The sequence below is a fragment of the Citrus clementina genome, unplaced genomic scaffold (genome assembly GCF_000493195.1).
Source record: "Citrus clementina cultivar Clemenules unplaced genomic scaffold, Citrus_clementina_v1.0 scaffold_3, whole genome shotgun sequence".
NCBI lineage: Eukaryota > Viridiplantae > Streptophyta > Magnoliopsida > Sapindales > Rutaceae > Citrus > Citrus x clementina.
This window is the reverse complement of record NW_006262339.1, coordinates 22,678,564-22,750,652: the sequence shown is the minus strand read 5'-3', so window position 1 is coordinate 22,750,652 and position 72,089 is coordinate 22,678,564. Positions and strand designations below refer to the sequence as shown.

Here is a 72,089-nt window from a genome sequence, read left to right as displayed (position 1 = left end):
TCTAGCCCCCACAAAAGCATTGTGGGGGCTAAATGTTCTTTATATTTAAAAATTATTTTCCCTTGTGAAATGCAAGTGGAGTATGGACATCCCTCTTCTATGAGGGGTTATTTATCTGGGCATGTACTTCATAGAATTCAATGTAATAATGTACGTCTCAATCATGTATATCTGGGCATGTACTTCATAGAATTCAATGTAATAATGTACGTCTCAATCATGTATGTCTGATTGTAAATATCAGTGTAATATCTCTGCTACAATAGTAGTTGTTGTAAATATCTGTGTAATGCAGTAATCTGATGATTAATCAGTATTAAAAAAAAAAAAGGCAGCACCAACATTTGATTTTTTTTCTCTACTTTTGTACCCAATTTTCAGCCAGAGTTGAAGTAAATAACTTTTAATTAATTTATAAAAAAATAATAATAATATGAGATCGACGGGTCCCATCGAGATTTTCTTATCTCTTTAGTAAATTTCCTGCATATTTATTCTGCATCAACCTTAACATTGTATGTGAAAAATTTCTGCATATTTATTTTGTCCTACGGAGACAATATTTTGAGATTCATATACAATTAACATATGGAAGCTTCCAAGAAATTACTGGGTGGACTTCAAAAATGAGAAAAGATAACCACCATCATGAAATTTTAAACTTTGTGGACCACAATTTGCCTTTGTCTTTTCATCTGATTGGGAGCTACTCGATGACATTGACTGATCATTGACCATTTGGTGCTCTCTTCTCTTCGTCCTCTAATTCAACTTACTGTCATCAAATTGAACTGTCATTCACATAATATACGGCAGGATCCGCCTGCGGTACCATAGTTGTACCGTGCCATTTTTTTTTTGACAAATTTTCATATAATTGTTTTCACTTATTTTTATTTAAATTTAGTTTCCTAAATATTAAGTTAATTTCTACTGCATCCATATAAATATTACCGAAATGCTCATGTCGACCAACGGTGATCGGAATTCAACTGACAGCGACGAGAAATTCGAGTTAGACACTTCTGTCCGAGTTGAGTCCAACAGTGGCAATAGTGACCTCCCACGCGTGGTGATGGCGCCGGATCAAGCTCCCAAAGTCGTGAATCCTTCAACGACCGATTAACTGCAAATTGGCTCCCTCAGTGGCTATGGTTGGTCGGAAAAAACAGAGGAAATTGTGGGGAATAAAACCTAAGTGGTGGTGTCACCGGAAAGTAGAGAAATTGCTACGAATTGAAGCGGTAATTTCACCGTTTTTTACGGCTTCAATCGGCAGCTTTCTGATCGCTTTCCGGCGGCAAGGATGTCATGGAGATGACCGGCGTCGCACGATCTTCCAATCGGTACCAACCTTGGGCGGTGGAGTGGCCGGAAACGGAAATAGCATCCGGGTGGGGTTCTTGAGTTCGGGTTGACCCAGTTCTTTTTCCCGTTAATTATTTAATCTCAAAATTATAAATAAAGGAGTATTGTGATATAGGTGCAATATAGAATAAAAATTTATAAATAATAAATAGTATAAGGTATTAATTAAAATGTTCACATGGATGCAGTAAATATTAATTTAATATTTGTGAAACAAAATTTAAATAAAGATAAGTAAAAATAATTATATGAAAATTTACAGCACTGCGGCTATAAAAGACAAAAGATGTGAAACGGAACTAGTAGGGGAATCCTATTTTGAGATTCATATACAATTAACATAAGGAAGCTTCCAAGAAATTTCTGGGTGGACTTTAAAATGAGAAAAGAAATTAAATTTGTTAGACCAACATCATGAAGTTTTAAAGTTTTTGGACCACAATCTGCCTTTGTCTTTTCATCTGATTGGAAGCTGCTCGCTGACATTGACTGATCATTGACCATTTGGTGCTCTCTTCTCTTCGTCTTCTAATTCAACTTACCGTCATCAAATTGAACTGTCATTCACATAATATACGGCAAGTATCAATCACATAAAGCATTCACGGATAAGTCAATGTTTACGGGGAAAGATAAAAAAAATATATTTTATTATTAAAATAGGGAATACAAATATTAAAATATTTATCTCATAATCCAAAATCTTAATACAATTAAATTCTCAGATCGCTCGAGAACATTTTAATTATCTCAGTTACTGGCTCATGGATTTTGCATCCAATTTATAGGCAAATCTAGATTTCAAATGTCAAGAATAACGGAACAAAATCCGCTCTAATAGCTCGCAATTAGAGCCCGGCATATCTTCATGGGTCCAAGCAAACACATATGTATAAGCCCGGAGGCAATGAACCAGCTCCTGCTTCTGTTCTTCTTTAAACTTTGACCCAATTCAGATTGTTCTTTCCGAATCACCCTCCTCCAATTTTATCGCTTCCAGCTCCTCAACCGGCTCCTGTCTGCCATCATTGACTTCCCCCCGAGTGTCAAATGACGAGATATGCATTGTTTCTCTCGCTGCTGTGGAGTAACAGCTTCGGGCTATTCTCTGGTCTCCTCGTACTACCCCCACTACATCTTGAGAGCCAAGTAATGATTGGAGAGCACTGCCTTGCTCATCCTTAGGAATGGACGGCCTAGAATCATCTGGTAAGGACCATCTTCATCGACAACCACAAAGTCCAGGATCATAGTCTTCTCTGTTGGGGAGCTTCCAATTGTGATGGGCAGCTCGACTATACCTAGAGGGACTAGCTTTCCTCCACTAAATCCCTTCAAGGAGGTGTTGGTGTGCTCTAACTTCAGGTCTGCTATTCCCATTTTCTCCAGAGTTGACTTGAACAGGACATCGACCGAGCTTCCCGTATCTACCAGAATCCGATCGAACTTCTTGCTGGCAGCGGTGGCTTTAATAACTAAGGCATCCTCATGTGGATATAGAATTCCCTCTTCGTCCTCATCTGTCCACATGATCGGGACTTGCCTGATTCTTGCTCGCTTGGCTGCTGGGGTGTTGAAGAACACTTCTTTGCTAGTCATGGCGTACCTAGCGTAGTTCTTCCTCGATCTGTTGGAGTTCCCTGCCAACGTGGGGCCACCCGCGATTACCCTTACTATCGGCTGCTCGTGGCCATATTTCTATTACTCTGCTCCCCTTCCCCTGACGAACTCACCATCGGGATAGCCCCATCTACGAACTCATTCAGGTAACGATTTCTCACTAAATCTTCAACCTGAGTTTTGAGATCCCTGCATTCGTTAGTGGTATGACCGTGGGTGCCGTGGAATTTACAATACCGTCCCCTATCTCTCCTGCTAGGAAGCTTTGTTATTGGGGTTGGGGGGTATAGTAATCCCCGATCCTTGATTGCCTCATACACCTCGTCCAAGGTCACCTTCAAGAAAGTATACCGCCCATAACTCTGGCTCTGATCGATCATGTGCACCGCCCTTTCCCTGTGGTTGCCATTCTGAGCTAGGGGGTATCGGTGCCTCTGGTCTGCTGGCTCTACCACCGTGTGGGTGTGGGTATGGCTGACCGTATGTCTGGTCATGCCTTCACCAAGATTCCCTGGCTAGTGAGCGAGGAGGTTGCATCCTGCTCCGCTGATATCGGGGTGGCCTTTGATGAGGCTGGTAAGAAGTGACCTGGCCTCCTCCCCTACTTCCCGAGGTGTGGCGGTCCTTCCTCTTAATTGGGCCACTCCCTGGAACGGCTCTCTTTTCCTTCCTCCTCAACCCTTCCAGCTGGTCTGTTTTGATCTTGGCCACCTTTTCCTCTTCGATCTCTATGTCTCTCTTGGCCTGCTCGTAAGCAGCAGAGTAAGACTGAATGGCTGGACTCCTCAGATTGTACCACAAGCGCCTTATCTTCACCCATTCTTTCAGTCCTCTCACGTCCGGGGATTGTTGAAGGCTCCCAAATCGAGGACAGCGCGATGGAACCTTTTAATGAACTCCCGAAGTGTTTCCTCATCTCCTTGTTTCATGCTCGTCAGCTCCATCATATCATCTTCAGGCCCCATTGCCCCACGAAACTGCTCTACAAATTCCTGGCACATCTGCTCGAAGGATTTAATACTCCCTCGTGGAAGTTTTCGGTACCACTCACGTGCTCGTCCCTCTAAGGACAACGGGAACACCCTGCATCTTTGAGCATAAGATAATCCATGCACCCCAGTTATGTCGTTAAAGCGCTCTATGTGCGCCAACGGATCGATTCGCCCCGAGTACCTGAGGTCTGGGAGGCAAAAATCCCTCGGAATGACCGCACTCATGATTTCTGTCGAGAGCGGAGATTCTCCGTCCAGCATTATCCTCCAACCAGGTGCTCTGCTCCGTCCTTGCATGTCATCTATTATCCGTGCTAATCTGCGCACTTCCTCTTCCAGCTGTACGGCACGACCAGGGTCACGTGCTGCAACCTGATCTCGTTCTTGTTCGACATCATGCATGTGTTGTCGGAGTTCTCTTTCCTCTGCATTTACCACTCAGTCATCATTATCGAAGGCCTGCCTTCCCGGGGATTGATCTCCTCCTCCATGGCTTTCTCCCCGTAGAGATGAGTTACCCACCTCACCACCAAATCTCCTGGTGGTCCGACCTCTCACCATATTATCATTGTTCCTTCTGTCGATGTGCCCTGGTGTCATTCCACCACTTCTCACCCCATCTTCGTGAACTCCCCTTCGTTCACTTCTCATCTCGTATAAAATGGTTGTCAAGGTCTTCATCTGTTTCTCCACCCATTCCATCCATTCATACATTGCTTTTTCCCTCGCCTCATTGGCTATTTCTCTCAACGTCACAGACTCGTTAAGCCTCAAGTCGCCTCCTTGTGCACTACCTCCGCCTTCATCCATTGTCACCTCCCTTCTTTGCCTCTTCTTCTTTCTATTAACAGAAGCTTTTTGCTCAACTCCCCACAGACGGCGTCAAAATGTTGATGCGAGATTCTGGTTTTCTGCTCGTCCACGACCAGGATCTCTCCTCAACTAACTCGTCCACGACTAGGATTTCTCCTCATAAGACTTCCTCTCTACAGACTCCTGCGTACACAGAAACAGGTCAGAGCACGCCGGGTGTTTTCCTGACGTAAACCCTCCGACGCTCAAGTCAGAAATGTAGGTTTTGCCTTTCTGGGAAACACGGCCACTAATATTATGGCTTTTTATGATATCTCAATAGAAAGCTCTTTTCCTAAGTTCTAATCTCAAAAAGTCTAACCCCTTTACCTTCGTTGGTTACCTTTTTATAGCCTTCCTTTGAATCCGGCCTTTCCTACAATCCACGTCCATCACCCCCCTCAACTCTCGGAAGTGGGTGCTTCATTATCGTAGTTGTGGCTGAGTGGACTTCGTGCCTTGATTCTCGGGCAAGAGTGTACGTCTTGCCAACCGTCATTGACCGGGTCTACCCACTTCAACCTCTAGCAGGAATGGCCTTATGTTCCTAGTAGGAGGCCGGCACCCACTGTGGTCCTATGGAGGGTGCATTCGTGAACGAGCGGAATTATCCTGTTCGTGGACACCTGCTACTAGACTTCTGCAGAATATTCTTGTTCATAGAATCCTGCTACCAGACATATGCTCATCTGCTCCATTATAAGGAGGCTGGCTCATCGTTCAAGGATTGGCTGGTCTTGTCGAAATACATCCCCCAAATAGCACCCTTCTCTCATCCTAAACTACAAAAAAATTCCGATAATTTTGCTATTTATTTTATTGAAATTTTTTCGACAAAAACTACTCATTCTAGTTTTCCTCGAATTCGTCAGAAAAGCTCCTCTAGTCCATTTTGTTTTTCCACCCATTACAAGTCGATTTAAAACTTTTGAGAGCAAACGCCATGACTTCACTTTCATGTTGTTTAATTGCATTTTCTATCACATCTGTTAATTGCCAAACTAATCCATCATTTATGATGTGCATTAATGCTAAACGAGCAGTGAATCATCAATTTGTTTCTGTAATTACCAAAAGGGATATCAAATCCAACGTGACAGATTAATTTTTCAACTAAATGGACTAGTATCGACAATAGGTTCGACGCCATTGAAATTTAAAGGAAGGCAACAAAGAAAGCAAATAATTTGGAGTCAAATTTCCATAGACCAATTCATTCCAATTTTAAACTTCAAAAGAATTTATCTCAAGTCTTTTTGTTAATCAACCGACTTCCAGCACGTAACATTGACCAATATTGCTGAGCATTAATTGGTCTAAATTTTTAATCGAGCAATAAGAAATAAACCAAAAGATGTCAGTATATGCATTAAAGAACAAAATCAAACCAGATTGTGTAGTGGTGGCGCGGTGGGGTGGTGTTGGTGTGCCGCGGTGGGGTGGCAGTGGAGCTAGTGTTGCGTGGTGGCGTCGCGCAGCCAAGGCAGATCGTGCCGTGGTGGAGCTGGTCGCGTCGAGGTGGAGTACTTCGTGGTGGAGCCGCTGTCGCGCCGTCGTCGCTTCGCGTTCGAGCTGCTGTCGCACAGAAGTGGTGGAGCTGCTGTCGTTGTCGTGTGTTGAAGCACACCAGTGGCTATGGGGAGTGGCAGTGTGGAGAATCTGGAGATGGCAGGGAGAACGCGAGAAAGAAATTGAATTTCTTTTTTTTTTTCCTCTCAAAACAAAACTAAAACCGCATAAACCCGACTCTCACACGGGATTGGCTTTGAGGGTTTGACAGGATTACAAGTTCTTTTGATTACATTATAATACAACGAGGAGCCGTTAGCAAACATGATATCGTAATAGTTTAGTACTGCGAGGAGTGCTGATAGCCTACCATGTAATGTGAGTGGCCAAATTTATCTCTCAATTGCTTCTGTTAAAGTGTGTTTGGAAGAGCGGCAAATCTCTGAAATTAATTTCCCAGCTTAACGACCTCTGCTATAAAAGGCTTGTTATTGGCATAACTTCATGGATCACTTCGTAACTTTAGAAGCGATTGCAGTGATATTTCTTATTGTAAATTTTTCTATGTAAAGTTTTTAACATTCATGTAATCTTTAGATTGTTAAATCAATAAATCAATTGATTTGTCACTTGCATGGAAGTAGGCCACTTGGTGGCTGAATCATCAAAATCTGTGTGTTCATCTTCTTTTCTTGATCTATTTTGTTAATTCTTTGTTTGCAATTGGGGTTTCCATGTCGTTTTTTAGATCTTATGAGTGCAATCTTGGTCTAATGACGCCAATGTTTATCTTTTTTCAAGTAGGACAAGGCAGAGGCATAATAAACTTTACCCTATAAACATGCGTGAGACAGAAGTTATAAGGGAGAAAAGCAACAGGGAAGATGGAAGTAGAAAGAAAAGATCGAGCGGAAAATCAAACTGACATGCTGCTAAAGATTCAGCCAGCGTCCAACTTCAAATTGTGATAGACTTTGGAGTCAAAAGAAATTAAAAAATAGTTAACTTGGCTGATGTGACAGTAAGTTTTAGGGAAGCTGTGAAGTTAGTTAAAACTTAATATAAAGAGCAACATTGTTCCATATGGCCAACATTTGTGAACTGATTCCTTTAAAAATATGTTAACACAGTAGACCAAAGGCAAAGAAGAATGACAATAGAGCTTTTAACAGGATTAAATGAACGTTCAAAATTAACTGAAACCAGTTCAACAACATAATTGTTGCATATCGGAATTGGCAAGCAATAAAATTATGTATTTGTACTCTAAAAAACAATCTCATGTTGACATACACACCAATTCAAAAGAAATATAAATCGATTAAGATAGTTTATCCACAAAAATGCCAAATGGCGGAGCAATTATTTGATGGTACGTACTGAAAGCAAGCATCTCAGCTTTATGAAGTAGCCCTCTTTGGATTTTTACTCAAATACTTTGGACAATAATCGACCAGAGGCAAACACGATGGGCCAAAAAAATACTTTAATCGGAGAATCAGCATGTTGGCGAGCAAAACCATAAGTAACTGCAGCAAAAATGCACTGACAGCTGAGAGCACATAATAGTCCAATAATATCCTTGAAGTTACCAAAAGGCCTGTTACGCGGATGATATAACCAGGTAATGTACTTATCCATCTCCACTCAACTTTTTTTTCTTTTGACATGTGTAAATGATTTCTACAATGCATACAAAAAGGGCTGCAAATGACATTTACATACTCAAAAGCGCATACTGAGGTTTCCGCATAGAAGAAAGCTGGTCAAAAACAGCTGATGGAAGCTCCATCACAAAGTTGGTGATTACGAAGATCCACTCTAACTCAATCTACACCGAAAAAACGAAATTAATTTTGAAGAAATTAAGAAAATTGAATTGAGTACCGGCTACAGTCCTTGCTCTTCCTACACAGCAGCACACTCCATGATAATTATGAGTGATACATTTTATGTTTAATTGCCTCATTATTAATCTATTTTTTAATTATTTTTATGATATATATGTTCCTTTACAACTGAAAAATAATACACTAATATAAAAAGCACACTTAGATGTGGACAAGTAAATTGACAATATCGTCAAATGTTCTTATCTCATTATAAATTCCGTCTCCACATAAAAACTCATATGAACGTCCTCACTTAAGCATGATTTTTAATATTAAAAACTTTCTCAAAGATTATATACAAATCCAAGAGTAAAGTTATCGTACGTAAGATCTGATTTGCTGCACTCAAGACTCATAAAGGCTCACCTTAGTTAAACTTACATCTCTATAATGAACAAAGGACAATGTGCTCACATAACCGGCCCAAGAGAGTAATTATCAGAAAATTTCTCTGCTGACTAAAATTATGTAAATCACCATTTCCACATTGTTCCTTGGTCAGAAAGACAACAAAGAGATAAGTATAATGAAGCCACATTTTTCTTTAGCGTAAATAATTATTCTTCATTTGTATAGGGATTAGGGAACTTCAAACATATAAGAAGATAAATGCCAATGACTGAAATATTTTTCTCTGCAACCTAAATACATAATGATATAAGTACACTTACGGATCCAGTATCCAATAACTACGCCTCTGAAAATTAGGATTTCCCTCGCCATGTGCATAATAACAACTTACCGCTTCAGTGTTTCTAACCTTACAATGAAGATAAAATTAATGTCATACTTCAAACTGAAACAAACAGTAGACAGTACAACATTCTTGTCGGACCACCACTGAAGTGAAGTAAGAGAGAATGGCTTCAAAGAATATTTGTGCATGCTACCCAGGTCCTAAGGCTCTATTTGGCATTGTGGTGAGCCTGACAAATGATGTTGTGAAATAAAAATTTATTGTGTCAGTTTGGTAAACATACGACTTTAATAATTTTGAGCAACCTTGAGTCGTTCATGTGCGTCTCCATCAACGGTTGTTCCATCTTTCTTTTTACGCCATTTGTAACCATCCTTACGGAAAAATCGAAGGACTCTATTAAACAGAAACAAAGATCTGCCTGTTGAGAATGTATTAGAAACAATTAAAGTTGACAAAGGAGAGGTTTATGAATGAATTCAATTCTTAGTGCAAAGTTTACTTTGTTTTTAATTGTTATTTTTAACTCAGGCACCTGTTAAAACTCGAATTCAGGACCTGAGTCCTATGAAGATTACCTTGTTTTCATATAGAAAGCTTACTTACTAGGTGGCTTTTGAGGGGGCTACTGCGTAAAACCGAATTTCTCATGATTTTTTAATTCAAACAGCATCTTCTCTGGCTTCAGCCAACGTGATTGTGCTTCTTCGAATAAAACGTCAATCTCATATTCTGAAATCATTTCACACACAAAAAAGGCTCTATAAAACTGACTTTACACCAAACGACGTCGTTACCCCCCATAAATTTCATCCGATTGGCATGGTGAAGTATAAATTATACATTATCTACTTTTCAAAGGGTGATATTAAATAATTTCATTGAAGAGTAATGTGGGGCTGGGCAATGAATAAAGTAATGACAATGAAATGTAGAAACTTCTATGAGAAAAAGAATAATTCATGTACCAATGCAGGGACGATAGAAAAATAATTCTTTAATTTTTCTAAAATTCTGTTACCCAAACTTTACTTTTGAAGAGAAATTAAAATTAAATTTGGACAATTATTAAGAGATTTTGACCAGAAATTAAATTTGGAATCCCGAAGCAGATGAGCATGTATGGCTGTGCTATTCAGATTTTTATTAAACAAAATTATATTCATTAAGAAATTTTTTTTTACGATTCCATTTCGTCAACTATACCATGTAGTGAGTCCAACACAGAAGAAAATATATCACATTATGAAATAAAATATTGCCCTACCCTTACAAGAATATTTTTGCATATGAAACAGTCGCGTCCTAAAATGAGGGAGGATCGGAAAATGAATAGAGTATGTGGTGGGAAAATATATTAGATATTGCCGGTGTTGCCCTTGCTAGACAATAAAAAAAATTGTTATATAATTAGACACCCATTGAGCTGTCAAAATAGATAATCGCCCAATAAAAAAATTGTTGTATAATTTGAAATAAAATTCGAAAAAAATTAATTTCTTTTTAAATCCACCCAATAATTTCTCGGAAGCTGCCTTATATTAGCTGCAGAGGAATTTTGTTTGTCAGGTAATGCTGTGAGTTGAAACACATGGATGCTTTACTTCACTCTTCACTAGGAGTTTAATTTTGTGATTTGTCTACTTTTTAAAGTTAATTGAAGTGCGTGAGATGAGAAAATGGCAAGAAAAGCTGCAAAAGGAATTATTTAGGCACACTAAACGGCGGACAATATTGCCGCTGGCATGGACTTGGTGTCCAGAGAGCAGAACACAGTCGCGGGAAAATGAAATGGTGATTGAGGCTGAAGTGGGCTCAATGGGCTCAAATAACTTGAAGGGCGAAAAGGGCCGAAAAGAATCAACAAGGAATGAAGGGATGCTTGGGCCAGGAAAACTTATAAAGGCTACGGGAAAGAACGTAACTAGCATGTGTGTATTTTTGTGTGCTTGGATGCGCTTTAAGTGCTTCAACTCCAACCGGAATATGTTGTGATTGTTCCTTGCTGTAAGTTTGCTTCAATAGGTACAACTCTTTTAACAATATTTTCTTTTAGAAAAATTTCAGTTCGGAATTTTAAAATGCGGGAAAATGCAGTAAAGTTTTAAAACCGCATGGTTTTAAAAGCTTAAAATTGTAAGTCTTTAAAGCCGTGCGGTTTTAAAGTTTTCCCAAACTTTCCTGTATTTTAAAATCCCTGACCAAAAAACTACTATATTTTCTTTTTATTACTTATATCTAAACTTTGGTTATTTGATAATCCTTGCCTAATATAATCATGTATAACACTATCCAATTATGGGTTGGAGGATTTTATGTCTCCAACTGATGCTTAATAAAAAAATATGTATGATTGTACATGTGATACTTTGTAAGCCGATGTTCCAAGAACATATCTAATATGTGTATTTTTGTTGCACTTCAACACTAGTTATTTTATTATTTGACCATCGTCATTTAGGGTGTTATGAAATATGCTGCTGTGAAATAAATATTGTAGTTTTTAAGTAAAATTAATGAGTGTGTAGTAAACATTAAACACTATTAAGACTTTATTTAATATTGAGATTTGAAAATTGTACTTTAAAAATTAGATCTTTGGTAAATATTAGTTGTAAACGCTATTAAAACTTATAATATCTTCATTTTTTTCAAAATTATTATTTAAAAATTAAATTCATTATACACTATTATATTTTATTTCATAATAATATATTTTACCTCAATACGAAACGTCTAAAGTTGATAATATTTCTGTGAATGAAAGTTAAGATTATTATTTTTTATAATTTATATGCACTAATTTATTTATATTGATTAGTATTTCGCTACTAAAATTAATTAAAATATTGAAATAAAATCACAATCGCTGGCGAACTGCCACCAAGTAACCGCTCATGGCTGTTATATGTGATGCGGCATCTTAAATCGTTATTTGACGAAAATATCAACACCATTCAACAGATTGTGTAATTTAAGTGCAATGCTGCTAGCTGTGAATTTACAAATATTTAGTGATGTAAAAAAAACTATCAATTTTACATTTATTAATTTCCATATTAACTAACAATAGATTTCAGTTAGTAGCAAACTTTAGTCATTATTGAATTAATAAATTTCGGTTTTTGCAGTTAAAAGGTCATAGGGGCAGGGCAAATATTTCACCCACTGCTGTGGGCTAAAAAGCAGATGGGCTCCCAAGAACCCAATTGAAAAGTGTTATGACAGCCCAGCTGCCTCTCATCTATCCACAACAGGCCCGTAACTTAATTCCCGAGGTCTCGGCTGTGGGTAAGTGAACCTATGCCAGTGTTTCGCTTTCCTGCCATCTTTCATTTAACGAAACAATGTAGCAAATTGCAGTTGCTAATTTGTGCTCATTGTGGTACCTGATGGGAGGAATCAAAATGGAGAATTGGTTTTAATTATGTTGTCTAAAATTCAGTATGGCTAATTTAGCAGTAAGTTGAAAGACCGCTGTGATTGTGAAGACATTGTTGCATTGGGGCAAACACTAGTGAAATAATTCATGTTTCTGAATACTATAACAATTTAGAACACAGGAAAACAGAGGCAAAGAAGAGTGATGACCGAATATAGATTTTAACAAATTATCTTAATGTGCACAAATTATCTTAATGAATTAGCATTCATGCAACCTTTACATAAACAGCTGGGCATCATGCAGATAATGTTTTCAAAATGCATTCAAGTAGTGCTATGATGAAATGATCGTACAAATTAAAAAACAGGACGAGGACAAAAATTTAGCACTGCTCTCATACCAACGAATCGATCTCTTAAGGTTTTGAAGGCGGGTTACGAAGAAGTGAAGGCTGGGTTTTGAAGGCGGGTTACGAAGAAGTGATTCAAGGTGATCAAGCTTCACTCTAACTTCCAAAAGCTTGAATCTAGCAATAATGTCATCACTGAGTCTTTGTTGTTGTTGTTCTTGACTCTGCCATCTATCTCTTCCACCAACTTTGCAGCCTCTTGAGTATAGATCTTTATGTATATTGGTCAAATTATTCTAGTTTGTTTATCAAAATTTATTGCCCACTATTGCAGAAGAAAAAATAAATTTACAGTTTGTAACTTTGATTAAAATTCCCATGCTTATCAGTTAAAGTGAAGCATTTTTTTTTTTTTTTGTGGTATTTAAAGCGACTATGTTGTTTAATTAATTATTTTTCTTCCTCTTCCCGTGTTTTGTTTTAATTTGCTTCTTTGTATTACAATTCTCAGCAAGATACTTCTAAAGTTAATTAAAAACTCAGCAAAGTTAAATTTGAGTAGGCAGAAAAGATTAAGCAAAAGCACACAACTTAATAAACAAACTAATTTCGTTCAAAGCACCAAGTAATACAATCCAAAAAAAAGAAAAAGAAACACTACTGGATTCTTCATTCTTAAAAAAAACAAATACAGAGCTATTTTGTGAAATCACTTTGAAAGATTTGAATGACAGATGAAAGAGAAAGAGTTGTGAAATCACTTCAAAACGCTGCTGCGATTGTGTTGGGAGTAAGAGGCTGCTGTCGTGGAGCTTGTTGCAATGACTGGCAGCTTTGAGGCGAGAGAGGAAAAGTTGTAATAGGCAGAAAGAAAAGAGCCAGACGCATGAAGGTGATTGTTGGGCGTGTTTGTTGCGTGTGTGAGGTGTTCCGTTTGGACAAAACTCACCGTTTTGTGCAAAGTGTTGTACAAATATTTGTGAGAATATCATTTTCTACTCTATCAGTCTAGCTCACCAAGCTGATTAACCACTCAAATCCCCATCCTTACGTTGATAGGAAAGGATTTACCAATAGTATTTAAACTCTAATAAATACCAAACGTTCGAGACCTTGGAGTCTCTTTGGCATGCATTTCAATACTCGACACATACAAAAATGGGGGACAGAGAGCGATCAAGATAGAATAAATGGATTCCATGACATAAATTTCAGGGAGCGTGTAATGTTGGCATTTGATAAGTGCCATGTTTCTGGAAGAAATTGACATGTGTCATCCCATGGAAATTACCCAGATTCATATATATCCATATCCCTGCATAAAACTAAACGATCAAAGAAGCTTAATCACATTCACAGCTAAATACCTTTTGAGATGAAATTTTGGGGAGGAACAATAACGTTCTCCAGATCAACTATTGCACCCACCATTTTAATGCTTTACTTTTACTTTTAGAGCCAATAAAATGGCCACAACCTCGTAAAGCTTACATGATACAGCCATATAGGTAAAATCCAAAATACACATTGAATAACGAAGAGTACTCACCTCATGTACTTTCAATTAAAGCTTACTCTTCCCTCATTAGATCAGCTGAAACTTCTGCTTAATCTTCATTTGATTTCCTAGAATCTTGGCTGTCGATAAAATAAATCCCACATATTTCCACCATCTGGCACCACTTGATCTGTTCACAAATTATTTTTGTACTCGGATTGAATTGAAAAAAGACCTTATTATTTCCATAATCATATTCACTGTCAACATCCAAATCAAAACTGCTGAAGGAATTGCTTCCCAAACTATGTGATCTGACTGGACATAACCATTGATGTCCCAAAAATGCCAAGAAGAGACATGCCGATGATCACTGTGTATTCATACAAAGTTGAACACCTAGGTAGCAATCAATGGAGTTATTAGAGGCACCAATTGAACTGTCAAAAAGGCAATAAAAAAAGATCGCCTCAAGCTCTAGCGTCATTCCAACTCAGATATATTATAAAAAGTTGCATCATTGGTATAGTAGAAAAATCTTCAATAAAGAAGTAAATATATGAAATAAAATAAATCCCTTCGGCTCCTTAATAAGAATTGATGGAGAGAGAAATAAGATTGCCGTCAACCTGACATAGATATGTAACTGATTCAACATGTCTTCCTTCGCTTTGTCAACTTGGAAAAAAACAACTGCCTGCTTAAGCAATCACACGAGTCTCGGAACTTGTCTGTAAGTAACTGCAGGGAAAATTTAATTGGCAAACTATTCAAATCTTCACTATGACATAACCACCTAATTCTTGACACACGTCCATCAAAGTTCTTATTCAATGTCAGAAGGTTTATGAGCCATGGTGCCCTGCATGTATACCCTGTCCAATGTCGCTAACTTCCTCTGCCTCATTTTCTTTCTTCGAAGATCGTGTCTTTACCTCCTCTTGGCACTGTATTTCCATTCCAGTAAAAGCAAACAGATTTCGGAGGACATTGAGAAAAGATCTTAGCAACCATTTAGCAGTTTTGATCGAACCATTCATCCCAAAAATCTTGAACTAATGGAAAATGACACTGTTCAGTGTCACTAGCGTGCTCTGCCTCATTTCCAAACAATCAACTATTGTGACAAGAAAAAGGAAATTTGAAGTTTTGAACCACATACAAGTCAAATCAGTGCGTGTGCGCACACAAATATTTTGTGACATAATCATAAGAGCCACACCTCTCTCTTGAGCAAAGGATATCTTCCAGGTTTGGTGTAGCATTTGAAGCACCAGAAACCACCTCCCCCAGAACAACATGTACCTGTTTCATAAGTCAGCCAGTAACTTCATCAATTAATAGAAACAAGATTTACCTTGCTATTTTATTAGCGTATAATAAGATTATCCAAATCTTGCACCCAACAGAGAGCAATACTATCTATGTAGGACCCATCAATATATCTAATGTAAAGAATCTAAATTATGACCAAAACAAAAAATCGAACATCCAGCATCATGAAAAGGGTAGAAGGGCAAAAGCCTCTAAGAATTAGAAGTAAGGAGCTTCGGATACAGATGGTTCCATTACCTCATCAACACAGACGTGATAGTTCTTTTGCAAGCTCGAGGAAACCTATTATTAAAGATCTCAGGGTATATTAGATACGGTTGGTAGCCATTAGCTTCTAACACAATCGAACAGAAAATGAATATGAGAAGGTCGCTTAACTTGCAAATCCTGACGCTTCACTTGCAAATCCTGAAAAGATTAAAAGATCAGGCGGGGAACTGGCACAAGACAATCCCTCTTGACATTATCGAATCAAAATGTCTGTCCAAAGAGAGCTGTTTGATCTCGTTAAATTTGCAACAGCTTTCCAACCAGAAACCACGCATTATGACAGCTACTAATCAAGAAATTTTCTTCTAGGCTTCAGTTCAAGAGAGGATATTATCACATTCTCATTTACGTCTTGGTTTTCTCCTTTTTCAATTCTCAAATTGTATGAATGAAAAGAACATAAGCAAAGTCATTAAAAAATCAAACTTTTTAATATGCTACTTGGAAATTCGCAAGAACAATAATAAATATCTAAAACAAATTAAACTCACCTCACCAGTTGTAATGTGCTGCAGAAACTTATCCTCAAATTTGCAGCAAAGTTGCAAGCTTATCTCGTGCCCTCAGCACTCTACGACCCCCAGAAAACTCCTTCGCAATTCTTAGAACTTGAGATGAAGCAATTTCAGGTGCTTGGCTGCAGGAATTATGACTACTAAAATAGCATCATTGTGCTCAACATATAACTAACCTGCACTGGGGCCATAAGAAAAGATTAGAGCTATAACGACCAAAAAAAAAAAACACAATGGTCAATGGACCACATTTTTCCTTCAATATTTAAAGCAAACCACCATATAGAACACTCGTTCACTACTGACTTGTGAATAGTTCGTTGGTCCAATTATGAAAAATGCAGAAAACCTTGAATAATTCTGCAATCTATTTGTAAACCAGCAAAAATTACTTTCAAGTCTATCATTGCTGTTGACTCGTGCCTAACTGCACAGCAACAGAATTGAGCAATAGAATCTGCAATATAAAAATCGTTACCAAGGAGTTTCCAATGAAGTTTGGACCACATAGCAGGTCAAGCCTCTGTGAAATGAATCATGCTTGGGTTCAACAAGATGTTAGACTAAGTTAAAAGAGAAAGAAGACTTATAAATAATAAAATGACCCACCTGTGCTTGTGTGTAGCTTTAGATATATTTCATTTCCGTCTTGACTCTTGCCTCTAAGGCACCCTGGCTAGCCTATCCAGTAAAGAATGCCGTAGAGCACTTGCAAAACAATGATGATTTATATGGCACATGAGAATATCATGACGGAACCTATACAACAATGTTTTCTAGCAATTCTAACACCACCACAGAACCTGAACCTTCCATGAAGTCCATGCACTTAGAATATTAAGAACAAATAACTAAAATCAACTTGAAAAGGCGATAAGAGATTGCAAGTACTGAAGATGTAATTACCAAATGCAGTTACCAACTGGATTGTAATAGGAGTTGGATCAGCCAAAAAGTCTTCTGCTCTCATCCCATGATCTACTAACTTTTCAATAACATTAAGAAATTATTAATAGAAATTTCACAAAAAAATAACACACCAATTAGAGAGTTTCAATGTGTAGGAAACTAAAAGAAGATCTATCATTCCACCGTAGCTTCAGCATATGATCAATGGAACTGACTGTGGAAACTTGAAATGGAATGGTGGGGTTTATTTACTGTAACAAAAAACCGATTAGGAGCTGCACTCTGTTTGTTATTGTTTGTAATATTTAAAATTTGGTACTTGATATGTTAAACAGAGCCTGTAATTTATCACAAGTATTAGATCACTACTCATAGTGTTTTCAACTGATTTTGGGGTAGGAAAAACCAAAATCTATCTTGAACAATGAATTTGTATTTTTGGGGGAGATGGGGTACCTCACTGGTTTGTTATGCGCAGTGCGGTGTATCTGAAATTTGGGGGAGGTGAGAAGGGGAGAGGGAGTGGTAACAATGGTGAAAGGTCAAAACCAAGAGAGGTGTCCTTCAAAATGGGCTCCACGCCTGCAAAACAATGAAATAGAGGTTAGAGGTGAAGCCGGGGTACCCCGGCGTTCACACTCCAACGCTCAAGTTAGCAAACTCAAGGTTTTATAGCAAAGAGAGCTGGCTAGCCCTCTGTAAATTAAGGTTTAAGGTTGAAGAAAGCCTATTTTTTGGAGTGTGAGTGTTAATGGTGAGTGAAAACCTCCTGGAGAATAAAACCTAGGCACCTTTATATACGGAGTACCTTAGCTGCCACGTGGCGTACCCTTTTTGGCTAACGTCTTTTTGCCTTTTTATGATTTTTGGGTCGTTATGTGCATGTTCACGGCATATCTCATCCTTTGGAAACGTGGCGCGCGCTGGAGAGTGGTCCAGGGTACCTCTGCAGTAGTTGTCGGGTAGGCGGCTAAGGACCACTGTCCTTGGGACAGTATCCTTCACTTTTGGCAGAGGTAACAGGCGGCTGTCCCCCTTTTTTGGTACAACGTTCTTGATTCCTAATTCTGACAAAATCGATCTTTTAAGAGATGGAGACGTTTCTCTCGGCGGATACTTTTGGAGGATTCTCTTTCATCTGATCTGCCGGGTACCTCGAGTTACGTGGGGTACCTCAATTTATGTGGGGTACCCCTAATTGTGCGGGGTACCTCTATTTGTGTGGGGTACCTCTATTTGTGTGGGGTACCTCTATTTGTGCGGGGTACCTCGAATTGTGTAGGGTATCTCGTATCATGTCGAATACCTCTATTTGTCCGAAGTACCTTAAATCATGCCAGGTACCTCAGATTGTGCTAGGTACCTCTAATCATAAAGGGTACCTTTAATCAGGTCGGGTACCTCTAATCATACGGGGTACCTCTAATCACGCCGGGTACCTCTAATCATGTGGGGTACCTCTAATCAGGCCAGGTACCTCTAATCATGCTGGGTACCTCGAATTATTCCGAGTACCTTGAATTATGTTGGAGTTATTCTGGGTACCTTGAATTATGCTGGAGTTATTCCGGGTACCTCAAATTATACGGGGTACCCCAATCTATGCGGGGTACCTCGAGTTACTCTGGAGTTATGCGGGGTACCTCTGACTGTGCCGGGTACCTCAAATCATTGCAGGTACCTCTAATCTTGCGGGGTAGCTCTAATCATGTCGGGTACCTCGGATTGCACTGAAGTTATTCCATTCATCGACACGTGGCGTTCTGCTATCTTTTTTATTTTTCCCCCAAACAATATCCCCCTAGTTTCTTTTGGCGAGAAGTATTAGAGGCAAAAGAAACTTACATAAAAAGTAGGAGCGACACGTGGCGATATGAAGTTTAGCTCGATGGGCAGCTGAATAGAGGACGCCTTTAGGGGTGCCCTCATGAAAGGAAGATCTTTGGGGTGAACAAGACTTTGAGGGGACACTTTGATGAAGTTTCAGAGGAGAAGGCCCATAAGGTGGAAGACCCTGAGGAGCTTTAAGTTAAGCTTGAGGACTTGGTACCTCGACATAAGAACATAGTTGACAATGCTTTTGAGCGCATCATGACCGAGGAATTGAGTGCTGATATGGGGCTAGTGGTGCCAAGGGTAGAGAACTAGGTAGATAAGCCGGCTATCTTAAAGGCAATTAAGAATAGCAGGGCTCCCCACACATCTTAGTTTGAAAGCCCATTGAGATCAACTGGGGTACCTCGGATGAAGTCGCCATAAGGTACCCCTGATACCGACGCTTGTGTTTCTGTTATTTCTAGTACTTTTGTTGATCCTCTTATCCTAAATGATGAAGGTGAAGATAACCATCCTACTATGTAACATTGTTCGGCATTATCGACAAGGCGTATGGGGTACCTCGGGTACCCTTAAGCTTGGATATCCCCTGAGCTATCTGTTACTTCATGGCGGGATAACCCAATTTTATCAAACATATGGCGATTCCTTTAAATATGCTTGCTACTTATCTCAAGCTTTCTTAGAGTTCCTCTTGGTGTACACGAGGAATGATTTTCTGTCATAGGGTACCCTGAGTACTATGGGTACCCTTAATCTTGTCTCATCAGTGTATCGCGGTTTATTTAGACATGCTTGTTGCGGTTAATTCATAGTGGAACAACCCAATTTCATCAAACATATGGTGATTCCTCCGGATATACTTGTTGCTTATCTCAATCTTTCTTAGGGTTCCTCTTGGTATATTTGAGGAGTGACTTTCTGGCGTGGGGTATCTCGGAGGTACCCTTAATTAGTGTATGACGATTTTCATAGAAATACTTGCCACAAATCTTCGCAAAACTTGTGGCAATTCCTTTTGAGAGATAATGGAAAATCTCATGATCCACCATTCACTCTACATCAAATATGTAAGACAAATAGTAATAAAGGTGGGCTGCTCACCTACCATTATGCAAGATGGTCGAAAATCTCATGATCCGCCATTTGCGTGGAATCAAATAGACAACATAGATTGAGATAAAGGTGGCTGCTCGCCTAACCTTATGCGATATGGTCGAAAACCTCATGATCTACCATTCGCTAGAATCAAATAGACAACATAGATTGAGATGAAGGTAGCTGCTCGCCTACCCTAGGGATGGCAATGGGGAGGGGAGGGGAGAGGACTGATCTCCCCGTACCCATCCCCGATATTTTGCATATGTCCCCATCCCCTCCCCGTCCCCGTCAGAATTACTTGAGAGAATCTTCATCCCCTCCCCGAATAATAACAGGGGATCCCCGAGGGTCCCCGATCCCCGAATAACTAATACATTTTTTTTTCGATTTCGAGTTAATCATATTAAAATAAAAAATTCAAATAAAAGTAAAGTTCGAAATATACCTTACATTAATATCTATTACAAAAGTCACATACATTAAATTAGTAAGTAACGCAACATGCAAGAGATACAAACTTCTTTTACAAACTATCATGAATAAATTAATAGTCTAATACAAAATTGCTACAAATAAAATCGAATTTAGATTCAAAATTAACTTTTTCAATAGTGGCGTGGACACTTTATAAATGTGGACTATTCCCTTTACAATACAATAGTTAAATCGGAGCAAATCAAAAGCAAATATTAGATTAGATTAGTATTAAAATTGTGATTCGTTGTGGACAATTATAACATCTAAAAATAAATAAAAAATATATTTAAGTTTAAAATATTTAAAGAATATTAAAATTAAAAAAAATGTTTGGCTATTAGAATCTACTCGGTCTTTTTAATGTCCTAAATAAAAATTTAGGACTTTAATTAGTTAATTAGGCCTAAAAGTTTAATAATATAAATATTTTGATATTTTTTATTTTTACCAATATTTATAATTTTATAATTTAGTTACTAATAATTTTAAAAAATTAAAATGGGGAAATGGGTAGGGGATGGGGATTCCACCTCATCCCCGTCCCCTCCCCGAATAAGAAATTGGGTATGAAATTATCCCCATACCCTCCCCGAATGGGGAAAATCCCCGAAGGTACCCGTCCCCGTGGGGATTTTTGCCATCCCTAGCCTACCCTTATGCGAGATGGTCGAAAATCTCATGATCCACCATTCGCATAGAATAAAATAGACAAAATAAATAAAAATGAAGGTGGCTGCTCGCCTACCCTTATGCGAAATGATTGAAACCTCATGATCGACCATTCGCTCAGAATTAAATATGGCGAACAAATAATGATAAAGGCGGCTTTGATGTTAAGTAGATTATCATGATTGGGGATAGGTCAGGTACCTCGGGTACCCTAGAGTAAGGTGATCTCTGGATACCCTCTTGCATCATAATAAACAATACTTTTACTAGTAGTGTGACTTTTCTTTGTTGGATCAGTGGCCCAAATCGAGACTGAAATCGAGTCTTCAACCGGGGTACCCCGTTTTTCATCTTTAAGTATTCAAGGATCCAAAGGTGCCTCCAATTCACATTTAGGCTTAATCTGGTCCCCGTGGGGTACCCTCGCATAACTCTAGAGTAACTAGTTATGGGGTACCCTACCACCGAGGCCTCGATGGTGGCTGTTGCTGCTCTGGTGGTGGCGATCTTGGAGGTTGGGGTACCCGTGAGATACCCTGAGTGTTAAACACTCGTCCCCGCGGGGCAACCCGTGGAGGGCTCCGCATTCGGGGTACCCTTGGTAATGGGGCTTCCGTCCTCTTCGGCTTTTCCTTATTCTTTGTGACCTCGACTTTATCTTCTTGGCACTTCAAATGACATTTCTCATCCATCTCCACTTGCTGCAACGCCCGGGAACGGGCTTCCCCATATGAAAGTGGGTGCTTCTTTTGAAAGGAACGCCATAACTTGCCCAACCGTAAATTTTTCTCGAAATGGGTTAGTGTGTGTTGGTTTCCAAATGCTCCGGTTCGCAACACGTCTTTGGTGGAAACAGCTCACATACTCCGCCAAAAGTTCGGCTTCTCCTTGCTTGATAAAGGCAAGTTTGGAGGCTACCCTATCTTGAGTGGAAACATAGGAAAACTCTTTAGTAAATTCGGATAACAATTGGTGTAGAGAAGATAGGCTACCGGCCTTCAAGGACCGAAACCATGACTTCGCGAGGCCAGTGAGTGTGTGTGTAAACATCCTACACATGGCATTCTCATATACACCCTTGATAGGTATTTGGTCGCGGTATAGATCAGTGGTACTCGAGTATTAGGGTACTTGAGGCATGGTGAACGCTTCGGGAAGAGCTGCCGTCCGAATCTCCATAGTGAATGGCGATTGGTAGGTCATTGGTGTTGGAGCAGTTGTGGTGTTTTGCTTCTCGGAGAGGAGCTTCACTTGGGCTTCCAGGTTCTCCACCTTTTCCACAAGTTCGAGGGGTACCCTAGGTGTACCCGATGATGTTGCCGCCATTTGAGAATCCATTTTGGCGTTTAACTTCTCACGGAGATCTTCGTGGGTATGCTTTGCACGCCTCGTACCCGGGCTGCTGCGGGAATTGCAAGAGGTGGTGGAATGCTCGTCGCGGGAGCCCACGGTTTGAAACTTAGAACGAGTACCCGATGGCCTATGCTTTGGTTTGCTGGCCTCGGGTACTTCTCTTCTGACCATAGCTTGGTTGTCCGTTTGAGGTGGTGGAGCATCTAGTGTCACTGGTGGAAGTGAACTTTCGGGTGCCCGAGATCCAACCGCCCTAAGTATTGCATGGGCAAGATTCTCAAAGCGCTTGTGAGAGATGGGTTCATCATCTTGACGGATACCCGTTGATTGCTTGATACCCTTGCCCTTGTTGAGATGAGCTACCCTTCTTACGGTATCACTATCTTCACCACTGATGTCATCTCCCATCCTTGTAGGATCCGCCATTAAACCTTCGGGAGGTGCGTCGGGTGCCATGTATTGGAGTACACACAACAACTAGTTTGGTAACCGCGGTGGAAACTTTTTGTGCGATTCTCCACAGACGGCGCCAATTGTTTTCAACTGATTTTGGGGTAGGAAAAACCAAAATCTATCTTAAACAATGAATTTGTATTTTTGGGGGAGATGGAGTACCTCACTGGTTTGTTGTGTGCAATGCGGTGTATCTGAAATTTGGGGGAGGTGAGAAAGGGAGAGGAAGTGGTAACAATGGTGAAAGGTCAAAACCAAGAGAGATGTCCTTCAAAATGGGCTCCACGCCTGCAAAACAATGAAATAGAGGTTAGAGGTGAAGCCGGGGTACCCCGGCGTTCACACTCCGATGCTCAAGTTAGCAAACTCAAGGTTTTATGGCAAAGAGAGCTGGCTAGCCCTCTGTAAATTAGGGTTTAAGGTTGAAGAAAACCTATTTTTTGGAGTGTGAGTATTAATGGTAAGTGAGAACCTCCTGGAGAATAAAATCTAGTCACCTTTATATATGGAGTACCTCAGCTGCCACGTGGCGTACCCTTTTTGGCTAACGTCCTTTTGCCTTTTTATGATTTTTGGGCCGTTATGTGCATGTTCGTGGCGTATCTCATCCTTTGGAAACGTGGCGCGCGCTGGAAAGTGGTCCAGGGTACCTCTGCAGTAGCTGTCGGGTAGGCGGCTGAGGACCACCGTCCTTGGGACATATCCTTTACTTTTGGCAGAGGTAGCATGCGGCTGTCCCCCCCTTTTTGTACGACGTTCTTGATTCCTAATTTTGACAAAATCGAATAATATCTTTTAAGAGATGGAGACGTTTCTCTCGGCGGATATTTTCGGAGGATTCTCTTGCATCTGATCTGCCGGGTACCTCGAGTTACGTGGGGTACCTCAATTTATGTGGGGTACCTCTATTTGTGTGGGGTACTTCTATTTGTGCGGGGTACCTCAGATTGTGCAGGGTATCTCGTATTATGTTGGGTATCTCTATTTGTCTGGGGTACCTTAAATCATGCCAGGTACCTCAGGTTATGTAGGGTACCTCAGATTGTGCTGGGTACCTCTAATCAAGCCGGGTACCTCTAATAATGCGGGGTACCTCTAATCAGGTTGGGTACCTCTAATTACGCCGGGTACCTCTAATGACGTCGGGTACCTCTGATCATGTGGGGTACCTTTAATCACACCGGGTACCTCTAATCATGCGGGGTACCTCTAATCAAGCCGGGTACCTCTAATCATGCGGGATACCTCTAATCAGGCCGGGTACCTTTAATCATGCTGCGTACCTCGAGTTATTCCGAATACCTTGAAATATGTTGGAGTTATTCTGGGTACCTTGAATTATGCTGGAGTTATTTCGGGTACCTCAAATTATACGGGGTACCCCAGTCTATGCGGGGTACCTCGAGTTATTCTGGAGTTATGCGGGGTACCTCGAGTTATTCTGGAGTTATGCAGGGTACCTCTGACCGTGCCGGATACCTCTAATCATATCGGGTACCTCAAATCATTGCAGGTACCTCTAATCTTGCGGGGTACCTCTAATCATGTCGGGTACCTCAGATTGCACTGAAGTTATTCCATTCGTCGACACGTGGCGTTATACTATCTTTCTTATTTTTCCCCCAAACACATAGTAATAATAATTTTCACAACATCATACACCTTATCATACCTAATTAGTAATTAATTTAAAATACTGTAAATTTAATTCTCGAGAGCAAATTTGTATTTTCTTTTAAATTCAAATCTCAAAACTTAATATAACGATTTTATTCTTATAAAGTTTGAAAACTGAAAAAGTAAGAATAACTAAAATAATCTTAATCTAATCAGCGCATTTTTAGTTAGTAAATGGATATGTAATTTTTGGGATATTCCAGACATGAACCGAACAGAAATTAAAGATAAAACAAAGAGAACTCATAGATCTACATCCTCGGTTAATTACCATTTTTTTGAATTTATTGATTCATCCATCCAACAACAAACAATTAATAAATATTACATAAACGAGCATATTGAAAAAACGCATATAAAAAATGAAGACAAAAACAAGGTCTACAGATTGATTTTCTTGCCAAGGAGTACCAGCTGCTTTCGAGTTGAACATTTCAGTCTTTTGGTGTGTGGTTCCTCTTCCTTTTCTCTTGATTCCATAGAAACTGGAGCGTACACAAAATGAATACCACATTGTTTCACTCCCCCACCAGCGTAAGTAGGAAAAATGTAGAAAGAGACCTCATCAAAATAGCCTTCATCATGTCTAGGGATGGCAATTGTACCCGCAAACCCACAAACCCGCCCAAACCCACCCGCCAAAACCCGCCCGTTGTACCCGCAAACCCACAAACCCGCCCAAACCCACCCGCCAAAACCCGCCCGTTGCGGGCGGGTTTAGTATTATAAATTAACACCCGCACATGGATGCGGGTGGGTTTGGTATTAACCTTATATCCGGTGGATACCCGCATGGATATCCACCAAACCCGTAATATTTTTTTCAAATATTTTTAATTTAATTTTAATCTAAAAATGTATAAAGAAAATAATGTCATTAATTAAATTATCAAATAACCAAAGGCTCAAAGTTGTGTATGTGTATATGTGGCCTATATCTTATTCTAAAGTCATAATCTAAAGAAAATTAAAAGGCATTTTCCTTCGAATTAGTATTTGAAAATATTAATCTTAATTATTATTATAGGCATTGTGTTGGATGGGTGCTTATGGTGGTGAATGAAATGAATATATTCTCTTAGAGCTTGTTTTAAATGATAATATGAAATGTAATTATTATTTTTAGATGCTAGTTTGTGTTTTTTAAATGGATTTGTGTAATTTATACTTAAATTTGAGAATTTGTGTTGAATTGATGTGGAAATTTTAATTTTTCATTTACATTATTTAAATATAAAATTGAGTATGTTATATGGAATTTGAGGTTATTATTATAAATTTATATATTAAACATTTGTGATTTTAAATACGGAAACCCGCAAAAAATCCGCCGGATACCATTGCGGGTTTGGTAATTGTTAAAACCCGCTGCGGGTGAATTTTTGTAAGAAAATTAAAACCCACTGTGGGTTGCGGGTGGGTTTGATAATTTAAATTTTGTGCGGGTTTGGGTTTGGTAATAGCAAACCCGCTGCGGGCGGTGTCCATTACCATCCCTAATCATGTCTCGTACTTAAATCCCGCCAACCGAATAAATAATATCCCAAAAACACGTGATCTAACTCAACATAAATAATTCTCCCAAAAGACCGACCGTTGGGCAGTATTTGGGTTTGCTTTTCCAATCACAGGAAACTACACACTTCACAGCCTCAAAGCACTCTGAGGCTGGAAATGCCACAACAGCACAAAAAGCAAAGCCTACTAATATTTTATTGTTGAAGAAATCTGTTGGTGGCGTCTTGAAGGTTACAGAAGATCCCATACTTTGATACCTAAACCACTTTGGAATTTCATTCCCAGGGAAATACATACTTTTAGTAGTCCCAAAGTTAACATCAAACGACTGCAACACAAAAATAAAAAATTATTAATTTTTGAAAAATAATGATAACTTGAATTAAAGTAAAAAGAAAAAGAAAATAGAATGAAAGGAGTGAGTTAAGAGACACACCTGCTTCATCCACTGATCTTTGACGATTTCACTGAGCTCATTCGGGTCCAATTTCAAACAATTTCTCAAGTCAACAGATAAATTGTGCGATGTCAACTTACTTGGAAGACTCCTCAGGTATTCTGGTATTCCCTCCAAACTGTTTTTGAATAGTTGCAAATATTCTAGTGAGGATAACTGATTGAGGCTTTATGGTAATCTCTCCAAATTGTTATTAGATAGTACCAAACTTTCTAGTGAGGATAACTGACCAAGGCTTTCTGGTACTTCTCTTATAGCTGTTCCTTTAACTATCAGCACCGTCAAGCACTTTGAATTTCCAAGCTCATTAGGTAGTCTCTTGAAATTTTGGCAATCAATGATTTCAAGAGATGTCAGATTTTTGAACATACACAGGCTGCTTGGGAGACTCTCAAGACTTGAACATCCCTCCAATTTCAACCTAGAAGATGCTAGTTTCTCAATTCTAGTACCTCCATCTGTATTACAAGATGGGTTCTCCAGAAAGCTCTTCAAATTTGAACAATTAGAGATTTCAATAGATTCAAGAGACTTCATCTTAAATATGCTACTCGAGATGTACTCAAGCTCTGAACAGTTCTTCAATTGCAAGGAATATAATAAAGGTAACTGACCAAGGCTTTCTGGTACTTCTCTTATAGTTGTTCCATCAACGGTCAACATTCTCAAGGCTTCTAAATTTCCAAGTTCATCTGGCAATCTCTTGAAATTTTGGCAATCAACAATTTCAAGAGATGTTAGAGATTTGAACATACACAAGCTGCTTGGGAGACTCTCAATATTTGAACATTCTTTCAATACCAACTCATATGAGCCTAGCCACTCAATTCCAGTACTTCCATCTGTATTACAAGATGGGATCTCCAGAAACCTCTTCAAATTTGAACAATTAGAGATTTCAATATCAGACTTCAACTTAAATATGCTACTCGAGATGTACTCAAGCTCTGAACACTTCTTCAATTGCAAGGAATATAATAAAGGTAACCGACCAAGGCTTTCTGGTACTTCTCTTATAACTGTTCCATCAATGGTCAACGTGCTCAAGGCTTCGAAATTTCCAAGTTCATCAGGCAATCTCTTGAAATTTTGGCAATCAACAATTTCAAGAGATGTCAGAGATTTGAACATACACATGCTACTTGGAAGACACTCAATATTTGAACATTCTTTCAATACCAACTCACATGAGCCTAGTCGCTCAATTCCAGTACTTCCATCTGTATTACAAGATGGGATCTCCAGAAACCTCTTCAAATTTGAACAATTAGAGATTTCAATCAACATATCAGACTTCAACTTAAATATGTTACTCGAGATGTACTCAAGCTCTGAACACTTCTTCAATTGTAAGGAATATAATAAAGGTAACTGACCAAGGCTTTTTGGTACTTCTCTTATAGCTGTTCCATCAACGGTCAACGTCTTCAATGCTTCTAAATTTCCAAGTTCATCAGGCAATCTCTTGAAATTTTGGCAATCAACAATTTCAAGAGATGTCAGAGATTTGAACATACACAGGCTGCTTGGGAGACTCTCAATATTTGAACATTCTTTCAATACCAACTTACATGAGCCTAGTCGCTCAATTCCAGTACTTCCATCTGTATTACAAGATGGGATCTCTAGAAACCTCTTCAAATTTGAACAATTAGAGATTTCAATATAGTTAAGAGACTTCAACTTAAATACGCTACTCGAGATGCTCTCAAGCTCTGAACAGTCCGTAATAAGAAGTTCTCCCAGATTGGATAGGCACTCGATGGATGAGGGCAGTTCTTTGATTCCAACTTCTCCTAACTGTAAAAGAGATATATGGCAGGATGTGATCTTTGGGAAGTTCTTCAAATTTGAGCATCCCCAAAGAATAAGTGTCTTGAGATCTTTCGAATGAATGCTAGTTGGAAGACTCGTCAGGCTTTTGCACTTTCCTAGATCAAGAACTTTAAGTTTATTTAGATATTGAATAGATGAGTGAGTCTCCATCAAACTTAAACAGCCTTCTAACGATAGAGTCTCAAGAGTTTTGGCCTGTGACAAGTCTGGGAGTTTCGTTAACGACTTGGATCCACAGAGGTCTATTTCTTTTAAGTTAACAAGATCCTGCACCCCCAAAATTTTTTTTTTTATTATTATTATTATCATCATCATCATCTTTATAAATAAACAGATACCATCACATATATTAATTATAGAATCAATTGTATTTAGAATTTATTTCTGAAAGAATTTCAAATATATATATACCTGAACATCATCCCAAAGTTGTTCAACTTTGCTGAAAGGCATTTTAAGTGAAACAAGATTCTCCGCATGTATATTCAACGTTTTCAATGGATATTGCTGCCACTCTAAGTGCCTTAGTTCAGCAAACAGCACACCGTCCAAATGAGACACCATACATTTGTTCTCAAATCCATAGAATTTCAAGAATCTCAATTTAGGCATCTTTGAAAAAGCAAAGGAATCCATGTGTATCTTTCTATTGACTTTATTCATATCCAAGGAGATACCCTTGATTGCTTCAGTTCCCTAACAATCAAATAGGAGATCATAAGTTGGCATATAATTGAAGCAAACAAATGAACAATTATTTTTAAGCCGTCAAACCCAAATAGAGATATTACAATCACTTTATAATAAACTATTTGGGTAAGGCTTTTAGGAAGTGTAGAATAGAAAATTCAAGAAAATCCTTAATATCTAAACTGTAAAATTAATTCAATCAATTCTTTTTTAGTGAAAAATAAGGATAGGGGCAGAGCTTGAGTTGAAAAGGAAATGCAATAACATTGAGGTGTTTTTTTTTCTTTTTTTTGGGGTCTCTCTCCGAAGGCACTAGTTTGCTGGGGATTTTAGGAGCATGTTTCAAACTGAGTTGGGGAAACATCAGTCTATCTATTTTATTTGACCAATTTTTTAATATTATTTTTCAATTAATTTTAAGCTGTATTAATGCTATTTTGATTCAAAAAGACATATTCAGACAAATTGCTAAAATAATTGTAACACAAATAAGATACAATTAAAAACTTATTATTTCTCACCGTATTTTTCTTCAAAACTTCATCAATATCCTTGTGATACCACAACCTACTACGCTTTCCTGGAAGATCGATAGATTCATTTCGAACAATTTCTCTTCCCATATCTCGTAGCAAGTCATGCATTCTTATCTGGTTATTCAAGCAAGTTATGAGAGACTTATCTTCAAGAACACTTAATTCTATTTTAGCTTGGAAGCCACTAGCATCAAAAAAGCTTGTCACCTCATCTCTATGCTCTCCTTCCAATAAACATGCAATATCTAGAAAAACATTCTTTTGAGAGTCATCCAAGCTATCATAACTGATTTTTAACACCTTCAAAATATCCACGTGAGGAATTATTTCCAGTTTTCTCATTGCACTTTCCCATACCTCTTTGCTCCTTCCGCATAGATGGCGACCCAAAACTTGAAGAGCTAAAGGAACTCCATGCGCATATTTTATTGCCTTGCGCGTGACCTCTGTGTAACTTGCGTCGAGATGGCCTCCCCTAAAAGCACACTGACAGAAAAGCTTATGAGCATCAACATCCACTAATTCCTTCATCCGATATATTTGATTGACCCAACAATTTTCAAGAACTTGTTTATCCCTTGTTGTTATTATCACTCGACTCCCTGAAGCTAACTCATCAAGGCATCCAATTAATGATTCTATTTGTCCTGGATGATTCACATCGTCAAACACTAATAGAACCTTCTTGCGAGCAAGTCTGTTGAGTTGAGACTCGACGTTCCTCGCATTTCCATCATTCAATAACTTGGACAGAAGTTCCTTTTGTAAGTCCTTTATTCTGCCAGTTTCTTCTGCTTCTCTAACATCAAGCGCAAAGTAAGAACCTTCAAAACATCTAGAGATTTTGTTAAAAACAGCACCAGCGATTGTTGTCTTGCCTATACCACCGATGCCCCAAATCCCTAATACGTAAACCCCGGCAGACCGAATGCACAATAATGATTCAATTTCTTTAATGCGCCATGCAACTCCGACCAAGCCTTTGTTTTCACTTTGAAAAGTCGCATCTAGCCTCTTCAAAACGCCATTGGCAATTGCCTCAATAAGTTTAGATTCAGGCCTAGTTAAAAAAATAACAGCAATTAGTTCAAATATATGTAAAGGAAACAGAGAATCGTGTGTTTTTAATTAGTTTCAATAGAAAATAGCTAATTAATGGAATGTGAAGATCAATTTCATAAAATAAAATAATTGGAAAATTAATTAAACATGCAAGACAATAACATAATCTTCGTAAAAATTATTTAACTAATAAACTATTGATAAGTTAAACTCATTCTTATAATGTCATTTATTACATATACTAGATTAATTAATAGTAAGAATTAGATAGAAGATCGCTGTTACCTAATTACATGAGAATCAAAGCCAGAAAGATTGGCTGCCTCGGTCAAAGCATTCCCCCATCTTTGCATCTTCTCTGGATATCGTTCTCCAAGCTCCGAAAAATAATCTCCAAAAGTCCCAGTTTTCCATCTCACATGTGATGGATCGACCCGATAGAAAACTGGAATCACAATCTGTCCATAATCGTGCTTGCATTCGAGGATCTTCAAAAGTTCATCGAGACACCATCTAGAAGAAGCATACCTTTCTGAGAAAATAATAATTGAGATGCTTGATGCTTCAATTGTATCAAGAAGAGACCGTGAAATGTTATCTCCTCTGATAAGTTGGTCATCAACGAAAGTTTTGATACCTTTCAGAGACAAAACATAGTGAAGATGGCTAGTAAAGTTGTCACGGGTGTCCTCTCCTCTGAAACTCAGGAAAACATCATGCAGCTTCTTAGCGTTTCGAGGTGGACAAGAAGAAGAAGAAGCCATAACAGTTCAGTGGATGAGAGAATTTGGGATGCGAAAATTATTTAACGTGACTGTGGAGGTTATACAGTATAACGAAGCCTGAGAGAAACGACATCTGTTGCTGTCGTTTCGCCTCTTTCCTCTGTCAAGCTTCGCGATAATTTTTTAATGTTTAAAAAATAAAAAATAAAAAGGTCAAAGTGACAAAAGCTGTGTGGAGACAAGCATTTTCCACTGTATAAAGATGCTTTATTAAATACTTCCTCAAATAATTGATGACAGCAAACAAGGAATTGACGAAAAACTAAGTAAATAATACAAATTGCAAATTTTATTTTCATCTTTTGATACTTTACATACATATGGAATAAAAAAAGTTGAAAAATACTATTAATCTCACAGCATATATTCCAATAGACTCATACTCACAATTACTTCCTTTCCTTCAGCCTTCTTGGGTGTGGATGACAAAAAATCAAACTTTTCCTATTTACATTTGAAGAGAAAAAAACTTTTCTTGCCCCAAACCATACGTCTGAATCTGAAAAGGGAGAACTAAAATTTTTCCCCGAAATTTCTGCGTATTTTTTGGAGATTTTGACAAGAAAATCTCTTTACTACCGACATTTACGTTTGTAATTAACTATAACAGTTGTCTATTAACAACTCACATGCACATCAATACATGTCTTAGATTTTTTAGTACATTTTTTCTTTAAATACACCATCTACACGCCTAAAAAATGCGGGTGCTACATACCAGATGTTGGTGAACAAAATCTTCAAGCCCCTGATTGGAAGAACAATGGAGGTGTACGTAGACGACATGATAACCAAATCGAAAAACCTGAGCAAATATGTCGAGCACCTCGAAGCGACATTTGGGCTTCTGAGGAAGTATAAGATGAAGCTAAACTCGGAGAAGTGTGCTTTTGGGGTCGAAGCGGGAAAATTCCTTGGGGAATCGAGGCGAATCTTGAGAAAATTCAGGCAATCGTGCGTATGAGGTCCCCTAGTAGCCTGAAGGAGATACAGAGCCTTGCTGGGAAGTTAGTAGCACTGAGCCGATTCATATCCAAGGCGACAGATAAGTGCCAGACCTTTTTCCAAGTAATAAGGAGAGGAAAGAAAACGGAATGGACCCCCGAATGCGAAGAAGCCTTCTAGAGTTTGAAACAATATCTGCAGCGAGCACCTTTGCTGTCCACGCCACGAGAGGGGGACGTGTTGTTCTTGTATATGGCAGTATCAGATCATGCTACGAGCTCGGTTCTAGTAAGAGATGAAGAAGGGGTTCAGTATCCGATCTACTACACAAGCAAAGCCCTGCTCAATGCCGAGACTAGATACCCATCGTTGGAGAAATGGGCACTTGCTCTGGTGGTTGCTGCTCGAAAGCTGAGGCCATACTTTCAGGCATTTCCTGTCTTGGTAATAACAAACCAACCGTTGCGGCAAACTTTGCACAAACCGAATTCTTCTGGTTGGCTAGTGAAATGGGCTATAGAGCTGAGTGAGTTCGATATAAGCTACAAACCCTGAGCAGCAATAAAGGCCCAAGCAATGGCAGACTTCGTGGCAGAATTTACAGAGCCCGAAGTAAGTTTGGACGAGCTGGATATGGCTGTAGTCAACGACGAGGATCGAGTATGGCATATGTCGGTGGATGGATCTTTAGGGAAGCAGGGGTCCGGAGCAGGGATTGTGTTGGAAGGCCCAGAAGGGGAGAAGATCTCTTACACTGTAAAATTAGAGTTCACGGCCATAAATAACCAGGCCCAATACGAAGCTTTAATAGCGGGGTTAGAACTGGCTAAGGCAGTGAAAACAAATAAAGTGAGAGTCCGAACTGATTCCCAACTGGTTGCCAACCACGTCAGTGAGAGATTTCAACAGAGAGATGGGAAGATGGAACAATACTTAATGAAGGTAAGACAAATGATGGGGAAGTTTGAGTCAGTAGAAGTGATACAAATCCCAAGAGAGGAGAATTATCGAGCAGACATTTTAGCTATAATGGCTGCTGTAGTAGATCCGAAACTACCCAAGTCAATCCCTTTGGAGGTGAAGACTAGACCCAACATTGAGTAGAATCTGGAGGTACTGAGGGTAGAACAGAAGTGCTTATGGATGGACCCGATAGCCTCGTACATCAGGGATGAGGTATTACCACCAGATAAGTTATGAGCTCGCAAGATCAAAGCTCAAGCGTCGAGATACACCATGATTGATGGGGTGTTATATCGGCGGGGATACACTCTACCGGTCCTCCAATGTTTGGATGAGGACGATGCAGATTACGTACTGAGAGAAGTACATGAGGGAGTTTGCAGAAACCATTATGGTGCGAGGTCCCTTGTCCACAAGGCTCTGAGGCAGGGATATTTCTGGCCGACGATGCACCAAGATGCATAGGAGAAAACCAGGAGTTGCATGAGTTGCCAGAGTTTTGCAAATTTCTCTACCCAACCACCAGAGAAGCTCACTTATATGGCCTCGCCATGGCCATTTGCTTAATGGGGAATTGATCTGATTGGACCGTTGCCCAAAGGACGGGGGGCAACAACGTATGTAATAGTAGCGATTGATTACTTCACGAAGTGGGTTGAGATAGAAGCCCTCAGCGGGATCACAGAGAAAAAGACGATTGACTTCGTATAGAGAAACTTGGTCTGTAGATATGGGATCCCATATGCCCTGATAGCAGACAATGGCAGGCAGTTTGATAATCATAACTTCAGAGACTTCTGCCAGAATCTAAGGATAGAGCTGAAGTTTTGCTCACCTGCTCACCCTCAGTCTAACGGACAAGTAGAAGCAGCCAACAAGGTTATCAAGAGGCTTTTGAAAACTAGGCTAGGAGCAAAGAATGGAGCATGGGTTGATGAGCTACCAGGTGTATTATAGGCATACAGGACAACCCACAAAACAACAACCGGTGAAACTCTGTTCGCTTTGGCCTTCAGACATGAAGCTGTTATTCCCGTGGAGATAGGGCCGGCCACGCACCGGACAGATCACTTCGATGAACAGGAAAACAACGACCAGATGTGCTTAAATCTGGATTTGCTGACTGAGAAGAGGGAGCAAGCATCGAAGCGATCAGCTGTCTACCAGCAGAGGGTTGCTCGTTATTACAACCAGAAGGTGCGTATACGATTGTTCAAGGTCGGTGATTGAGTACTTAGGAGGGTGAATCAGAACACGAAAGACCTGACACAAGGAGTATTCGGTCCAAACTGGGAGGAGCCATATAGGGTCAAGCAGGTCGCTGGACCCGGGGCCTATAAGCTCGTTCGCGCAGATGGCCACGAGGTGAAACGCCCCTGGAACGCAGCGCACCTCAGAAAATATTTCCAGTAAGACTCAATCATGTTTAAGAGTTATTTCTACTCGTTGTTATTGTTATTCACTTTATGTTTATATATTTCTTGTAAGCCAAGTTCAATAATTAATGAAAGGTGGAGGAATTTCAGTCAGTCGTCATATATAAAAATTTCTAAGGCATGTAAAGGCTCACCAAGTCTCAAAGCCTATTTTATGGCGATACCAAAAGCCAAGCATGCCAGGATCTACTCGACCGAGCGAAGGCGAGCATACCCTCAAATGTTATGAAAATTTCTAAAGTATGCAAAGGCTCACCAAGTCTCAAAGCCTATTTTATGGCGAGACCAGAAGCCAAGCATGCTAGGATCTGCTCGACCGAGCGAAGGCGAGCAGACCCTCAAATGTTATAAAAATTTCTAAGGCACGCAAAGGCTCACTAAGTCTCAAAGCTTATTTTATGGCAAGACCAGAAGCCAAGCATGCCAGGATTTGCTCGACCGAGCGAAGGCAAGCAGACCCTAAAATGTTATAAAAATTTCTAAGGCATGCAAAGGCTCACCAAGTCTCAAAGCCTGTTTTATAGCGAGACCAGAAGCCAAGCATGCCAGGATCTGCTCGACCGAGCGAAGGCGAGCAGACCCTCAAATGTTATGAAAATTTCTAAGGCATGAAAAGACTCACTAAGTCTCAAAGTTTGTTTTATGGTGAGACCAGAAGCCAAGCATGCCAGGATTTGCTCGACCGAGCGAAGGCGAGCATACCCTCAAATGTTATAAAAATTTCTAAGGCATGCAAAGGCTCACTAAGTCTCAAAGCCTAATTTATGGCGAGACTAGAAGCCAAGCATGCCGGGATCTGCTCGACCAAGCAAAGGCGAGCAAACCATCAAATGTAAGGCGAACAACTCCATGAATTTCCAGGCCTGCTCAATGGCAGTACAGGAAGCCGATCTTTTTGGCACCTGCTCAACCACAATGTAAGTAAATAAAAAATAAAATAATCTGCCAAGAGCTCGAAGCGAAGAAAGCAAATAAGAACATTCTTATTAATCTGCCAACGATTATGAAAAGCTGCTAGTTTTAACATACAATGTTCCAAAAAAGAAACCTACAACACAGGGTACATTCAAGAGGACGGCGAGTCAGTAAGCTAAGCCATCTCCGCTGGCTAGTCCACCTCAGGAGCAGGGGGGTCTCGCCAGTTGCACCTGGGGGGTACTTGCCTCGGCAACATCAGCAGGGACTGCACAAGGAGGAGAGGTTCCCTCCTCAGTTGCATTTAGCCCCAACTTTTCGACATCTTCTTTGGCTGCCTCCTGATCCATATGTTGAGCAACACCAGCGGCAAGTTCGTCAATCTTCAGATCAGGATGTTGTTTCCCTAAGACGGCCATGATGCAGCAATAAGAATGCCGAAGCCCCTGGTTATACTGGTTGTCAGCTTCCTTCTCTAGGTTTTCAACCTGAACCTGGTGGGAATCTTTGAGAGATTCGAGCTGAGCCTCGTAAGTAGCCTTTTGCTTCTGCAGGTCCTCCTTGACCTTATTAAGCTCCTCGTTAAGAGTGATGGCCTTTGCCTGCGTGAGAGACTCCCGCTCTATCAACTTCGTATTCTTAAGGTTGAGATCTCCGGCTTTCTTCTCGGCAGCGTCGGCTTTGTTTTTGGCCAACTGAACGTCTTCTCTCATCTTTCAGTCATAGCGGCCGACCTTTGCCGTATAGGAAGTGGCCATGCAGCCGAGATGAAAAGCACTATACTGCATAGCCCCCACTAGCTCGCCCAAAGTGCTGCCGTCAAAGTCTTCCAAGTCCTTTTTGCTCACGAGCCTAGAAAACTCACTAATATAGAGGACCAGATGCTCTGCTCGATTGTCGGGCAAATGAGGTTTCGAACCTGTTGATGAAGGAGGAGAGGTGGGATCAGTGGCTGTTCCACTAATTTCGCCGACTTTGGTAGGAGGAGGTGGTAGAGTCCTCAAGGGGGGGAACTGCTCCGCGATGTTCACCCGTTTCGCAGAGGGAGCATCCTTATTCTAGTCTCGCTTAGCAGCATGAGGTCGAGGACGTTTCTGATTCAAAGCCCCGATCACAACATCCTCCATCTTAAGATCAGTGGACACCAGGCGAGATTCGAATAAGTTGTAAGTAGATAGCAACTCTTGGCTCAAGCAGGAATTGACTAACACAACCTCGGCCCGCTTGAGCGGTTCAAGTTTAAGCTTGTAGTGGACACCCCAAGAACCTGCAGTTCGAACAAAAATTGGGTTAGAGTTAAATAAAAACTGAGAACAACTAGGGATACAAGACATCTAAAGCGAGCAGGCAACCTGGGACCATGAAATAGGATGGGACACGATAGTTCTTCCCATTAATCTGTGCAACTTGACCCCAGGGACCCCCAGCAAAAAAAGATTTTTTCTTCCAATTCCCACCACCACCAGTTGGAAGCTCAGTTATGGGTTTCCTGGTCTTGGTACTCAACATGAAGTAATACCAGCCGGCGTCTTTGGGGCTACTCTTTAACTGGTACAGGTGCTTTACCTCATCAACTGTGGGCTCACTCTGGCAGCATCTGTTCCACAATATGAACAGACCAGAAAGTACCCTCCACCCGTTGGGGTTAAGTTGACCAGGAGCTAAGTTTAACCCACTAAGCATTCGGGCAAAATAGGGTTGTAGGGGGCACCTCATCCCAAACTTAAAACTTTCCAAAAAAAGAGTAACGTATCCCCTGGGAGGCCGGCTGGGAGAATCTTTTTTTTCCTGAAATCCTAAGGGATATATCATCAGGAATGTCTTTGAACTGTGCGGCCGTTAGTGTAAACGATCATATACTACACATAGGTATTTCTCCTAACACTGTTGAGTTCTCATGGCTATATTCGTTTTGGCCTTGAACATCTACCTGGTTCTACAAGAGTTTCTAAGAGCTGAACCCATAATAGCTCCCTTTGAAGCGGCCCCACTTCTCTCTCACATAGGTGATATCTTGATTAAGAGTAACTCGCATTACTCTGCTCGAATTTTTCGACGCATAAGAATCATTAAGAGCCTAGCTCAACCTTATTCCCCGCGGGCATCATTGTTTCATCATAGGAATGGTCAATGAGGTAATCCTCTCAAGAGAATGACCCCCACAGTGATCCAACTTTAGTCTTTAACAAATAGGTTGTCCTATTGAACCTAAATCTTGGGATCTCCAGTCAACTAGGTTGGGTTTTCCTTCGTTATTGACTAATCATTCTATGGGTTTTAATCTCATTCCCCTCGATGATTTTTCTACTCGCTCTCTATTTAACCCTTTGGTTAGCGGATCCGCAATGTTATCTTTTGACCTCACATAGTCAATAGAAATAACTCCAGTAGAAATAAGTTGTCTAATGGTATTATGTCTACGACGTATGTGTCTAGACTTACCATTATACATATTGCTTTGTGCCCTATCGATAGCTGATTGACTATCGCAATGTATACAAATTGTAGGCACAGGCTTTGGCCACTTTGTAATACCTTCTAAAAAATTGCGTAGCTATTATGCTTCTTCACCACATTTATCTAATGCAATGAATTCAGATTCCATTGTAGATCTGGCAATTACTGTTTGTTTAGAAGATCTCCATGATACAGCTGCACCTGCTAGTGTAAATACATAGCCGCTAATAGATTTTGAATCTTTTACATCTGATATCCAGTTAGCATCACTAAATCCTTTTAATACTTCTGGATACCTAGTATAGTGCAGTCCATAATTACGAGTGTATCGAAGATACCTAAGTACTCTTACGATAGCTTTCCAGTGATCAGTTCCTGGATTACTCGTATATCTACTAAGTTTGCTTACTGTATAGGTTAGATCTGGTCTGGTACAACTTGTTAAGTACATTAGACTGCCTATTATTCTGGCATATTCTACTTGAGAAATACACTCTCCTCTATTTTTCGATAGATGGATACTAGTATCTAATGGAGTTTTAGACATAGTATTATCATCTTTATTAAATTTTCCAAGAATTTTATCTACATAATGAGTTTGACTTAGAATAAGTCCATTAGAAGCCCTTGAGATTTTAATTCCCAAAATGACATCTGCAAGACCCATGTCTTTCATGTCAAACTTAGACTTCAACATATTCTTGGTAGATTTAATCATGTCATCATCACTCCCAACAATGAGCATGTCATCAACATATAAACATAAAATGACATAGCCATTTTCTGTTTCTCTGACATAAACACATTTGTCACACTCGTTGATCTTAAAGCCACTTGTGATCATCGTATGATCAAATTTCTCATGCCACTGTTTCGGTGCTTATTTCAAGCCATATAATGACTTTACCAATTTATAAACTTTCTTTTCTTGTCCTGGAGCTATAAAACCTTCAGGTTGCTCCATGTAGATTTCTTCATCTAAATCTCCATTTAGAAAAGTCGTCTTTACATCCATTTGATGTATCTCGAGATTGCGCAAAGCTGCAATTGCTATTATCATCCGAATGGAATTTATTCTCGTAACAGGAGAATAAGTATCAAAGTAATCAAGGCCTTCTCGTTGCCTATAACCTTTAATTACAAGCCTAGCCTTGTACTTATCGATTGATCCATTGGCTTTCATTTTCCTTTTGAAAATCCACTTATACCCCAAAGGTTTACATCCTGGAGGAAGATCTACTAGCTCCTAAGTATGATTTTGTAAAATGGATTCAACTTCATTATTAATGGCTTCTTTCCATAAAGTGCCTTCAGCTGAAGTTACAGCCTCTTTGAAGCTTTAAGGTTCACTTTCTAGCAAATACGTCAGAAAGTCTGGACCAAAAGACTTTTCTATTCTAGCTCTTTTGCTACGTCTGACCTCAATTTCTTGTTCTTCTTCTTCTGATGCTTCATCATTTTCTTCATTTTCAATTGTTGTTTCGTGAAATTGTCGCAATTCTCTCGATTCCACTCTAGAATTACAAGGAAACACATGTTCGAAAAATGATGCATTTCTTGATTCTATTATCGTATTTTTGTGGACATCTGGAACTTTAGACTCATGCACCAAAAATCGATAAGCACTACTGTTTTGTGCATAACCAATGAAAATGCAGTCAACAGTTTTTGGTCCTATTTTCACTTTTTTATTTAAAGGAACCACTGCTTTAGCAAGACACCCCCACACTCGTAAGAATCTATATGAAGGTGCTCTACCTTTCCATAGCTCATACGAGGTTTTATCTTCTTGCTTTCGGGGTATCTTATTTAACAAATAATTAGCTGACAAAACAGCTTCTCCCTACATATTCTGGGGTAACCCAGAACTTATCAACATTGCATTCATCATTTCCTTTAAAGTTTGATTATTTCGTTCTGCAATCCCATTAGATTGAGGTGAATATGGAGCCGTGATTTGATGTATGATTCCACTTTGTTCACATAGTGACATAAACAGAACAACATACTCACCACCACGGTCACTCCTTAATTCTTTGATTTTTCTATTAAGTTGATTCTCAACTTCATTTTTGCAGAGAATAAACTTTTCCAAAGCTTCACCTTTACTTTTCAATAAATATACATAGCAATATTTTGTGCAATCATCTATAAAGGTAATAAAATATTTATTACCACCTCTTGTTTGAATGGATTTAAAATCACAAATATCACTATGTATTAAATCAAGTGGATCGGTGTTTCTTTTAATTATTTGGAAAGATGACCTAGTTAGTTTTGCCTCAACACAAGTTTCACACTTATGTTTCAAATCAATTTGGAAATTGGGAATATGCTTCATGTTAATTAATTTACGCAAAGAATTAAAATTAACATGTCCTAATCTACCATGCCAAAGATTAGAAGACTCAAGCAAATAAGCAGAAGAAATAGCTTTATTATTAATTGTTGGTTTCAGAGTCATTACATTGAGCTTAAATAGCCCATCATTAACATAACCCTTTCTCACATACATCCCATTTTTAGACAAAACTACCCTATCTGACTCAAACACCATTCGGAAACCATGTTTGTTCAGCAGCGATCCAGACACCAAGTTCTTCTGAATTTCTGGCACATAGAGCACATTGTTCAGAGTCAGTTCTTTCCCAGACGTCATCTTCAAAATCACCTTCCCTTGACCCTCAATCTCAGACGTAGCCGAATTCCCCATGAATAGCTTCTCTCCATTGGTAACTGCTTCAAGTGAAGTGAACAACCCTTTGTCCGAGCAAACATGTCTGGTTGCTCCTGTATCTATCCACCATTCTCTTGGATTAGAGCCAACCAGATTCACTTCTGAAACCACTGCAGAGAAGTTTATGTCTGAAACATATTGAGTGATGTTTTCCACCACATTCGCCTCTCGCTTCTTTTTAGGCAACCTGCAATCCGAAGCCTTGTGACCCATCTTATCACAATTATAACATTTTCCTTGAAACTTTGTTTGTTTCTTGGAAATTCCTCCTTTCGGGCCTAATTTTTTATTTTTATTTTTAAGTCCATGTTCAACAAAATTTTCCTTTGCCATAGAAATAACCCCTCTTCTTTCTGCATTTCTGTTGTCTTCCTCAATTCTGAGCTTAACAACTAGCCCTTCAATATTCATCTCCTTTCGTTTATGCTTTAAACAACTCTTGAAATCTTTCCAAGCAGGAGGCAATTTTTTAATAATTGCGGCAACTTGAAAAGTTTCACTTAGATGCATCCCTTCTGTAAGGATTTCAGATAATATAATTTGAAGCTCTTGTACTTGACTTATTACAGTTTTAGAATCCACCATTTTATAATCTAGGAAGCGACCAACAACAAACTTTTTGGTACCCGCATCCTCGGTTTTATATTTCCGGTCTAAAGATTCCCATAGCTCCTTGGTTGTTTTCTTTCCTATGTATACATTATACAAGGAATCACTAAGGCCATTCATTACATAATTTTTACATAAAAAATCTGAATGGTGCCATGCATCAATTGCACTTGCAACTTGAATATCCGTTTCACCCTCTTTGGGTTTAGGAGCATCCTCGGTCAAGAACCTCGCAAGGTTCAACGTGGTCAAGTAAAAGAACATCTTTTGCTGCCAACGTTTGAAATTCTGGCCATTGAATTTTTCAGGCCTTTCCGCATGATTGACGGGAATTGCCACAGAGGTTGGTTCCTTCACAAACGTTGGTGCAGCAACAGAAGATGAAACTGGGACATACGGAATATCATCAACGGTTTAAGTTGCCATCTCAATGATAATTAAAATCTGTTTGAAGAATGTAAGAAAAAACAAACACAACAGTGAGATAACAAATTATATAGTAGCTGAACAACGAAAACCAGCTACTGGAAAATTGAAATGAAAAACAGAAAGCAAAACAGAAGATAGATGAAGCCGAAACAGAAAAATAAAATAGAACCCGAGGCCTGCGGACAGTTTCCTTAAAACAGATTTACCACCTCTTAGAGTGCTTTAAGGTCAGCTGGTATCTGTTTCCCAGGATACAACGGGCACGAATTTCTGGCTAAGCACTGGCTGGAAATTCCGGCGAACCACAACAGTGAACTCGATCAGAGAAAACAGACTACGAAGATGGAGGAAGGAAAACAAGTGTGCTGGTTTTTTCAGTATATCAAAAAACAGAAGAGGATATGCCTTTTTATAGTCATGTGAGGATGTAAGAGCTGCTTTGTATTGAATTCAGAAAATTCAATATGTTTAATTGTTATAACAGCCAAATCAATTCAATTAATTGATTTCAAAATTGAATTCAAAAAATAAACGTGAATAACAGCTACAAAAAATAATTGTTGAAGCTGTTACAAGTTCTTTGAATTCAAAACGTGAAACTGTTAAAATAAAAAATTCAAAAAGAAATTAAAAACGTGCCAAGCTTGCATGGATGATTTTGGGCTGACATTCGCGTACGCAGAATGCGCGGGCACACACGAGTTCAACCAAATCGGTCTTGAATTTGCACCACCCCTGCGCATGCGCGTGTAAAGAGAGCCTTTATCCTTGTAATTCTTACTCATGCATGGTCAAGTGTTTATATATAAACACTAATCACTAGGCTTCTTTTTCCCATGTGGGATAAGCCTCATTTCCTTTCAAATTTCCAACTTCAAGGGTGAACTTTGAGAGACAATTTCTTATTCACCCAAGCACCATTTTGAGAAATTAAGATTATACTTTTAAAGTATCAACAGAGTAGAATCCGAACCTCACAATATTTTTCACTTTCGTTAAGTGAGACCCACTCAAAATGTGCCCTCAAATTAGCATATATACATGCTATTTTTTCAACACTAATTGGTCTTTTTATTAAAATCAATTTGCAGCATTATCTATTATTTGGTCCTCCTCATTATTATATTACCATTATGTTTCTTTTCTTGACTTTCCCCCTCTGTGGAAATTACAACTAAGTATTAAAGCTCAAGGATTTTATTTACATGAATTTTTTATGAAATTTATGCCTACATTGAATGAGATTTCATCATATTTTTTTCTTTCGTTATATATAAAATAGTGTAGTGGTAATTGTTTATAATAAACTGCCCTGCATGTGTGTGCTTATAATAAACTGCAGTTTTTAGATCATTTTTTGATGTATGTGGATATGAATTGCAGGAAAGGAAGTGAGGTACATGGTTTTATCAGTAGTGCTGGAGAAACTAAACTTCAACTTCAACGGCGAAGGTTGACCACTGATAGTAGTACCATTATTTTTCTTCATAGTCAGATTCCTTCTGTTTAATTTTTTATTCTTTGTTGTCCTAAATAATTTATTCACTTGATTTTCTGTTTTCTTAATCTATTAAGTTTGGTGTTTGACTGGTCCATATTGACTTGTACAAATTGGGGGATTTTGAAAGCTAGAAGAAGTGCTTGCCTAATGAATAAAATTTTCAGGATATTTATGTACCAGTCAGCTTGAAACTCATGCTGTCAAACATAGTTAGTTCAAAATTGATTCATTCATATTCTTGTGTGAAACTAAGATGGTCCAACAATAAAAGGTTTTGCTTCATATGAAAATGGTCACGGACTTGTTCTTAAGTTCTTTTCTGAAAAATTCAAAGCCTTGTTCATATGTAATTGAACTTTATTCTACATTCTGATGTTTGACACCAGACATCCTCTCTAGTAAAACAGCTGTCATGTGTATATTATAAGCTAAATTTTGCATGGACGATGTCTTTGAGTTGTGTTTGACTGTGCTTTTTGGCTCGTTCACATTAACATTCACACAAGGTTTTGATAGGCAATATTTGTAACATTATGCCAATGTCATAGGGCAGATAAGATTAATGATTTCCATACTTTCAGTACTATTTTTTCACTGGTTGTTCTCTATATCCTGTTGTGTCATTGCACTGTAAACTTTCCCTTGTCTTTCTCCCTCTCTCTCCCATTGTACTTGCCATTAGTTGTCTTTGCCAAGATGTTAATATAATTGATGCAAACAAATAGAGGGCAGCAAATTGTCATGGGATACAGGGGAACAAGTTTATGTTGATGTTGAAGCGAGCAAAGATTAACTCCAATGACTTTAATTTTTTCTGTTTATTTGTTTGGTTAAACTGTGCATCAAATTTGATGTTTGATTATGTTGAACTTGTTTTATAATTATATACAATCACTCCATTCACATTATAATTGATTTTAGCTTCTGGATTATTTTTGTTTTGGTGCTTTTGGCACCTGCTATTAAATTGTTTGAGAAAAGTGCTGACTAGAGAATTGTCCTTGAATTTACATGAATTTTTTTATGAAATTGATGCATGCTTAGAATGAGATTTCATTGTATTTATTTCTTATTGTTATATATAAAAAATAGTGTAGTGATAAACATAGAACAAGAACAATCTATATATATATATATAAAGCTGGGATTCCAAGAGGTGATGTGGCATCACCATTCCTCATCTTTTTATATTCTCTATTATCTAAAATATTGGTGGATATTCTTTGTACATGTCTCTTCCTCAAATATCTAAAATATTGGTGGATATTCTTTGTACATGTCTCTTCCTCTTTCTATTTAAATCCAATAATATGTAACCATTAATAATAATTAATTATAAGTCTTTTGAAACATTCATTTATTTTATTATGCTAGTAATTTAACTTTAGTGGCTTAAAATACATCAATTAATTAACATAGGAAGAGAGGTTCTTTCATCTTCCCTCAATAATGCTATTAGGGCCTAAGTTTAATTTTAATGTCTCTTTCTCTTTCTATTTAAATTCAACAATATGTAACTATTAATAATAATTAATTATAAGTCTTTTGAAACATTTATTTATTTATTTTATTATGCTAGCAATTAAACTCTAGTGGTTTAAAATACATCAATTAATTAAGATAGGAAGAGTGGTTCTTTCATATTCCCTCAACAATGCCACTAGGGCCTAATTTTAATGCAATAATCCCATATTTAATTATGCAACCTTTTATTTAGTGCATTTTGGCTTCTTCAAATTTTATTATGCTAGCAATTAAACTTTAGTGGCTTAAAATATATTAATTAATTAACATAGGAAGAGATGTTCTTTCATCTTCCCTCAACAATGCCACCAGAGCCTAATTCTTCTTATTCTAAATTTAAGTTTTATTTGCTTGTTATCATCAGCAACACAAGTCGATTATGATGCAACTGCCATTATAATTAATTGAGAACGACGAGTTATCTTCTCTGGTGCAATTCACTATATCCTCGCAGCACTCCACAAGTACTGCATGCAAATAATTAATTTACAATTTCTGAAATCACTTGCACTTTCACATTTTCTTCTTCTTTTAACCCAAAAAAAAATGCTACTTTGCTGCGAAAATATTATCTTAATTTTTTTTTATTCCTAACAAGCCAAACATGATCCCACATTCAAAACGGTGTGCTTTCATGTTTAGAAAAAATTATGGGCAATATTTTTGGATCAAATAACATTGTTATTCTTTAAATATGCAAATTTTTATATGATTTATTTCTATAGGCGTTGTATTTGTGCAGATGTGGCCAGATCTTATACAGAAGGCAAAAGATGGAAGGTTCGATACAATTGAAACTTATATTTTTTGGAATGTTCATGAGCCTCAGCGTCGCCAGGTGTCAATTATTATTATTATTAAGTGATCTGTTAAATCAAAAATTCTTACTTAGAATTGACTGCAAAGCTGCAAAACACGTTTTAGAAAAGGATGTTCAAAACATTGCATCAAAACAGATTTTTGCACGATGGCAAGCCATTTTAAGTGTTTTTGATTTTGACATTGAATTCATTAAAGGAGATACAAATTCTCTCCCTGATTTTCTAACCAGGGAATTTCTTCAAAACAGATAATGCCGCCCAAACGAAGAGACAAGGGCAAGGGTATCATTAAAGACCATGAACCTCAAACAACCTCTAAAGAAACTCAGATAACCCCTCCTAAAGAAAAATTACTTTCTTCTGCCATGCCTATTAAATCTTGGATTGACATGGTCGATGAACAAGAAGCACAGTCTGTTCATTTGGATTGGACGGGCTTTGGTAGGTATTTGCTTTTCATCAAAAGAATTTTCATAAGGCAAATTAACCAAATGTTGTTTTCTGTTCCAAAAAGCAGATGGTAGATCCGCACATATTTCTTTTTCAATGAGGTCTTTAAGATCAGAGATTTTTCTTTTTACAAATTCATTTTGTAATTGGTTTTCGATTCTTTGTAAACTCAAATCCTTTTTAAAACAAATCAGATCATTTTGTTTTGTTTTGAGGAGTGTATTGATTTGGTTCTGGTAAACAGAACAAGCTTTAACAATATTCAAATTTCTTGTTTTAGGTTTCTCAATAAAAGGAAAAACAAGTTTTTTGGTTTTTTCTTTAAAGGATATACTATCATAGTTGACAGTAGAAGGAGTAATGAGATTGATAAAGGGGGTTCCTAAAATAGCACAGTCTAAAGCCATTGCCTCCGATAAGCAGGTAAAAGAATGGATGAACTCCATTACAAAGTCTCCTGAGCTTATGTTAGCTTTACAAAATATTTCCCAAAATAAAGCTCTTTCTCAAGTTTCCGAGAAAGAAAAAACTATTTTAAAGATTAAATATTTTAAATTTAAACACTCGCCATAAAAAGGTTTAAACAATTTATGGCATTTGGGGTTAGAATGTCTGGGCTTGGCCCAAAGTAGTTCCACCATTGTTGGAACCAATTTGGAAGGCTTTGTACGGTTATTTTCGAGTTGAAGAAAAATAACCAAGAATGGGTCTTTTTGGGGTTTTGAATGAAAAATGTGTTAAACTAGGCCTGTTGGTAATTCCAGTAAGAAAAGGATAAACAATGGTTTAGATGCATTTGAAAATTGGCGGGAAAGGTTTTGGGTCTGTGAAGTTGGTCACCCCATTGTTTTGGGCTTAAGACTTTTAAGATGGTAGCTGTGGAATAGGCTGGCTCAGAATGAGCTTCACTAAGAAAGAAGTGTTTAAATTTAACAGACTCAGTGAACTCAAGAATGCTTTGATAGAAAGCCTGGGGTTTTGATAAATCCCATGGTTTGAAAAATCAGCCTTTCGGGAAAATCTTTGAAACTGCTTGAAATGGATCAGAGTGATAAAACCCATCTTCCATTGATAAAACATTTTAATGATAGGTTTTACAAATCCAATCCGAAGCTGTTTATGAAAGCTTTGATTCAGGAACAATAATTTGAGAAGAAGAGCTTTCACAAGAAATGACTTCTTTAGAAGAAGAAGGTTTTGAAATTGCTTTAGAAATAGTTTTTTCTTTCTCGGGAACTGGTTTAGCCATTTCTAGTTCTAAAGTTTCCTTGTTTCAAACAAGAATCAGGTTCCTTAGTCATTACATTTCCAAAGAAACCATTACACCTATTGAGCGATCTCTTGTTTTTGTTGACAAATTTCCTGATAAAATCCTTGATAAAACCCAATTGCAAAGATTTTTAGGAAGTTTAAATTATGTCATTGATTTTTGTCCTAATATTAATAGAATTTCAAAACCTTTGCATGATAGATTAAAGAAAAATCCTGTTGCGTGGACTGATGAACACACTAAAGTTGTTAAGCTCATAAAAAGTTCTATTAAAGATATTCCATGCTTTTTTTTTGCTAATCCTGCATTACCTAAGATTGTTGAAACTGATGCATCTAATTTAGGATATGGAGGAATATTAAAGCAAAAAGAAAATAATAAAGAACAAATAGTACAGTATGTTTCTGCTCATTGGAATGAATGTCAAAGAAATTACTCTACTATTAAAAAGGAAATTCTTTCTATTGTTTTATGCATTTCTAAATTTCAAAGTGATCTGTTAAATTAAAAATTCTTACTTAGAATTGACTGCAAAGCTGCAAAACACGTTTTAGAAAAGGATGTTCAAAACATTGCATCAAAACAGATTTTTGCATGATGGCAAGCCATTTTAAGTGTTTTTTATTTTGACATTGAATTCATTAAAGGAGATACAAATTCTCTCCCTGATTTTCTAACCAGGGAATTTCTTCAAAACAGATAATGCCGCCCAAACGAAGAGACAAGGGCAAGGGTATCATTAAAGACCCTGAACCTCAAACAACCTCTAAAGAAACTCAGATAACCCCTCCTAAAGAAAAATTACTTTCTTCTGCCATGCCTATTAAATCTTGGATTGACATGGTCGATGAACAAGAAGCACAGTCTAAAGCCATTGCCTCCGATAAGCAAGTAAAAGAATGGATGAACTCCATTACAAAGTCTCCTGAGCTTATGTTAGCTTTACAAAATATTTCCCAAAATAAAGCTCTTTCTCAAGTTCCCGAGAAAGAAAAAACTATTTCTAAAGCAATTTCAAAACCTTCTTCTTCTAAAGAAGTCATTTCTTGTGAAAGCTCTTCTTCTCAAATTATTGTTCCTGAATCAAAGCTTTCACAAAAAGCTTCGGATTGGATTTGTAAAACCTATCATTAAAATGTTTTATCAATGGAAGATAGGTTTTATCACTCTGATCCATTTCAAGCCGTTTCAAAGATTTTCCTGAAAGGCTGATTTTTCAAACCATGGGATTTATCAAAACCCCAGGCTTTCTATCAAAGCATTCTTGAGTTCACTGAGTCTGTTAAATTTAAACACTTCTTTCTTAGTAAAGCTCATTCTGAGCCAGCCTATTCCACAGCTACCATCTTAAAAGTCTTAAGCCCAAAACAATGGGGTGACCAACTTCACAGACCCAAAACCTTTCCCGCCAATTTTCAAATGCGTCTAAACCACTGTTTATCCTTTTCTTACTGGGATTACCAACAGGCCTGGTTTAACACATGTTTCATTCAAAACCCCAAAAAGACCCATTCTTGGTTATTTTTCTTCAACTCGAAAATAATCGTACAAAGCCTTCCAAATTGGTTCCAACAATGGTAGAACTACTTTGGGCCAAGCCCAGACATTCTAACCCCAAATGCCATAAATTGTTTAAACCTTTTTAAAGCCCATTATGTCCCTTCTGAGTCAGAGAAGAGATTTTCTCATTTTCTCTGTTTCTGTACAAATTTCTTTCTTCCTTGGGTCTGGATGTGGAACTTCAATTACCACACTCAAGATACCCAACTCATTTTACAAAGAACCTTTAAAGTAAAATAGTGGTCTAAGTTTGATGAACAATCCAAACTATCGGAAGCCACAGTCCAGGCTTGGCTTTCCTCAAAGGCCTCCTAACCCCGAGCATTCAAGATGTTAAAGCCCAAAGCACTTTCCTCGCTCAAAGGACAAAGGCCCAATCACTTTTGGCCAGTGCAAAGACGGAGGAAGAATATTTTCAAGTCATGCAGCAGCTCCTTGCATCAAGATCAGAACCATCCGTTGCTAGTTCAAGTTCTTCTGATGATGCTGAGCCTTTCATCTCCCTTGGAGATGACAATGAAGATGATTGCTTCAGAATACTTCCTCCATTAAAGCATACTTAAAGCTTGTTGATTTTTTTTTAAAAAAAGTAATTTCCCATTTCTGTATTTTCTCTGTAATTCTATTTCTGTATTTTCTCTATAATTTTATTATCCCTTGTATTTTCCATTTCTGTAATTTTTATTTGTAATTATCGCTTGTATTTTTTGTAATTTTCCAATCTTTTAAAGCCTTCATTGCCGCGTCCAGAAAGAAGTCAAAATCATCCTATAAAGAATTTGATAAGAATATCTTTTGAAAATGTCTTTCGAGACACAAGTGTGGCCGCACATGTGCCATGTTTTCAAAAGGTATAAATTATTGCCTCGTAGAGCATCTCTCCACGTGAAGCTTTCCTAGCAGAAGATGCCTTCAATAATGCTGTCTCCCACATTTCAAAAAGCACATCCTGCTTTAACTATTGCTGACCCCATTCTCCTCCAACGCATGTGAAGCTACAGCAAACAGCCTTCCTTCTTGTACCCTTAAAAGAAGGACAGAAGGCAGATCCTAGGGCAGGCTCGAGAGCTCTCTCTCTCTCTCTCTCTTCGGGAAATCTGGATCAAGACTTAGAGGAAACATTTCCTGTCTTGTAATTTTCCTTTCTTAACAAGCTGTAACTTATTTTGGATTCAAGCAAATCATGTAAGTATTCAATATTTCTTTAAAGAATTTATAATTCATTTAAAGCTTTAAATGTATGTTTAATTTTGCAATTTAAGTTTATGCATATTTAAACTGCTACGTTCTTCTAAGGCACAGAGACCTAATCTCTTCCCTTAGTCGTATTTTCTCTTCTCCCTCCATTCAATCAGAGTACTATTTCTGGGATCCAGATCTAGTACTATCCATGAGCCTTTACGTTAATTGCATAAAGAATTTGAATTTTTAAAATTTTTGGTATATCGGCTGGAAACCTGAACATGCGAGATATTGATATGTTCTAAGTCAGATCTGGTCCCTAAGGCAGATTAAGCTCTGCATTGATCTGGTAAAACAATGCCACGTACCAATTTAATATTGCTTATTATTTTGTCTTTAAAATATTTAATCTTTTGAACACACACACATACTCCACGATCTTGGTCGTACTGGTATCAGAGCCATGAGGAAGATAGTGTAATATAGGATAAAGTTTCTGTGTTTAAAGACAGAACTAGAAATGGCTAAACCAGCCTTTCTAGTGGCAAGGAAAAACGTCTTTAGATGTTTAAAATGTTGGTCGATCGTTTGAGAAAAAACCAACACATCATCGATATAAACAATGCAAAATCAGATAAAGGAGTATAAATATCATTCATAATCGTTTGAAATTCGGAAGGTGCATTCTTTAATCCAAAAGGCATAACAATCCATTCATACTGTCCAAAAGGAACAGTAAATGCAGTTTTATAACGGTCTTTTGGATGGATTGGCAAATCTAAATTTCATATCAAATTTTGAAAAAATGAATGCAGCATGTAGTTTCTGGAGCAAATCCTTTTTATTAGGTATGAGATACCTAATCCATTTTAATGCTTTATTAAGGGGTTTATAATTTATGACTAGTCTGGGTGTCCCTCTTTCTATCTCAGAATTTTTATTGACATAGAAAGCAGCACAAGACCAAGGAGACCTAGACTTGACTATGAGACCTTTAGATTCTAAATCTTTTATCTCATCTTTGCAATGTTGCTCCAATTCCATGTTCATTTGGATTGGACGGGCTTTGGTAGGTATTTGCTTTTCATCAAAAGAATTTTCATAAGGCAAATCAACCAAATGTTGTTTTCTGTTTCAAAAAGCAGATGGTAGATCTGCACATATTTCTTTTTCAATGAGGTCTTTAAGATTAGAGATTTTTCTTTTTACAAATTCATTTTGTAATTGGTTTTCGATTCTTTGTAAACTCAAATCATTTTTTAAAAAAATCTGATCATTTTGTTTTGTTTTGAGGAGTGTATTGATTTGGTTCTGGTAAACAGAACAAGCTTTAACAATATTCAAATTTCTTGTTTTAGGTTTCTCAATAAAAGGAAAAACAAGTTTTTTGGTTTTTACTTTAAAGGATATACTATCATAGTTGACAGTATAAGGAGTAATGAGATTGATAAAAGGGGTTCCTAAAATGACAGTATGGTGTATGTCATTTGTAAGAATAAAAGAAGTCCTGAATTCAAAACCATTGTTATGAATAGAGGTGTCAACTTTAGATTTGACATTAAGTTTTGAATTATTAGCGGCAGAAAGTCTCTCATTTGTTTTCTCATGAAACCTTCTGGGGACAATATCTTCTTTAATGTAATTTAAATCAGCACCAGTATCAAAGAGGACAATGGTGTCGATTTCAAAATCTTTAGAAAAGATCAAGGTGATTTTGATCAAATATTTTCTTGTGGTGATTTGTTTTAATACGAAAAGAAAATCATTGGGTATAGATTCAATGTTTTCTAAACTGTGTTCTCCATTATCACCATTATCTTCTGATTCTTTATCAGAATTATCTTGTAATTGTCTTTGTAAGAGGAGTTGGATAGTATCATAATCATTTTTTGTTTTTCTTTTAAGTCTTTTATCTCGAGTTTGATATCTTTTATTTCTTTCTGAAGATCTTGGATGCTAGGAGTCGTTGTTTTCTTTGTTTTCTTTTTATCCAAAATTTCAGTAAGATCATATGTATTCTTTTTAATTATTGGGGCTTTAGAAATTTCTGTTTTATTTCTTACTTCTAAGGTTTTTAGAAGTTTATCAAGGTATTCTCTTTGAAGAGTAGGGTCAGAAATGTGTTTGACTAATTCAAGAAAAGTTTCTTGATCTTTAGTTAATACATTGATTTTCTTTAAACGAGATTCTATGCCAGAATCACTACTACTAGATTCTGAAGTATCAGAATCCATCAACTCATCAATTTGTAGGGGGTCATTATCTCCCGTCATGGAAGACTCAGAGTCAGAAGACTCTACAAGTAAAGGGGAAACTTTAGAAAGTATTTCTTCGTCAAGGCCAATCTCATGGAGCTTTTTGTTCATCCTGCAAAATTTTGCAGTATGGCGTTTCTTTTCACATTTGTAACATGTAGCTTCTTTGTAATTAAAAGGGGTTTTTTATTTGGGTCTAAAATCCTTCTTCTTAGAGAATCTGGGCTTCTTATAAGGCCTTGAAGGTTTCTTATAAGAAAGTTCTCTAAAATCTTGAAAGGGTTTTTTATGGCTTTTTGATTTGTAATGTTTCTTGTAAGGTTTTGAAGAACACTCACCATTACAATCTTTAGAGGTGGAGGTTTTAAAGGGATCATAATTGAATTGCTTACAGAAACTGCCTAATTCTTGCTTAGATTTTCTAAGCTCCCATTTTAGACGTTTCTGAAGTTTCAAGTCTTGACAAATCTTTAAACCTTCTTTATTAACAAAACCAACTAATTCACCGTAGGTGAGTTCGTTACAAGGAATACGGTTGTCATACAAGGCTTTAATAGAGTTCCTAACCTTTTCTCCTAAGAGGGTTGGTAAACCTGCAAGGAATTTTTCTTTCCAAGTGATATGGTTTGCATCATCTCTTAGGAAGAGTCTAGTAAAGAAAGTGGTTTTATAGCTTTGAAATTCACTAAGTTTCCTACATCTCAGGTTGTGTAGTAACTCAGCATTTTTATCTCTAAGGTGTAAATGATCACCTATGAAATGAAAGGATATAGTCAGAATTAGGGTAGCAACAGCATCCTGAATAGGGTCATTTAATTCATCACAGATGGGGGCTCCATTCTCATCTGTTTGAATTGAATTTAGGATATCTGATTGTTGTTGTTTGGTGAGAAGATGATCCCACCAACCTTTAAGTTGACCAGTAAAACCAGCAATGAGAATTTCTGCAATAGGTTTGTCAGAAGTTCCCGACTGAGTTTTATATGCATTCGCTGCCATGGTCATCTGTTGCAACAATCCTAGAATGTTATATTCAGACATACCATCAATGTTCCACTCATAGACAGAGGATGCATTAAAGCGTGATTGGTTTAATGCACTAGGTCTGTTGTCTATGGCTAAGTCAGGTGGAGATTTGATAGTAGGTAGGGCTAATTCCCAATGAATTTTGTTGGCTTTAGAAACAAGTTCTTCTTTAAAGGCTTCTATATCAGAAGAGGCTATAGACATGTCGTCTTGTTCTAGTACTCCAATTTTACTAGATTGGGCACTATCAGGGGCTATTTGGATTTTACTAGACGAAGAAGAAGAAGCTTATATTCTATCTAGTTGTTCTCTAATAGCTTTAGGAAAATCTGATTTTGACTCTTGAACAAGCTTTTGACTAGTTTTCGAAACCTGAAAGGGTTTGAAAATAGACTCTTTAAGCTTTTTGTTAGAATCCGATTTTGAAGTAATAGGAGAAACAGTTATGGTAGACTTCTGGAATTGGTTTTCTATCCTAGTCAACTATTTTCCTAATGTGTTTAGGTTAGCATTACAGAAATTATTCTGTTGAATAATGCTGCCTAAATTTATCTCTGGATCATTTGGTTTATGGATTTTGTAGGGTGAGGCTTTAATCTCAACAGGAGGCATACCATATTCAATGGTCAAACTCCTAAGAGGTGGATGTTCAGATTCTATGGTTCGATCACTATCAGTAAGATTCCATTCAGGAATCTTTTTCCTAATAATAATAGGATTTGATTCTTTAAAAGGATAATCAATGTTATTATCAGAGGCATACATTTTAAACCAATTAAAGAATAAAATATGAACTTTATGCAGATTTACAAATTCATAATAAATTTCTTGTATTTGTTTTCTTTGGCTTAAGAAATTTTTGAAGAACCAAAGTCTTTTTTCTTTTTTGCAATCAGAATAAAAGTCGTTATGAAGAAGAGTTTTATCTAATTCAAAATCTTTTTCAAGAACATTTACTACATTTTCAGTGACAGCGGAAAATGTAGGAGAGGTTGGAGGAGAAGGTTCCTTCTCTTCCTGTCTTTGTTCATGTTGACTGCTAGTGTAGATTGGGTGAGGAACACTAGTGGTATAGTCAACAGAGTGGATAGAGGAACTAGGTATATTCGATGTGGAAAACCTAGGTTGGTTTTTTACTGGTTGGAAAGGGAGGTTTATAACGGAAGGAATTTTTGAAAATCTTCTTTCTAATGAAGGAATATTCGTACTTAAGTCTTTATCAGAGAACCTAGAAGATGTAGATCTCTTAAAGGACAATTTAACCTTCTCATCTGAATATTGAGTCACATTTTACAACTTTGTATTAGGCTCAAGTTGTTTTGGAATCACTGGTGCAGTGGCTCCTTCAAGAATCCATTCGTTTGGAAGATTGACATCTTTCCATTGGATTGGTTTTGGAATAACGGTTTTGGCTTTAGACAGATCAGTCTATAAGAGAAGAGTCTCATATCTTTTTGACTGGAACTTATGTTGCGTACTAAACGCAGAAATCATGACTTTGTATGAGATTTTAAAAATTAAGGCTACTGGGACTGATCCCTCAATCATGTGATAATTATGGGTCTTGATTTGCAAGATCATGCTTTTCAGAATGTTTTTGTCTTTTAGAGAAATTGTTATGTTCGGATAACAGCTAAATGAGATGGGACCTTTGCAAAGACTTGATTCTATACTACTTAGTAAAGAATCATCAAAAGAGATGAATCGCCCATCTCTTAAGACAGCAAGAATAGAGGTATTAAGACCTTCTTTTGTTAAGGGCTTTATACCAACTTGTATTAAGCCGATGTGAACATAATTAAAATTTTTATCTTTTAATTTCTTTAAGGAGTGTTCTGAAAATAGGTGAATAGTTTCAAATGGCTTTGAAAGGGTTATGTCATGTTCTTTAGTTTTTATGACATAATCATTCTTTAAAAAATCAAGCTTTTTTGTTTTGTAAATCATTTCTTTAGAAATCTTTGGTAATTCCCAATTATCAATTGCTTTATTAAAGTCTTCAATAACAAATTCTTCTGAATTGACAACATTCTTAGAATCACTAGTCTTCCCGGAAGAAGAACTAGAAAAGGATGATGCTCTACAGAGTAGAGAATCCATGGACAAAAAACCTAGATTCTAGTTTTAGTTCTGTAAGTATGGCTACAATCTAAGGCTAAGAATTGGTTTTACTGCCCTTCAACCAAATCGGGACTTACGACCAAATGCTACCAAGGCACCAGAGGTAAACACTCACCACACAAACAATGTTCAACAAGAACACAAGTCTTTAACAATATTTTAAAGATTAAATATTTTAAATGGTTTAAAAAATTTATGTGTGATATTTTTTATTATTATTATTATTATTGTGCGATATTTATTATTATTGAAATAAACATACAAAATTAACTTGTTTAATCTTCCTTTTGAGAAGAGATTAGTACGATTTCTCAAGAAATTTGGATTTCATCAATTTTTTAATTTTTAATTTGACATTTTCAAAGCTGCGCGAAGTGCGGTTCTATTTACTATTATATATATAAAGCTGGGATTAGAAGAGGTGATGTGACATCACTATTTCTCATCTTATTGTATTCTCTATTATCTAATAAATTGGTTGAGATTAAAAAAATAATTACATTACAAAATATTAAAAATAAAAAATAATTATTAGATTACAAAAGATTACATGTCTCTTCCTCTTTCTATTTAAATTCAATAATATGTAACCATTAATCATAATTAATTATAAGTCTTGAAACATTCATTTATTTTATTATGCCAACAATTAAACTTTAGTGGCTTAAATACATCAATTAATTGATATAGGAAGGAAGGTTCCTTCATCTTCCCTCAACAATGCCATTAGGGCTTAATTTTAATGCCATAATCCAATATTTAATTATGCAACCTTTTGTTTAGTGCCTTTTGGCTTCTTCAAATTCTATAAATATTAAGTAGTTAAGATTTGTGGCATTATTATTTCTCATCTTTTTATATTCTCTATTATCTAATTTATTGGTTGAGATTAAAAAATAATTATATTACAAAATATTAAAAATAGAAAATAAATAGAAAATAATTATTAGATTACAAAAGATTACATGTCTCTTCCTCTTTCTATTTAAATTCAACAATATGTAACCATTAATAATAATTAATTATAAGTTTTGAAACATTCATTTACTTTATTAAGCCAACAACTAAACTTTAGTAGTTTAAAATACATCAACTAATTAATATAGGAAGGAAGGTTCCTTCATCTTCCCTCACCAATGCCACTAGGGCCTAATTTTAATGCCATAATCTCATATTTAATTATGCATCCTTTTGTTTAGTGTCTTTTGGCTTCTTTAAACTCTATAAATATTAAGTATTTAGGATTTGTTATGTTTAGGTTTTTTTATTATTTAACCAACATCCTCTTTAGAAATGTTCTTGTGTTTTCATTTTTTGACTTATTTGAATTTTTAGTATTGTGTGCTTCATGGAGTACTATTTTCTTCATAAGTTGAATAATGATAAAGATAGTTGGATGATAAGAGTTAGGCTTTGGAGGATGTGAGAGTCTCTTAATACCAAGAAGAATGGAGAATTGATTAGTGTGAACATAATTTTTATTGATGAAAAAGTTGTGTACACTTAACTATACACATTAATATATATTTTTAAAGTTAACAAAAAAATAATTAACTTTCATAAATAAGATTAGTTTTATAAGGCTACGTCATCTTTAAAAAAAACAATTCATATTTTTTATTAGTTTCATCAAGTGCAAAGTAAAAAAAAAAGATAATAGTAAATTTGTTTTTTTAAAGCTGCGCGAAGCGCGGTTCTCTTTTCTAGTATATATATAAAGTTGGAACTTGAGGAGGTGATGTGGCATCACCATTTCTCATCTTTGTATATTCTCTATTATCTAATAAATAGAAAAATTTTCTTTTAGATTTGGCTTTTCATCTTCTCATAATTAATTTGATTGTTATTACACAATAACAATTATGTAAAGGTTTTAATGAGGCATATTCTTTGTAATAAACATCCAAGGGGGAGTGTTATACATTTATTAAAATAAATGTGGATGTTCATAACATATATCTCTTAGTCTCCCCACTATCTCCCATTAGCAACCTTTAGCTTCCCTATAACTCCCACTATCTCACAAGGAATTATGATCCATAATTTTTCATTAATTTCATGGAGTGATTATGTAACTATAAAAGGAGAGCTCATCTTTTTGTTTTGTACACACACAATTGGAATGAATAAAATCACTCTATAATATATTCTCTCATTTTATTCTTTATCTTGCGTTGCTTCTTTATTTGTATTGCTGGTAATAGTTTTTCTGTTTTTTATAAGGCTGCCTTATCTTTAAAAAAAAATCAATTCATATTTTTTATCAGTTTCATCAAGTGTAAAGTAAAAAAAAATGATAATACTAAATTCTTTTTTCAAAGCCGCGTGAAGCGCGGTTCTATTTTCTAGTAATAAAAGAAAAGAAGTGCATTTGTAGTGTTTATTGCAAGCCATTTAATTCTTCATTGTTGTTCTTTTGAATGAAATAGACTTGAAGGTAGTGGGCCTAGTGGCTGAACAGAGAACATATTTGGTTGCCATTTTATTGTATTGATGACATAATGACATTCTTTTAGAAACAAAAAATGGTAGAATTTTTAATCTCACTTCGCTTTAAACTGCAAATAATTTTGAAAACTTTTAACATGCTTGAGTAAATTGTTTTGCTATTTAATTGAATTATTAGCTTCAATCTTTATTTCACGGGTTATATATTTGGAAAATGTTGAGAAAATAAATGTTTTATTGCTGAAAGTTTACGGCCATGAGCTTCGATTTTTATGAAGAATTTTGATTTTTTAACATTCATACTAAAAAAGATAATGTTAAATTTCTAAAATTTAAGAATTTTATATTTAGTATTTTTTTAAGTGCTAATAAATATTATTTTATAAATATATAATTTAAATTAATCAAAAAAATAATATTACACAATGTAACACCAAACATAGTATAACTAAAAAATTAACATAGTACAATATAGCACCAAATGTTGTACAATATTATTATAATACAATGTTAATGCAATACAGAATAATACAATACACTTATACTAAAATAATGCAATACAACATAATATAATACAGTGTGCCAAATGCACCCATTGTGCATTGTGCTCCACACCATCGATATCTAGTGAGAGTGTTCCTAGTGGTGGTTATGGTGGTATAAGTTCTTCTCCACATAATATAATTGAGGTTAGTTTGGTGGAGGCTGGTGGTGGTGAAGGTGATGGCGCTATCTGAGTTGCTCGCTTTTTCCTTAGATATGCTAAGAAGGTTTCTATTCAAAATGAGGGCAAGAAAGTAATATCTAAGGTGGAACAATATTTACTTAACCCAATTAAAGATCCTAACAATTTTAAGCTCCGTGTTTTGTTTTGGGGAAGGAGAATGGATCAAATACCAATATTAGAAAAAATTGTAAGAGATATCCTCGTTGTTCAAGTTTCCACAATGGCCTCTGAGTATGCCTTCAGCACTAGGTGCCGTGTTATTGATGATTGTAGGAGTACTTTGATTCTTTCTATGATTGAGACATTGATATTTACCAAAAATTAGTTGCAATCTAAACTTTTTTCCAATCTTGTCTACAACCTTCAAGAAAAGATTAAGGAGCAGATGTTTCATACGGAGCTACAAGAAGATAATGTTTTTCTCGTAAAATGTATTATAACTTTATAATTAACATCCACATGCACTTAGGTTACTTACTAACTTCAATTTTTTCGATTTTTTTTTTCGCATTTTAAAGGGTTTGTAAGATCACAAGCTTCAATGGTTTCAACAGTGAGTGCTAACATTGGTGTTATTGGTATTAGAAAGGTAACTCTTAATAGATATTATTATTCATAATTTCATATTATAATTTTAGGTTGCAATTTAAACTATAATTATAGTTGTTATGCTTTTAAGTTTTAAGTCTAATTGTAACATTTTAATTGTTTTAGCTAGGCAAGTTGAAGTTGGTAGAATGGTAATATGGTATTGCCTAGGATTATTATTAACTTGACTTGATGATGAATGCCATAAAATAAGCCATGATTAAATTAATTTTCTTTATATTTAATCAAGTATATATGTTTTTTTTTTTTTTTTTAGAATTTGCTAAACATGTTAGATCCTAATGATATAATAGAAATTAGAAAGATTGTGACAACCCTTTTGCTTTTAAACTATAGGTGCCCTTTCTTTGCTCAAATATGTAAGCTTTACTACTAGCCATTCAATTTGAATTCAAATGATAGTTATGGTTTGTTCAATCAAAGACATGAATTCGGTTTATTTATTTATATTTGTGTTTGATGTGCCTTTTTTTGCAACGCGGCTTAAAGAAAGTTATTCCATATTATTTCTTCAATTTTTCTCTAGGGGATCGATGCACCAATTTGGAGTACAAGAAGTTGAAGTTGGAACTTGTCCAAGTGTTTGCATGGAGCAATGGAGGAAGCTTATTTAGTTGTGACTTTGTGTTTTTAAAGAAACTTTTTTTGTGTTTTGAAAACCATTTAATTATTTTTAAACATTGATTTTGTGTTCTAAGGACTAATATTTGGACGTTGTGCTTTGGATAAAGATTGTTAAGTTAATTTGGACTTTGTGTGTTAATTTTAACTTTTATTCATTTAATTACATAGTAGCTTTCCTTTTTTTTTTAGGATTGAAAATTGGTAGAAAAAGACTAAAATTACATAAAAGCAATCTTAATAACCCAAAATAAGAAAAAAAATCTCAAATTTGCTATTACCTTATTTAACCCGATTTGACCCGACTTTGACCTTGATCCAATTTCACCCGACCCAATTTCACCCGAATTGACTCGAACCATTTCTAACCTGAATATCATATGATTCGAACTCAATCCAATTTTTTAACTTGATTTGATTCGATTCAAACATATTTCGATCAGGTTACAAATTTCGGTTGAGTTCAGGTGAATTTTGTTTCAACCCAATTAATCTGAAATCCGATCGATTGATCTAAACCCAATCCAAACTCGATTAAGCCCAGTCCTATTTGGAATTATGGTTGAAATGCTGTAAGTAATTTATTTTGTAATTTTTGACAAAAATAGTGTTTGGTAAGTTTTTTTTATAGTTGTTGGAACAATTCTCCTAAAGAGGCTTCACTTCCAAATTAAACCAAGGTCCAAGGCCTCACTTGGAATTGTGGTTGAAATGCTATAAACACTTTATTTCATAATTTTTGAAAAAAAAAACGTTTGATAATTTTTTTTAAAGCTACCTATTTCATAAGTTTCTACATTTTGACAACATCTTTTAGAAGCAGGTAGAAGGTTACTTTTATAAGCTGCTTATTAAATAAGCATCAACACCTTTTTAAAGTTTCTGTTATAATCTTAATATTTTAAGAAAAAATAATTATGTCTTACTTTTCCATAAATCCTAATATGCAAATAATTAAAATATAATTTAAACCTGTGTATAATTTGGTCATACCTTCGTAATAACATTTACCAAACACATACTGTGCTTTTCAAATTCATAGCAACCACAATTACACAATTTACCAAACATCAAGCTGCTTTTTTAATCAACAACTTATTTCATCTATGCTGCAAAAGCACTTACTTCATTAGCAACTACAATCCCAAACTGACTCAAAGTCACGAAAGTTAGTGACCTATTAGTTCATTACTACCTAGTAATATTACGAGCTTCTTTTCTATATCATTGCAAGACAAAGAAATCTTAATTTTAACGGAAAAAAAATGAAGGAGAAGAAGAAGAAGGCCGACCTTTGTTATTTTGAGTCAACATAATTGAATTGAGTATAAATAAGCCTTCAGTTCTTGTGAAAGAAAAACAAAAAATATCAACTGTCTGTTGATGGCCGTAATTTCCTCGAACTTATTCTCAATTTATCTTCTTATACGGTTCATTTTCAATCTTCAGTCCTATAAAACATTGTAGGAAAATAGCGGTTTTTTCGAATTTTCTGAATGAATTTACTACTACCACTAATAATAATAATAATAATAATAGTAATAATAAAAGGTATTTGGAATGAAAATAAGTTTACTGTATATCATCAATAGAGGGTAAATTCAGAAACAAATAATTAGTTATGTGATATTTAACATGACATTCAATTATAAAGAAAATAATTAGTTTCGTAGTATCATGTCATTAATGATGGGTAATAAACCCAACTTTTATTTAATACAATGAAGCATCGGAAAGAGTAGCTAATTACGCATAAAAGTAATATCTTAACTTTTTAGGAATCCATTTGGATACATACACACACAGTATGCATATGAAAAAAATTTCAATCCAGAATTTCCAGATTGAATTTTTTCTTTATTTCACTCATTATATATTATATACACTCCATTACTGGGAGTGGAATGGACTCATGCAGGAGGGCATCCAATAATAGCACCTTGGGGTCTCAGTCTGTGATAGGGACAACCAACTGCGTTCGCCTCAGCTGAACATGTATAGCAACATGATATTTATTTATCTATTTATATTAATTTTAAATCAAATTCAACGGTACAAGACAATTATTAATTAATTTTTTCTTAAAGCAGACTTCAAAGTAGAAACAAATTTATTAAAACAAGAAACACAGAACAACATTATCACTAGAACGAACATTTAACCATTGACCATCGCACGGTGAAATGAAATCCAGCATACTAAAATTATGAATGAGTGATTGATTAATTCTATCATACTTAATTCAATATTAGAACTAACGTTAATCAAGAAACAATATATTAACCTCATAGCTAGATTCAAAAAAATACAAATTCTAAAACATAATTAGAAAATATAATTCGTACAAGATTCAACTACGGAGCATAATTATAATAAATAAAAATTACAACATAAAAATATTGCACTTACTGATATCAGATACCAATACAAAAAACTGGTGCTAAATATAACGTGTTAAAGGTAAATGAACTTTTTTCAAATATTTGGACGATCAAGAGATTTGAAGTATTGTACCTTGCCAAACAAATTATTTTTGTGGAAACAAATAATCTTATTGTTATTTTATGCAAACGTCAAGTTATGATACAGAGAAAGCTCACCTTTTCGCATGTTAGCAGAAGTCTCAGCCAGCAGGTTTCTAGCTGCCACCCCGGAAGAAGAAAGAAGAGCAATAGCCATTACAAGACCAAAAACAAGGAAAATCTTAGAGCCCATTAACTTTTTATAATAGAGGAATATTTATTGGAGAAGGATATCATACTGGTATTTTCTTAACTCTATTTATAATAGATTTAATAAGTCTGTTAATTTAGTTGGTGATACTATATCAGTTGAAGTGAGAGGTCTAGGGCTCAAATCTCACTCACATAAGTTAATAATGAATTTAACTAGATTTATGCTATGCTTAAAAAAGGTAAGGGAAAATGTCATCAGACCCCTCAGGTTTGCTTAAATGATTACATTAACCCTTTTAGTTTCAAAATTGGTTGCATATGCATCTTTTTTCCTATTATACCTTTGATTATAATAACCTAAAAAATGACTTTAAAAGTTTATAATAAATACCAATATAATACTAAAATGAAGTAATATAGAATAATATATTTTATAATTATTTTGAATATTAAACAAAATTATTTCAATGTTATTAATTTATCATATATATTTTAATGTAATAATTTTTTTGATTAATAATATTAAAAAATTATATGTAACACTCAAAATGATTTTGCGCCAAAGGCGCTTGACTGAATAGTTTTTATGCAGAATTATTTGGTTGTTGAACCAAGTTCAAGTCCTAGGAAAGGTAGGGGTTTAAAAATTGATTTGGGTTTTGCCCCTCCCCTAGCTTTTGAACAAATAAATGAAACTAGATAAAAAGATTCAAAATAATTTACAAAATTTATATTACTTAACTTGTAATATATTTTAATACTACAATAGAACAAAATAATTTACAAAATTTATATTATTTAACTTGTAATATATTTTAATATTACAATAGAACCTCGATAATTTAATATCCTTGTGACCATGAAAAATTTATTAATTTAGGTAATATTATTATATTGATAATTAGAAATTATTAATTTATAAAGATAATATCAGATTCATAATATGATTTTCTATAAGATATAGAGGTAGTATAATTAGAATGATATAAGGTATAGAGGTAGTATAATAAAAAAATTTAGTTATATCATTCTGACTTGATCTCGATTGAGTGAATTAACTGCTTGATAATCCTTTGATTGGATTGCATGGCTACATTACATTACTTGGTAACTCATCAAAAGGCACTTTTTGGGGGCAATTTTTTAAGCCAATCTCTCTCTTATTTCTCTTAACATAGCACGTGGAATATAATAGTGACTTCTCATTTGAAAGGTATAAAGAAAGTAATAATGACCAATGAAATGCTTAAAACATTATGCAAGTACAACAAAGAAAATTATAGACATATCATATGTATTTAGTTTGAAATTAATTAAGTATTAATTTATATATTAGTTGGGTCCCATAGAAACATAAGGATTTTTAAAAAAATTATTATCTCATAAAGTTATCTAATTATTATTAGTTCACCATGTTGGAACTAAGTCATGACTAATAAAAATTATTATTTAATCGAGATTATCAATTTATCGAGTATTTATAAGTGGTATAATTTTTAAAATCAATTTTGGATTAGTAGATTTTAGTATTAATAAAATTTGCTAGGACAAACTAATAATTGTTTAATATTAAAAATAATTTGCTTAGTATATGTGTTATTTTTTTTATTATATTCATCATAATATTGTATTTATATTTATTATAGTAGTTTTCAGTATAGTCAAATGATATAAAAGTAAGAAAATAAGTCCATATGATTATTTTAAATATTAATTGCGATTATGTTATCATTTAAGTAAACTTTGTGGTACTTGGTAATTTTTTTAAATATGAATAAATAAATTTTTTTGATAAATATAAATAAAGAAAGTTTAGGCTAGTGGCGTGAGTACTAAGAATTTTCCAACTTGTATGTCATGTGAAACTTTTCTTTCGGTGCTGGGCCCTTTGATGGTGTTTGTTTAATTGTCAACAAATGCATCGTACGGGTCAAGTAAACGTGTACGAAGAAAAATAAGACTTTGCGCGTTTCTGGGGCCTATTTGTCAAGTATATATTAAATCAAGAGGCGGACTTGTGTGGGGGCGGCTGCACCATCTCAGCTTGTAGAGATGGTGTGCCCGGTCAGACGCATGTCGATAGAAATCATAATTAAATGTTATGAGACTCATAACATTTAAAATAAAAATTTACTGTTTCCTATATTTTTTTAAGGGAAAAGGACAAACACACCCTCAACGTTTAGGTAAAGGGATAAAAATTTCTTAATGTTTCTTTTTTTTTTTAGAGAAAGTATTATTTTCATTCATCCAACTGTGTGAATAGGTACAAAAAATCTGAGGGTATATTATCTACCCAAAAAACAAAATCATTTAGCACTAATGCTAACCTTGCAAGAGAGTGAGCTAATGTATTGCATCCTCTTGGGGTATATTGTACTTTCACCTGGTTCAACCTCTTTACTTGGTCTTGGATTTCAGAAGCAACCCAGAATATTTCAGCTCTTGAGCTTTTCTTGAAATTGACTAAGTCCACCACTTCCTGGGCGTCAGATTCCGCAATTAGTGGTAAGCATCCAACATTTTCTGCTATTTCCAGCCCGAACCTGATAGCTTCAGCTTCTGCAAAATCAATCTTGCCAATAAACTTTGAGGGCTTCATTGCTGCAGCTATAAACTTTCCTTCTGAATTCCTTATAACAATTCCTAGGCCAGCTCTTTGTTGTTCCACTCCTACTGCTGCATCAACATTAACTTTGAACCAGCTCTCTAGAGGGTGTTTCCATTGGTTCTGATTAGCAGTACTCTGCTGGGAGCTACCTTGTATTTGGGGCATTTGGATTCTGCTATAAGATTGCACCATTGCTTCTGCTGCTACAACTGATAGCTGGGGATCTTCTTTTTTGTTTTTGAAAAGGAAAAGGTTCCTTGAGTGCCAGATGCTCCAGCACACAGCAACAATCAGTTCCATCTCAGATTTTCTCCTTTTTTCATTCAAATCCTGCAGCAAGCTTAGAACATCTCTTCCCTTGCTAAACTCAATATCCTCACCAAAAGGGGTTAGCCTCCATATTTTCTTTGAGGCTTTGCATTCATAAAGAGTGTGAAAAACAATCTCCTTTGATAACTTACATCTCTGGCACCAGGGGAATTGCACCACTGTTCTCTTCCAAAGATTTCCTGCCGTTGCCAACAAGTTATTTGCTGCCCTCCACATGAAGATTTTAACTTTTTCCGGAAGTTGCAGATACCAAATAGCATGCCAAGACTTAGCATTCTCCCCCGAGCAGCTTGGCTTCTCAGGAAAATTCATTTTCATAGCCACTTGATAACCGCTTTTTACTGAATAATTACCCTTCTTGTCATAGTGCCACAACACTTGGTCTGGTTTTGGTTGTCTTGGCAAAGGGATTTTCAGAATTTGATCAGCATCTTCTTTCAGGAAATGTTGCCTAATTACAGCTTCTTTCCAGCTTTGCTCCTCACTTATCAACTCTGCAACAGTTGTATCTGGGCTCAATGATGGGGGGATATTGGCTGAAAAGTTATAGGTCTGGGAATCCATTGACTTTGATACACTAGCTGCTCACCATTTCCAATTCTCCAGCGCAACCCTTTTTCTAATACATTTCGGCCCCATAAAATACTCCTCCATATAAAGGAAGGATATGAGCCTAACCGAGCCTGCATCAGACTTGAATTTTTAAAATATCTTGCCTTTAAGACTCTTGCTACCAGTGACTCCGGCTCTTGGATGATCCTCCAGCTCTGCTTTGCTACTAAAGCCTGATTAAAGCTGGACAAGTTTCGAAATCCCAGGCCACCTCTACTCTTTGCTTGACATAAATTATTCCATTTCGACCAATGGATTGACTTGTGATCTCGGCTGCTTCCCCACCAAAAGCTAGCAATTGCCCTCTGCATGTCATCACAAAGTCCTAGGGGGAGCTTAAACACACTCATGGCATATGCAGGCACCGCTTGAGCTACAGCCTTTATCAACACCTCCTTCCCCCCACAAGAGAACAAATTTGCTTGCCAGCTCGAAATCTTTCCAAGAACTCTGAGTTTGATATCCTTAAAAAAACTCGTCTTGTTTCTACCCACCATGGAGGGCAGCCCCAGGTATTTTGCATGTCTGGATACCACCTGAAGTTGGAAGATGGTTGTAATTGAAGAAATCTGCTCCGGCTTGGTACTCTCACTGAAAAACATAGACGACTTCTCGAAATTGAAGATCTGCCCAGAGGCTGCAGCATAACACTCAAAATCTTCTTTAAGTTTGTGCAATCCTCCCTTGTGGCTCTTGTAAAAATCAAACTATCGTCAGTGAACAAAAGATGAGTGATGGAAAGTTCATTGCTGAATTTTATCCCATGAATCAGTTGCTGAGATTCTGCTTGCTGTAAAAGATTTGTAAAAGTCTCTGCACAGAGAATAAAAATATATGGGGACAATGGGCATCCTTGCCTTAATCCTCTTTGAGGTTGGATCAGCCCTTTAGCCACCCCATTTATCAGCACAGAAAAGGAGGAGGTAGTTATGCATTGCATTATCAATTCAACAAAGCCATGTGAGAAACCCAATTTTTCTAAGGTACATTTCAAAAAGTCCCATTCTACCCTGTCATATGCTTTGCTTATATCTAATTTCAAAGCCACTAGCCCATGTTTTTTTCCCCCTACTAAGCCTTATTTTATGTAAGCATTCGTAACCAATAATTATGTTATCGGTTATGAGCCTATTTGGAACAAAGGCACTTTGAGCTGGTGAGATTACATCGTTCAAAACCAGTTTCAACCTATTGGCAATGGTTTTTGCAATTATCCGATAAATTACATTACATAAGCTAATCGGTCTAAAATCCGCCACTTTCTTAGGTTTTTCAGCCTTTGGAATCAGAGCTATGTAAGTATGATTTAGTGGAGTAAGGTTACCTCTGTTATTTAGGACCTGCAAGCATGTAGTAATAACACCTTGACTCACTGATTTCCAATGCTTTTGGGAGAAAGTAGCTGGAAGGCCATCTGGACCAGGGGCTTTTATAGGGTGCATTTGGCTTAAAGCTTCTGTGATGTCTGCTTCTGTATAGGGCTGATTTAGCTGGGCATTCATCTCTTCAGTGACTTTGCAAGGCAGATCTTTCAGTGCATTCTCCATTTGGCTTTGAGAAGGTTTGTTGGACGTGAACAAGTTGTCATAATAGTCACAAAAAATCCTCTCAATATCCTCTGGTTCCTCATTCCATCTGTTGTTTTCATCTAAGATTCCTCCAATTCTGTTCTTCCTTTTCCTCGTTGTAGCTTTAGAATGGAAGAACTTTGTATTTTTATCTCCTTCTCGCAACCAAACAGCCCTCGACCTCTGTCTCCAGTAGATTTCTTCGTCCACGAGTAAATCATCAATCTGCCTTTCTAGACGCTTGATCTCATCTCCATTGACATAATGGCTGTTGCTCTGTTTGTAGGATTGTAAATCTTCCAACAAATTCCCCAGCTTCTTTGTCCTCCCTCCAAATTCTTCTCTACTCCACAACTGAAGCACTGCAAGTGAGTCCTTGGCTGTCTTTTTAAACTGAGAGACAGGATCTTCACAATTCCAACTTCTACTCTCCTCCCATTCATGCTTGACAATCTCTTGGCACTTCTCATATGGACTCCATATGTCCTCATAATGCACCCTTGTAAAAGTTCTCCTCTTAAACTTGCTGCTTCTGCCTCTTTCTTCAACTTGCATCACTATTGGATTGTGATCTGAGTTCCAGTTTACAAGGTGTTCAGCTGCTGCTTCATGAAACATACCCCCCCAAGTTTTACAGCAAAGAAATCAGTCTAGTCTTTCTTTCACTAGCTGCGGACCGAACCTTCTATTGGACCAAGTGAAAGGGTGGCCTTTGAAACCTATATCTCTCAATCCACAGAATTTGACAGCTTCTCTAAACTCATTTACATTGGATACACTCCTTTCGTTCTTCCCCGTTTTCTCATTCATCTGTAAAATTTCATTGAAATCTCCATAGCAAAGGCATGGTAATGAGCTTAAGCTAGCCAATCTCCTCATTAAAGTCCATGTGTGCTGTTTTTGGTCTATTTCAGGGTGGCCATAAATTCCGGTGCCTCTCCAATAGCTACCATTTTCGGAGTGGATCACTACATTAATATGGTGGCTGCTATAGGACTTTATATCCACAACTACTTCCGAATTCCATAATAGAGCTAACCCCCCACTCCTACCTCTACAACTAACGGCAAAGCAGCTTTCAAAATTTAACTTCTTACCTATCACCCGCATCTGTTCAGTCCTCATCTTAGTTTCACACAAAAACACAATCTGAGGCCTGTTCAACTGGAGAATCTTTGTGATTTCACGGAATGCTCGGTCATTCCCCAAACCCCGAACATTCCAGCTTAAGACCTTCATTGCTGTGGGCGGGGCTGGTCACCAGCCACCACCCTTAATTCCTTCGAACTTGTTTCTGCTGCCACTGTTATCATCTCTACCTCTCTGTTATGCTGTGTCTCCCATTTGGTCATGCTCTGTGCAATTAACAGGGAGCTGTCAATGTAGTTTGCTTTGTCTATTTTCCTTTTCTTTCCGTTTGGGCTTGTCCCATTTGCATCTCCTTTGAGCCTCTTTACAATCTTTGGCCCATTTTCGTTCACTGACCTTTTTTCGATTGTTCTCGCTTGGATTTTCCATTTACGCTTTGTTGCTTTAGCCTTTGTTTTATTCAACCTCTCATCCTCTCCAAGGCTTGTCACCACACGGGTGTTTATTGGGCTCTTTTCTACATGGGCCTCATTCACTTGTGATTTCTGCCCTATTTCTCCCGCTTCTTTTTCTATCTCTTCATTTTGCTCACCTCTTATTTCTCCTTCCCTCTCATTTAAATTTTTGTTTCCCGCTTCTTTTCTCTGTTTTTGAGGTACTGTATCAATGTCAGTTGGCTGCGTTGACTCTTTGAATCTTTCCTCTGACAACCTTGGGATGTCTGCCCCTTTAGTCTGCGGATTATCCAAATTTGTAGCTGTTTGTAATCAGGTCAGCCCATCTTCATCCTCGTTTACACTGCCATTGCTTCTGGTTTGGTTCTTCATCATCTCTGTTGTATCCTCTGATTTGGAATTATTAGGGACTCTACCATCTTTTTTCTCGGCTTCCGTTTTCTACCGCTCCTTGCCTTTGTTCAGCCTGATTTTTTCAGCCGTTGTGAGAGCTTTCATCCATGGCCCATACGCCATTTCCTTTCTAGTTTGGTTTTTGTATTGCTTGCATTCCCTGTACTGGTGTCCTATACAGCCACAAACAAAACAAAAATCCGGCAGCCTTTCATATAGCACCGGCATAGGGATGATTTTCCCCCCAACAGTTCCTATTTCCTCTTTGTCAGCTTCCAGGTCTACCATTTGTGTGTGCACAATCCCTGATTCTTTTTCTACAGCAAGCTCCATTTCTGCATCTTCTCCAGCTTCTAGCTCCAAGATTTTTATCAATGGTTTAGTAATGTCTACTGAGATTCACAATCTGGCGTACTTGCCAAAACATTCTCCTGAAGCGTTTGTTCCCACCTCTTCCACCCTTCCAATTTCTCCCCCGATTTCTTTGATTGTCTCTTTATTCATACATAGAATAGGGATATTGTGTATTTGCACCCAAAAGGACGCATGGGTGAAAGATTGTTTGTTTATCTCACCAATGCCTCTTGGCTCAACTAATACTATTAATGCTCTATCAAAATGCCATGGCCCCCCTGCTAGTATATTCCTCTTGTCTACTTCTACTCCGAATTTGAACAAGAAAACATTTTCCCCCATTTCTTCAATCTGTACTTCTCGAAGGGTTTTCCACACTAGGTGCAGGGATGCCCTTAAACCCCCTATATTGATTTCTCTATTCAAAAGCATCTTCCCCAACAGACATCCCTCCGCTAACTTCTGGCCCATTGTCTTCATTTTGTTTTTAAAAGATACTCTACCTCTTTTTTCTCCCTCCAATGATATTTCTTGGCATCTCCTTATCAATTCGTCGGTGTCCATTACAAGTGCAAAGACAGCTGTGCTACTGAACTTGAGAAGATCTTTAATAATTCTTAAAAAACAAGACTGATTCCAGGAAAAAGAAGGAAAAAGAAAATAAAACAACACCCAACTTTTGTGAGTGACAGCTTTAGTCCTGTAGACTCACTCTTAACTCTCATTCTGTTTCTCTAAGAGAGCCAGAGAGAGACATCTTACTAGCCTTCCTTGTATCTTAGTAACACTACTTGCAAGCAGGCTAACAACAAAATTTCCTAATGTTTCAAAAAAGACATTTACACCCCAATTTATTATAATTTTACCATTATACCCTTCTAGCATTTAAAAAAATTAGTAGATTATCCAATTTGTCTATATATTGTTAATAAAATTATAAATAGACTAATTGGATATTATAAAAGAAATTATAAATATGCCCTCATTGCCCAATTCCTCTATTTAAATTTTTATCAATAACCAATTTTCAAAAAAGACATCTATACACCTAAAAAAATTGTAAATAAATTATAACTTTAAAAATAAAATTAGTTATTAATAACCAATTTTATTTAAACTTTAAACTTGTATATTTAACAATTCTCCACATGTCAATCATTTAAACTTGTACATTTATAACCAATTTTTTATGTTATTTATTATGGTATTAATAACCAATTTTATTTTTAAAATTATAATTTATTTACAATTTTTTTTAAGTGTGTAGATGTCTTTTTTGAAAATTGGTTATTAATAAAAATTTAAATAGAGGAATGAGGCAATAGGGGTATATTTATAATTTTATTAACAATATATAGATAAATTGGATAATCTAATAGTTATTTTATATGCTACAAGGGTATAATGGTAAAAGTATAATAAATTATGGTGTAAATATCTTTTTTGAAACATTAATGAAGATTTTTGTCCCTTTACCTAAACGTTGGGGGTGTGTTTGTCCTTTTCTCTTTTTTAATAAAAAAACATAAATGTCGAGTGTTCAAATAAAAGAATTTATTTTAATCATATATGGAAAAGATAACTAAGAAACTCCGTCGAAAAGTCTTGAGCATCTCATAAAAGTAGTTTGTGGGCTTTCAGTGGAAATTAATAACCACTTTTAACAATTTCTGCATTAGTCATTGAGGATATGTTTGGCACGTGGTATTGCATTGTATTATCTTGTGGGCCCAGCATTAGTTAAAATATACCTGT

The 72,089-nt window shown here is 36.7% G+C and overlaps 3 protein-coding genes across 3 annotated transcripts; 1 reads left to right on the top strand and 2 right to left on the bottom strand.

Annotated features, from left to right (window-relative positions):
* Window positions 1–26,900: 26,900 nt before the first annotated feature.
* Window positions 26,901–28,718, bottom strand: LOC112099705 (protein SUPPRESSOR OF npr1-1, CONSTITUTIVE 1-like). The gene has a single exon (XM_024187149.1). It carries the CDS (start codon window positions 28,716–28,718, stop codon window positions 26,901–26,903), a length of 1,818 nt encoding a protein of 605 aa, XP_024042917.1.
* Window positions 28,719–29,684: 966 nt separating this feature from the next.
* Window positions 29,685–31,620, bottom strand: LOC18050038 (TMV resistance protein N). Its single transcript, XM_024187148.1, has 3 exons — window positions 31,142–31,620; window positions 29,780–30,854; window positions 29,685–29,690 (listed from the first exon to the last, which is right to left on the bottom strand). Exons 1-3 carry the CDS (start codon window positions 31,618–31,620, stop codon window positions 29,685–29,687), a joined length of 1,560 nt encoding a protein of 519 aa, XP_024042916.1.
* Window positions 31,621–33,162: 1,542 nt separating this feature from the next.
* LOC112099704 (uncharacterized protein Mb2253c-like) lies at window positions 33,163–33,690 on the top strand. Its single transcript, XM_024187147.1, has one exon. The coding sequence runs from the start codon at window positions 33,163–33,165 to the stop codon at window positions 33,688–33,690; it is 528 nt and encodes a 175-aa protein (XP_024042915.1).
* Window positions 33,691–72,089: the final 38,399 nt, after the last annotated feature.

What these genes read in the sequence shown, in the direction of transcription:
- LOC112099704 (XM_024187147.1), top strand. Translation starts at nt 33,163, where the DNA reads ATGGCAGACTTCGTGGCAGAATTTACAGAGCCCGAAGTAAGTTTGGAC.
- LOC112099705 (XM_024187149.1), bottom strand. Translation starts at nt 28,718, where the DNA reads ATGGAGACTCACTCATCTATTCAATATCTAAATAAACTTAAAGTTCTT.
- LOC18050038 (XM_024187148.1), bottom strand. Translation starts at nt 31,620, where the DNA reads ATGGCTTCTTCTTCTTCTTGTCCACCTCGAAACGCTAAGAAGCTGCAT. An exon ending in TTTGATTCTCATGTAATTAG is followed by an intron (nt 30,855 to 31,141) that starts GTAACAGCGATC and finishes TTTTTTAACTAG; the next exon opens with GCCTGAATCTAAACTTATTG.